The sequence below is a fragment of the Thamnophis elegans genome, chromosome 2 (assembly GCF_009769535.1).
Source record: "Thamnophis elegans isolate rThaEle1 chromosome 2, rThaEle1.pri, whole genome shotgun sequence".
NCBI classification, from domain to species: domain Eukaryota; kingdom Metazoa; phylum Chordata; class Lepidosauria; order Squamata; family Colubridae; genus Thamnophis; species Thamnophis elegans.
The window spans coordinates 104,575,897-104,636,844 of record NC_045542.1 but is presented as its reverse complement, the minus strand read 5'-3'; the positions used below and the strand labels follow the sequence as shown (position 1 = coordinate 104,636,844).

Sequence of the window (60,948 nt, the reverse complement as noted above, 5' to 3'; positions counted from 1 at the left end):
TGCGTTTGTGGTGCAATCAGACCTTGCGTGTGTTGAAGTTGTTTTAACGCAAATCAAAGATTCCTTTTAAAAAACAAGTTTACATCATATTCTTATGCATGCCAGTGCTGTGTGTGAGGTAATTTAAGGTGGTTCTGACAAGTGTCGTCGGCATCTTCATATCCGATCACATGGGTGGCAAGCCACTCCCACAAAGGAGGCCACACCCACAGAGTAGGTTCGAACAATTTTTGAAACCCACCACTGCTAATATGGCAGGCATATCAATAACACATGTTTGAGGGAGCCAGCTAAAAACCTTCTTCAGAAGATTAAGGCTCTCATGTTGTTATCAGAGCTGGATAGTATATTTGAAAGTCCTTCTGATACTGCTTTTCCCCCTCACCCCGTAACATCTCTTTGCAAGAAAAAAACTTTCAAGAAGTTTAATATGAAAAGCAGCACTCAGCACTGGCAACCTGAGAGAGGTACAAAGATCTTGCAGACTAGGAGAGAATAGAAATTCATTCTACATGTTCCATCTGAACCAGCCTCTCCTTGTCTGATTAAAGTTCTTCCAGGCACCCTTGCTTTCACCCCCTCTCTTGCTCATTGAAGAAGCTGTCCCTATGGAAGCCAAGTGGCCAAGCCAAGTCAAGCCAGCCATGAAAGGCAGTGCCAAGTGACTAAGAGGGGTGTCTCTTCGCCAGCACAAAGTGGCCCATCCCAGCTTGACCATATACTCAGCATTGTTAGTGAAGTGACCTAGAACATGTCCATAGCAAGAGGAGTCAGAAAACGGAAATCTCTACATTTAAATTGGAATAAACATACATGTAGGCTCCCCTCATAGCAGTCTGGGGATGAGATGGACACGCCATCATTGGGAACACATTTTCTAATAGCACTTGGCAACTGTTAGCATCTTCATCTTCTAGTTAGAAAAATTTGAGGATGAGCTCATTGTCTCCATATGTACCCAATGGCCCCTGGACAAAAAATAACTCAGAATGCAGGTAATGGTGGTGGTGATGATGATGATAGCAGTTTTAAGATGAATTTGGAGTGGAAGCTTGAGAAGTTACCCCAACTGCATCTGCTGATCTGCTTTATAGGAATTCCTCTTTTCTTCCTATTACACTGCCTTTGCATACTTGCAAACATGGCAAATATTACTCAAATATTCACTTCGTTTATAGAAAGGTGGGTGCAGTGCCCCTGCAGTTTTTCCTTCTTTCTTTGATATGCATATAAATCCCACATGAATCATATTTCTTGAAGGATGAGAGTGCTTGCACATCTCAGAGTGCAAGTAAGTTTTTTTGCACATCTGCAATAAATCATCATCTGGAAGGAGTCCCAAAAGAACAATGATCTGCATCAGTATCTGTCCATTTGCTCTGGAACAGGTCTCCGGTATTGGCCAGTTTGTCTAGAAACTGGTCACCTAGTTTATACCTTCTAGCCAATTCACTAAGTTACAGCAACTTGAGCATTGTTTTCTGCACTCTAGATCAGTTGTTCTCAACCTGGTCCATCGGGGGACCATCCCATAGATCTAGGGGGCCTCGTTCTCTTGCTGCTGCTACGCATTGCATATTTTTGTATATTTTTTGAAAAATTGTTTGCAATTACGTCTGCATAGAATTAACCTTTTTGGTAGCTACTACCAATGACTTTGTCTTAATGTTATAAAGACAATTACATTACACAATACAGTTCAGATTAATAAACAATGCAGATGGTAAAAATAGACAGCTAACAGTATCTTTGAAAGGGGTTGCAGAGGTAAATTATACTCACGAGGGGCCAACAACAGAAAAAAGGTTGAGAACACTTGCTCTAGACTAGTAAGAAATCAGTGCGCTACCTGGTAGCCATTTCAATGAGACATTTCAATCCCAGGGCCAACTTGTCCTGACTATTCATTATGTTGATGAAAGTCAAGAAGCAGGTGTAAAATTATCCCCCAAGTCAGAGCTTGCTATGCAAGATTTTAATTTATTTGTTGAACAAACTGCTAGTTTTCACTTAGCTGTCAATCTTTAAAACAAAGGAATTGATACAAGTCCATGAAAGGCAAGGCTTATTTAGGCCAAATGCTCATGTGGGCCTCCGGTGGTGGATAGTTGTACTGCCCAAGAGAAAGTAGCCAGCAATGAAATAATCAGAGGTAGTGCAGAGACAGAGTAAGATATTGGCAAGCAAAATATAGGAAGCCCAGGAATAGGCAAACGAAAGTACAGTACGTTGTGTGGCCAAGTTTAGCCTAGAGGTTCCTCTGCTGTTTGACAGAGGGATTGGGTATGTGTGTGTGTGTGTGGAAGAACAATTATAGTGGAAGGGGAGAGAGGCTGAGGAAAACAAAAGCTTAGCTACTTTTCTGCCATTCATTTCCCCACTGAAATCTCTGCTCAGTCTGAGAAAAACCTAGGGAGGTAACGGGAGCTGCATAAGGTTTTATTTTATTCTTTTGGTCTGGTCCATGTTACCCCTTAGGTTTCTGTTTATTTGTTTGCTTGTTTCTTTGTCAGGTTTAGTTTCGCCTCCACAACTGCTGGTTATTTGCAAGAGAATGCACGAGAAGGACACATGTGGCATAAATGAACATTAGGGTCAAATCACATCGTAAACGTAACTGGCCTTTTTAAAACTCATATGCAATCATGCCCAAAGAATTGACATTGCTTTTGACCTGTTGGACGTAACGAGAAAAAACATGAGGCTGGACGTGCTGTAACAATCTGCTTTGTGCCTCCAGGTACCATGGGTTAGGATTAGGGTTAACCCTAGAGTTAGGGTTCAACAGTCACACCCATACTCAGCATGTAGCATAGGGAGAATAGGTCACTGGAAGCAGCATCTGCTCCTTCAAAGGGGTGACTGTATTGCCTGTTATCTCCGGCTGATCCTTGTCACCTCCAGAAGAGCAAGGGTTATATACATATCTCCATTCTTCCCAGCTCCCCACTGTTTCATCTCAGTCTTGTAAGAGGAATGGGTGCCGCTGTTCCTTGGTTACTGGTAACAGTCTCCCAACCACATGGTTAGATCCTTACGGCTCCTTTTCTGAGTCATGTATCTCAGCCGTACGGAACATGAGGCTTCAGGGATGGTGGCATTTAACACACACACAATCATGAGTGAGGCCACCTCCACCCATTCTTAGACTTGATGCCGTGCGAGGTGTGATACAACTCACACCAGGGTTGTCAATACAGGACAGAAAAAAAAATACTTTGGTATTTGTTAAATCTCCAGCATTTTGACAGAAAGAAGGGATGTCAATAGGCTCAGTTGATCAGCAAGGGCAAAGGGGGCCTCCATCAGGGCAAGGACAGTTTTAGAAGGGTGGATTTTAATTCAGGGGATGCTTTTGCCAAGAGTTGCCTCCATGTCCCCTTCAATGGCCACCGCTTGCCTGGGCACCCGGTTTCTCTCACCGGGCTGCTTGCCTCGTCCTTTTTTGCCACCCTCCAGCAGGTTCTTGCTCTTTGGGAGTTTGCCTTTATGCCACAGTGGCCGATCTCCGCACCACACACGCTCACAGTACTCCTCCATTCTCTGCAGATTGGCATAGCCAATCAGATGCATGATGTCTTTGAACCACAATCGTTGTCCATGCAGCAGGCGGACTTGGCATGGAGACCGAGGCAGCTCCTCCTCCTGTTCCTTCTGGAAAATTTGTTCCAGCTGCTCGTTCTCAACCACTTCCAAAATGATTTTGGTGACAGTCTGTGTAAAGCCCTGCTCCTGAGACCTGCAGTAATAAGTTCCAGTATCCTGACGAAAGACTTTCCGAAATAACAATCCGTATTCTGTCTTCATGATCCGTTCATCTGTTTTCACCTGGAAGAGCCGGGGGGGGGGGGGGGGGGAGGAAATATATTAGGCAGTTTTCTAGAAATTCAGTTTGATTTAATCAAGATACTGCAGGATGTCAAGAAGTGGGTAGACTTTCCCACAAAAGTAGACTCAGTCTTTCTTAGGGACAAAAAACCCAAACAGATTTGTGAATATGCTATGATTCACATCTTTACTCACATATATTACAGTATGCTTGAACTGATGCAGCACTGTATGACAAAGTGATAACAGTACGGGTATGTTGTAGAAATTCCAGCAGTTTGAAATGCATCTTGCTTCACCCCATAAGTAGGCAAGGCAAAATAAAAAAGTAAATGCTTATTTCACGTAACTGATGTGACTCTGAGATTTTTATAATTGATTTTAAAAAAGTAGAATTACACTTGCTAAATACTGAAGATACTGGTAAAGAATGGACCCAGAGCCTAGAACATCCAGACAATCTGATAGATATAGAAAAGATTGCCCTTAAGATCAAAGCTGTTAACAAAAAAAAAGCTTCCACTTCATTTCCACTATTTCAACCACTTTTGTATTAGTGTTTCTGAAACATCCAGTCAGGCTTTACATTTTCCCCAAACCGTGCTGCTTATCCTGACCCAGAAGTCTTGTCTTTCCCTCAAATTGCCAGACTCCTTTGGTGGCTGGCAATTTTCAATAAATTAAAATCTTTCTCTAGTTTGGAAATGTCCTGATCTATAAAAATGTTCTAATTCCAATCCAATCCTTTCTCTGCCATTAGGTTGTGAATTCTTCAAGTGACTTACTCCTAGTTGTATGCTGGGTAATAATAGCAGTAGTACCTAGAACAGGGCTGTCAAACTCCTGGCCCATGGGCCGGATGCATCACATGCTGGCCACGCCCACACCCGGTTTAGCGAAGGGAGGGGGAAAGTCCCGATACATCACGTGATGCCGCTGTGACAACATGAGTTTGACCCCCTGGCCTAGAAGGAATTTTTCTAGGGAGATAGCAATCCCCAAAGCCACCCCAAAAGCCTACTTAAAATGCTAACAATGCTCAGCTACAAAACACTTTTGTTCAAGGCTCCATCTTGAAATGGCCTTCTCCTGCAAATACCTTCCACCTGCAAGAATCTATTCCAGCTGAGTTTCCTGACACAAGCCCCACCTTATAAAGGAAAACACCTCATACTGAAAAAAAATAAAAGCAGCAGATAGATGTACAACTTGTTAATTTCTTCCCTTCTTTTTAACGATTGACTTGTATTTATTGTTTTATACAAAGAACAAGGAGCGCAGCAGGAGCAGCACATTCCATTCATCTGTGTGGTCCTTCGGAAAGTTGAAGGGAGACATGGGAGGAGGTCTGACACCACTGCACCCTCAGGAGATACCAGCGCTGTCCTTATTAGCAAATGATGGTTTTGGACTGGAACTCAGCAGCTGTGTTTACTTATCAGTTCCCATCTTCTATATCCCAATTGCTCTCCAATCATTGTGTATTATCACTTCCCTTCCTGGGAATTACACTTGCCTGGGAAAAGAGGAGAAAGACCTCACACAGTAGGGGTGGGGGAGTTCCCTATTTTCAGTTTAGTTACGAATTTCTCACCACACTCCCTGAAATAGCAATTCCAAGAACCAAAAGTTTGGTGTAGTGGTTGAGGCCTACAAACCAGGAGACCATGAATTCTAGTCCCATTTTAGGCATGAAAGACAGCTGGGCCAGTCATTCTCAGTCAACCCATCTGATTGTGTTGTTGTTGAAGGAAAAAGAGGAGAAAAATGAAGCACTGGGTATCTTTGACGTCTTAAGTAACTTATAAAGTGATAACAGTGGGATAATTTACTAAATAATCTACATCAGGGCTGTCAAATTTACAGCCCATGGGCCAGATGTGTCACATGCTGCCCACATCTGGTTTAGTCACAATATGTCACGTAATGCCACTGTGACGACATGAGATTGGCACCCCTGATCTACATGGAGATAACTTCAGGAAGAAAACCCTCTCCTTGAAGGCTATTTGCCATTACAAATAAGTTTTTAATATAGAGTAGAATTCAGCACGAAGTAGTAAAGTATGTTATTTGCATTATGTAGAATAATTATTGGCCTTTTTATTTTAAATATTCATGGACTGTCCTTCACTTTGCTTGCATATTTCTATGGTTTCCACAGTACTGGCACATATTGTAAAGGCAACTTTATTAATAATTTTGTAATTTTTACTCAAGCTTCTATGTTGTGATTTGATATGCAAGTCTGCCTCTTTAAAAAACATTGTGATTATGGCAAAATAATTTGTGGGAAAATATCCCCCAAATCATCACACTTTTCTGGCAACAATGAAAGTTACAGATTTTTACTGAGAGCCACTCCCTAGTATATATGTATTCCAAACCACTGAAATCAGGCCTAAAGATTTAAGAAACCATAGCAGGGAGAAGCGAGGCTGTGCCATTATTCCAGAGACCTACTTCAAAATTAATTAATTGGAGAGTCTATGCCTCCTAAATTATTTTTTTTTCTATAAGGATGGTCCACCATTTGCACAGAAAGAATGTAAGTTTATCTTCCATGCTTTGAGCACAAGTAAAAATAGAGTTTTGGATTTAATAGTGAGGGATTAATATGTCATTTGCTGTGATTCAATATTATAAGAACTTGCTGAATAGTTCAGTCTTTTTTATTAAATATTTAATGAGTTCATCTTTCACTTGCACTTTTTGTGTATTTTTTAAAAAGAATTCCCAGTGGAAAAAAATATACACACATTTTAAACAATTATTTTGAAATTATTTTCAATCAAAGTATTTTCTGATATTTCACTGCCCTAAAATGTATACACTTTATCACCAAATCTATCACCAAATATTTCTTAGCTGAGAAATGCATCATAAAATTCAAAGAATAAAATCTAAAGGACATATCTTTCCTTGGTCACCTATGAATTTGCATCAAAATTAATTTATTTTTGAATATTCAAGCAATGGATAACAAAGTATCTTTATTAGGAGTTTAATAGAACCAGAATTCAGTGGATCTGAACATCAAAGCATGTCAGCAGAGAATGATACTTCTTGTGAGGTGTCATTCTGATCACCTCACAAGAAGATATCAAGATAGATAGAAAAACAAACCCACCCCTACCCTTCCTCAGTTGATCCTTGACCAGGACTTGTCCCTGAAGGTCCATTCCCAATGTCCAAACCTTTTGAGAATATTCCCATATACACACTCCTACAATGAACTCTGAATTAAGAGTTCTTCATTCCTCATCCTCTCTTATTTACTTCAACTGCTGTTGCTGGAATGTTTGTGTTAATATTCCTGAGGTCCCCAGTGTCTATTTTCTTGGTTTCTTCCAGCAGGAAGAAAAACGGGAATATTACTTTCTAGCCTTAAAGGCAATCAATCAATTTCCTTCTTAACTGCAGATGGAAAGTACCTCTTCTTAGTATACTCTCTAGCAACATCACAACAATAATCTTCCCAAACAATTTCTTCCCCCCAGAGGGCTTGCATGCCAAAGTAGTTCTTGACTGTAGTTCTTGACTGATGGTCAATTTACCAATGTCTGATCCCCAGCCATCTGCAAATTAACACTCTGGTTGCCATAGACTGCGGTTGCATCAGTAATCAATTCAGCTGTTTTAGCAAACTCACTGAATGCCTCCTTAAGGGGTTCAGGGTCAGTTAGTAAAGCCTTAAACAACTCACATACCCATATTATCAGAGCTGGAGTGTGGGGAACAGCTATAAAAATAACACTTGAAGGCCCACAACAGCTGTTTCATGTTATTTAAGCTGTATCCATCTTACATTCAGTAGGATCCATAAGAACTGTACTTCTTTCTCTCTGGACCACTGTCTTGGCAATGATGGCCATGAGTAGTTTATTGACAGAAGACATTCCAAGCTATTGTATTGCCTCCTTGAAAAGGAGGTACAAATTAAGAGAGGAAAATGCTTCATATTTAGCAGGCTCCGTTACATGATAATCTATTTTATTTTATTCAAGTCCAGATACAAACCACTTTTTCCCCTGGACCAGATTTTTAAAAAAAATCAGATTGAGGAATGAGAGGGAGGGCAGATCACATCCACCAGATGCAAGAGTAGCTCTGCCTTATGACTGGAAGAGGTTGAGGAGACCTTTCTTATTGGTTCCATCTTTGCTAACTAAGAACTCACATGTGCTTATAGCCTGAAGAGAAGGCAGTTTTATTCACAGACAGGGAACTTTTCCACAGAATGGGGAGGGGCACACTTGGCAGAGATCCTCAGCTTTTACAGCTGTATTGCAGACTGAAATTTAGTAAATAAAGATCTCCCAAACCCCCACAATATAACCAATATCTGTTGTAAGGAAACAGTCAAAGACAAAAAAAATGTAGTATTTATGCGATAGAAGCAGCAGGAACAATAATGTGCTAAGATGACATATATTTACACGAGAGAGCATATGTTTGTGTATATATAGAGGGAGAAGATATAAAGAAAATTGCCATTAAGAAAACAAAAGCAAGAGTGCCTCACCTCATCTCTTAGCTCCTCTGGAGATCTGCGTACAAACCATTGCACTGCAGCTTGGGGTGATTTTGGGATACACTCTAAGAAGGTACTGTTGTGCTCCGTCCCATACACCACCTTCTCCGCAATGCTGTCAAAGTCATCCACTACAAAAACACAAAAATTGAAGTTTTTAAGAAGAGATTGGACAACCATTTGTCTGAAATGGCACAGGGTTTCCTGCCTGAGCAGCGGGTTGAACTAGAAGATCTCCAAGGCCCCTTCAAACTCTGTCTATTCTATTCTTCTTTATTCTACTCTATTCTACTCTATTCTATTCTACTCTATTCTATTCTACCCTATCCTACCCTACCCTACCCTACCCTACACTACACTACTCTAAAGACCAATCATTTGGAAATCACCCATTTCCATAAAAGGGGTCACGATGATCCAGGATTGCTTCTGAACAGGTGAGAGGTAGGAAAGGGTTTGAAGCTTGGCCCAACCTGATGCTTTGCTATTTGGTAGAGAGAGATATTAATTTCCCATCCAAAACACTGAGTACTGAATCAGAATTGCCAGATGTTTGCAGGATTAATTCAAGATGCCAAAGACTCCAAGATCTCCTCTCTTTCCCAATATTCCAGTGAAGATGGTGGTGCTCTGTTTATGTTTTCATAAAATAAGTGCTGTCCAAAGCAAAACTTTGACCCATGTCCCTGTGGAAATGTCTGTTTCCATGTACAGAAAGGTCATTATTAATGGTAATACAGCAGACACCTTACCTATTTGTAACTGATCTTAATGCTGCTATGTTCACACTCTCTAGTGTACTTGAAATCCAAGGATATGGCAGGTACAGCTCCACAAAAGCCATCCCATTTTGCCCCACTGCTCTAAACACATATTCCCAAGTTCCTTCACCTGTTAGGTTTTGATCCAGGCACTGGTGCATAGGGTTTCCATTCTGGATGTCTTGCCTGCGAAAGCGACGTTTGCCCAATTCCTGGTATCTGGTGCAAGTGAGACCATCCCAGGCACAATATGGATCCCGTGCCAGGCAACATTCTGCACAGGCAGTCCCATAAGTCTCACACTGATGCAGTTTCACTTGGGCAACACCGATCCGTGAGCCCACATAAAGCATTTGCTGTCAAAGGAAGCCAAAGCAGGGTTAATCAGAGGAGTGCCAAATCACCTTGGAGCTGGTATTTTTGTGCTGGTGAATGGAATAAAGCACACAGTGAAATTGGTGGGCATTTTTTTTTGAACATGGAGCATTCACTCCACTCACTCACACTGATATTACCTGTTTGGGTAATGAAATGTCTGCAAGTAAATAACCATGCTCAGAGACCACCCAGGACTCCACAGTTCAGCTCTGAGTTACCGATATTCTCTTCTAGTGAGACATCTTTTGTCTCTATCAGAATTTCCTCTGCAGTTCTTCAGAAAAGAAAACTGGAGTTTAGCTTGCTAAAAGCACCTCCATATGAGGATTCTGATCCTACCTGAAGCCAACTCCAAACCTGCCTAATTTCAGGAGACCGGCTTGCCTGGAGAGTAGGCTGCCTTACTCCTAGTGGGGTTTTGGTTCAGTAAAATGGGGATACATGTGTAGTGTTTGCTGGAATGCTGCTGCTGAGTGGGGATTGTGAGGGAGTGGGGTAACCTCCTTGGCTCATTTCCTGGGCTCGTAAGCCTTCACTCTTTCCTTCCCCCATACCACTGAGGGTCATTTCCTACATCCTCAACTATGTGTTTATTTCCCTTTCTCGCTCCCACCCCTTCCATCCCAAAACTCTTACAGGTCCTGGAAGAAATGCCCTGCCAAAAACTAAACGGATATGCTTTTGTTCTAGATATGTTTTTAAATACAAAAAACAAATGATGTCTAGGTATCTAAATAATCTATTTCAACTTTTTATTTTTCAGTTCCACCCCTTGCTTTATCAAGTTCCCATAATAGTAACATAGACACTAGAAACAATGCACGTCACTTTTGTTATGAAACAGGGAACTAATTTTTTTTTTGCTCCTTTGGGACCCAAACAAAGTTAGGGAGCAATCCCGACCTGAACTATTTTTTCTAAACTACCCTACTGATCAGTGGAAAGGAAGATTGATATATTGAACTCAGGACTGATCAGCAAGAGAACCAATTAGCTGCTCAGAGTTTAAATATAGCTTCAAATGAACAACCAATCACATGACCAACTAACCAAACTGGCACACAAGACATTTATATGCTAAAGGAGAATAGGAGAAGAAAATCCTGATGCTGATGTTACCTAGTAGGGTAATGAAATGTTCAGAAACTAAATTGAAACAAGCTTGGAGAGAAAACCACTGCCAGATTCATGCTGATCTTTTACAGGTAAGATGGCAAATGCCACACCTGCCATCTTGGTATAGAAACAAGTGCAGAAGTGTCAAATTTCATGGGAACAATGCACTGGAAGGACTGTTCAGTCTCTTCCCCCCCCTCGCGCTATATTTTCCTGATCTAAATTGCCGTCTTCCTTTTTCTACTGAATTTGGTCCTCTGAGTGAAAATATTCGCAGCTGTGTCATCACCTTCTTGAGTTACAGCATTTGGAAGAGCAATAAAATAAATGGCTTTGGAATTCCCACAGCTTCCTGGATATGTTATGACATTATTTATGGCCATTCAGAATTGAAACTGATCGTATATACGTTCATGTCAAAGAAAACCTACTCGGTAACATCAGAGGTCTTAGAAGTCAAGACATACAGAAAGAAGCCACATTACATACACCTTGAGATAATCTGCAGTATCAAACTACAGTTAACATTTTTCACAGATCAGATTTAAAATAGAAATTCATGATTTAAATAATGATTTCACATTTCTAATTTGCATATCAATGACTGTTGGAGAATAATTGGGAAGTTGTCTGCTGTTTATAAAGCAGGGACATGTTTTCCCCAATGTAATGCCCGTTGAAATGGACTACACAACCTATGATTTACAAACAGGATTCCCAGTCTATCTGATATTATGGCTTCTGAATTCAACAGAGCTGGATAATGCTAAGATTGGAGGAAGGTAAATTATATTATGATGGTTCCCTGTTTGGGTATAAATGTTTGCTGTGAAGTCAGAGCTTCTTTTGGAAGAGGTATCTGAACTTTCCCTGGTTTCATTGGAACTTAATATCTTTATTGTATTTGTTTTACCCCTAACTTTCAACAACAAATCACCATAATCTACTGTAATCTAAAATCTGGGAGATGTTTTGTTGGACTTCAAGCACGGTGGTGATTGTAAGCTGTTTTCATCAACACCATATTCCCATAAAGCACCTATTCTTTTTTGTTCCTATTTTTTAACTTTTAGTTTAAACAATCAATATTTGGAATGGCAGTTTACTAATTTAGCATCCACATTGTCACATTACAGATCACATTATGGTTTCCTCATATGTCCTGGGTTGACAGAAAATGACTTATTATTGTTTATAAAATATAGTCCCCCCAGGTCCTGTAAAATGACAGTTTGCCATTCTGTTTCCTTAGCACATTCATCTTGTAGTTTTTTAGGTAAAACTCCTGGCCAAATTTTATGATGAACCACTTTACTGGTGAGAGGAGAGGTGTATAAATCAGGGGTGAAATTCAGCAGGTTCTGACAGGTTCTGCAAAACTGGTAGTGGAAATTTTGAGTAGTTCGGAGAAACGGCAAATACCACCTCTAGCTGGCCCCAGAGTGGGGTGGGAATGGAGATTTTGCAATATCCTTTCCCCAGAAGTGGGGAAGGAATGGACATTTCACAGTATCCTTCCCCTGCCATGCCCACCAAGCCTTGCCCATAGAACTGGTAGTAAAAAAAAAATGAATTTCACCACTGATATAAATAATTGTAAATAATGTAATTTTCACATGATAAATTATTCAAATATAAAACTGAGCATTCATGATTTAAGTGAGCAAAAAAATGTAATAGTTATTTTTGCTACTTGATTCTATATTTATCATATATACTGTATGAAAGATTCTAAAACAGAACTCTTTGTTTAGTTATACTATTCAGTTCATCAACGACATTTTCTCCATTTTTTCCACATGTGAATCTAAGGTGGAAAAATGTTAAAGCTGATACTTTTGCAAACTTTTGCAGCTCCCTTTTAATATGAAACAAAGGTGCTGTGTTTTAGTATCTATCACATTGCAGGAAGATTTTTCTCTTGAATGCATACTTATTACATATTAATAAGAACTCTTGTATTTAAATCTCCTTGCACTGTTCCTAAACCTCCATACAGAGTCTGATCCTGGTGATTGCCATTCAGTACTGTAACATTTGTAATTTAGATTATCATTAATTTCATCTGCTATAGAATTGCCTGAAGATATTTTTTTTCAAAAAATCATAAATTAATCATTAGTATTTTAGTCTGGTAACAATTTGACCTTCAGAGATTTTTCAAAATCTTTTTATCTTGATTTGTATTATTGTATCCATAATATTTTTGTTTTAGATATAAAACAAATCCAACTCCAAAATATCTTATTATTTTTTCCTTTTCTTTTCTAACTGTTTATATACATATTGACAGACTGCTTACTGTATTTTGCCAATATATTCTTGATTTCTATATCTAATTTATTTGTAGATGTTGAAGATTCATTTTCAATTATACCGATCTGGTTTATATATTCATAATTATCTAAATTACGTACTGATATTAATACTTTCATAGATTCCTATCTTATTATAAGTATATTGCCAAATATGAATAATTTCCTAATTTCTTTAAAAATTATAAAATGTGAAATAAATGTTATTTTGCTGCTTCATTGAAGGTTAATATAGGATTAAATGACATAAATGAGTGTAGGTTATATTATTATCTAATTTTATCTCTAATACATTGGTAATTGGACAGTCATAGTTCCCTATAACTAGATTAAGCCCTTAACATAATTTTCTACAGGCTTTTATACAGTGATTTTTGGGTTTTATATTTTTGAATAGCAATTTTTGTTCGAATTTTTGTTCCTGAGTTTGTATTTGCCATTTGTCCCAGCAGCAGGTTCTCTATGTCAAATCCATTTAAAGACTGCATTACATTCTGAAGGAATCTTGTTTGTTAATTAATTAATTATTACTTTTTTTTGTCCAATTTCCTTTAGCAAACATTTAAGACTTTTAAAATTCTTCTATAGCAATGCTGCAGGAAATTCAACCAATAGAATAAAAGATAAGTATTTTGGAAAAGTACAATTTGTTGGAGGGGTTGAAAGAATGAATGGCCATGCCTAACTTAAATATTATTTTGAGTTTTATAGTAAAAACACAAACGGATGATTTATTTTTAAAATTCATTTATTACTTACCCGTTTCACAGAAATTTCCATCTCAGTGATGGGGACTGGTACCTGGAGGACATGAAGACATGGTGGTTCAGCTAATGTATATCACCAGAATGACCCCCAACCCTATCCTATGACTCTATATTTATGTATTTTTAATAGTCACAGAAGGTCATTATTGTCCCAGCTATTTTCTCACAAAAACAAATGTGTGCACACAAATGGCAGTTGGACAAATCACTCATTTGAAAATTAAACTTTCAGTAAATCTGAAAATTAGGGCTAATGGAAGTATACAGCCATTCTCTTTCCCAGATTACTCAATAATTATAAGTATAAATAAGTATACTTTCTATGATCTTTTTCTCTTTTATCCTGAGAAAAACTGGATCAAACAGAATGGCAAATTCCAACAAGCAAGGCTCTTGCGCTATCTAAAAAACAGGGCAAGGTCCCATTATCCATGAAACTTCATTAGCCACATAGGAAACCAAGCCTAAAAGTAGGCTTAAATAATTACTGCAGTATTCATATTATGGCTACCTTTATCATAGCTCCTTTATGTAGTGTATGTATACGTACGTACGTACGTATATACATACATACATATCTGGATACATAAAATACAATTTTTCACTTTCCAAGATAGGCTTCTAATTAATAAAGATTTTTTTAAAAAAGAAATTGTTCAGGATGATGGCTGTCTTCATAAAACACCTTACAAACACGGAATTATATCGCTAAAAAGTAATCAGGCACAAAAGTGGTCCAAGGATGACTATTACCGCATATGAGGGGTGGGTTCCGGCCACCATTACTACCGGTTCGGCACCTGAAAATGTTTGCTCTGCACACGTGCACATTTGCACTTAAAACAATCTGCGCATGTGCACAACATTAAAAAAGGAACAAAAATTACATTTTTTCAATGAATATTGTTCTGCACATGTGCGGAACAGAAAATCAAGATGCCGCCACTGAGTATAGAACCGGTATAGTGATGTGTCTGCCGGAGTTACTACTTATTCAGCTGAACCAGACCAAATCGGGTAGGAACCCACCTCTGCCGTACAGGTGCCCATTGATATTGTAAAGCTTTGTCAGAGGAACACATGCAAATACTATGCAAGAAAACAGTGAAAGTCAAGCAATATGCAATATAATCCAAATTAGCAAGCCAGGGTTGCTCTTTTGCTGATCTATATATATGAGGCTCACATATATACTGCTTTTTTTTTTTTTTTACTGAACCTTAAACACTTGAAGTTCTTCCAAAACAACTTCTTCAACAGCAGCAAAATTTCCTCTTTGTAGGGCTATGACCTTCAATATGGAGCCAGCCTCTAAAAGGGAGGAAGAAGAGAAAGCGCAATGAAACAAGGCCATTCCTGAGGTCACCTAAAATCCTGGCAAAGCTGATTGGGGAATTTTTCAAAAGCTGCTCTTGAACAGCGGGTAGCCTAGAATCTGACTCCTAGTTTTACACTATGAAGTAAGTACACTATGCTACTAATACGTGATTTTGGATTTTTCCTTGCATCCCTGAATCATCTTTATTCTTTCTGTCCCTGAATCTTTTACATTTAAAAGCTATTGGGGGAAATGCTAATTTAAAAAGTATTTTTCAATGCTCAACTTTCCACCTTAAAAAAATGAAATGGTAATGTAACAATTTTTTTTCTCATTCTCTGACCTTGACTTAGAAAACATTTCTTGTAGCTTGCCAAGCTATTGTTTTTCTCACCATTGAATAGGGCCTACATTTTGAAATACAACAAGCAGATGGACACAATTTCTAAGAAAAAGCCTTAATGGAAGACAAATTTGAACACCTCTTCAACACAATACTGTAATTGGAGATTCCGTGAAGAAGTATTTTCCTTGAAGAAAATACATGTGTGACTTGCTCAAATCCATTCATCTACTTCACCATTTCTCTCCTCCTGAATAAGTAAAAATTGAAAATATTCTATTTTGCTGGTATAGGGCAAACTTCCTATAGTGCCAAAAAATGGCAAATCATTCAGAGTGCCTCATGGTGGTTACAATGTAGTTCTAACTGCTTCACAAATTGGTCCAAATGGCTCACTTCAGAGGGGAAATTCAGCAGGTTCTGACCGGTTCTGGAGAACCAGTAGCGGAAATTTTGAGTAGTTCGGAGAACCGGCAAATACCACCTCTGACTGGCATGACTGGCATGTGACTGGCATATTACATGTGTCTATGTTATTGTTTGCATTTCCCCCTCCCTGATTTTATGTGAGCCGCCCTGAGTCCCCTCAGGGAAAAGGGCGGCCTACAAATGTCAATAAAATCAAATCAAATCAAAATCAAACCAGAGTGTAGTGGGAATGGGGATTTTGCAGTATCTTCCCCCCAGGAGTGGGAATGGAATGGGGCTTTTGCAGTATCCTTCCCCTGTCATGCCCACCAAGCCATGCCCACAGAACCGGTAGTAAAAAAAAATTGATTTTCACCACTGGCTCACTTCTATTCTGAATTCAGCCAAACATGATGCACAGGCCACAACACATAGCTAAGTTTGGCTTGTCCATTTATCAGCATTTTACCCAAGACCCCTTGGGTCAGGATGTAGTCTGAAGATTTGAAAAGTCAGGAGATTATCTTCAAACTCACAAATGACAAGTAACTTCATATACGGCATCTGCAGCTTGGAAGAGAGATGTTCAGGTATTGCTGAACTCCAATTCATCACATGATGAATACTGTACCTGTGCCAATGAACATGACATCGTAATGCCCGTCCTCAGCTTCCACGCGGTCTACCACTAACTGCCGTAGGCGATGCTGCAGGTTGGTTTTCACCAGCACAGGCCGCCGTTGTAGCGGATACACAGATTTGCTCATCAGGGGGTGAGCACGTGCAAATTGCAGTACCTCATCTGGGTAGTCTTTGGTGGAGGAGTACTGACGACTTGGCTGATTGGTGGTTTTGCTGGGGCACTAGGAGAAAGGAAATAATTTTAGCAAATAGCTCTGTTAATATTATTTATTAGGAATGAAAGCCAACTCTTTCCCCCATTTCATTATGTTCCTTGATTCTTCCCATGCTTGCAAAATTTATTCCAGAAGTTGAGGAAATTGGTTTTTTTTTTTTGTCATTTCCACTGACATGAATAGTTCTGGCAGCTTTAGATAATCACACAAAACATCATTTTGCATGTCATTTTTAATTTCTTTGTTTTACGGCAAATTGCTCTTCCTATACATTGTTCCTTTCTTTTCAGGAAAATCATCAACTTTATTGTTATACTTACAACTCCTGGCCTTGGGTAAGGCACCTTGCCCTCATAAGCTGCCCATTGATGATCAGGACCATCTTTATGAGCAAATGGTCCATTAAAAACCTCCCAGATGTCTGCCATACGATAGACACAGATGGCGAAGCCTTGGAAGACATTGCTGTAATGAGAAAAAATTACTCAAATATTGCTTGTAACACAAGATTTAAATGTCACTGAGATTTGCTTGTTATCTCTCTAGGCTGCAATTCAGAAAGAAAAAAAGATTTTAGGTAAATAAATGTCTAGAAGATTACAGTTGTTTGGAAAAAATAATTCATACTGTATGGATCCTACTGAAGTTAACGGAAGAATTGGGAGAAAAGCAAACTACCATATGTTGGATATACAAAAAATTATAAACTTATTATTAAGGACATTTTTAAAAGATTCACTGTTAAAAGTAACTGAAGACAGAACTATAAGCTACAGATGGAAACATCTTACCTGATGGTGCTAAACAGTGCATAGACTTCAGGATTCTTGCCATCTTTAGCCCTCAGAAGAAAGACGTCCTCTGTTGAATAATGGATGATTGAATGAGTTCTGTAACCGTTCTGTCAATATACTCACTCTACACAAACGTTTTTCTAAGTGTTTTTTCTAATATCTTTGCTGGTTCAGGAATTTTGGGAGTGAAAGTCCACAAGTCGTTAAAGGACCACAGTTCCCCATCCCTGGCCTAGAAGATATTTGTGCTGTCCATTTTGTTTCACTGCTACTAATTCCTCTTAACTACCACTGCCCAATCTAAAAGAAAATTGCATGGCATCACACTCTAGCATAGGAACACAAACTTTTCCTGAAGTGAGAGTTGTGCTAGTCTGTGGGTGCTATGCTGGAGAAGAGGATCCATTCCAAAAGTTGGGCAGTTGGGCAGAGCCAAAATAAGACTACAACTGATTTCATTTGCATGTCATTAAGCATCATCGATATGATTACTCTTCATCCATGCATTTAATAATTTCCTCTTTCTCTTATACCAAAATTTATCATTTTTATTTGGAGGTTGCAGACACATTTGGGGGCGGGGATGCATAAGGCTGTTGATCTCAGATTATGAATTCCTAACACAAGCATTTATCATTGACTTTAAACTCCCAGTGATTTTTGATCAAGCACTGATCAAATCTCCACTGTCTTAGTTTTACGATTAGTATAGAATTAAATGTCCCTGGTCATTCTAACAACCCCATACTATAAATATAAATTCTTAATCCTCTACAAACCAACCAACTGTGATTATGGAATATAGGTCATACCCAGTTCATCAAAGTGTGTGTCAATGCCATCTGGTCCTGGGACGGAACACACAAGACGGGCTTTGTTGAAAGTGCTCCATTTGTTGACCAGCACTCGTTGTCCACCAGCATCATTCTGGTGAAGAAGAAAAATAAATATTGCTCAGAAATGAAAGCTCTCTGACAGAGTGGCACATAAATGTTTTTGAACCTTCTGAATTGGTAATATTTTGGCATAAATATGGCTTAAAACATGATCTTTCTCTACACAACTCCTGAAATAAGATCCTGAGGAGCTGGTTGAACAAACAAATAAAAAAAACATTACATTTGTTTATTTATTCATTGAAAGACTCTAGAAAGAGTGAAGAGAAGAGCCAACAAAGATGATTAAGGGACTGGAGACTAAAACATATGAAGAACGGTTGCAGGAACTGGGTATGTCTAGTTTAATGGAAAGAAGGACTAGGGGAGACATGATAGCAGTGTTCCAATATCTCAGGGGTTGCCACAAAGAAGCGGGAGTCAAACTATTCTCCAAGGCACCTGAGGGTAGAACAAGAAGTAATGGGTGGAAACTGATCAAGGAGAGGAGCAACTTAGAACTGAGGAGAAATTTCCTGACAGTTAGAATAATTAATCAGTGGAACAACTTGCCTCCAGAAGTTGTGAATGCTCCAACACTGAAGGTTTTTAAGAAGATGTTGGATAACCATTTGCCTGAAGGGGTATGATGTTTCCTGCCTAAACAGGGGGTTGGACTAGAAGACCTCCAAGGTCCCTTCCCACTCTGTTATTCTATTCTATTCTATTCTAAAGAAGTGACCCAAGGGTACTCTTAAACATGCTTTCCCTCCCCCCAAAAAAGCAACAGGACTGTATTTCCTTGAGGAGGAGGAAGAAGAAGACATTTCGCTACTCCTCCAAGAAGCTTCGTTGGTTCTGGCAGGATGGTGGGAGCTATAGAAGTATTAATTCTCACAGGATGGAGGTGGGGTGTTGAAAGGATCACATTTCTTTGCAGTCTTCTGGTTGTTAGCATTTTCCCTGAGAGTTCTTGAGGCAACTTGGGGGTTTATCTGCTCCCTCAGGGTCATCTGTATCAGAGTACAAATGGGAATGGAATTTTCTTGGAACTACTATCATGTATTTGAGCTTTCCCTAGGCAACATCTCTTTGTCCTGTCCCCCAAGGTCTTCCGCTTCTCCCCACTTCCTCATTAAGAAGGAGAGGAGCCATTGGTGGCTCCTTTTATACTTTAAATTAATTCCTACTTGGCCTTAGCCTATGGCCAGCTCTTGTCACAGTTCTGGGAGAGGTCAGGAGGTGGTAGTCCAGAAACAATCCTGTGTCATGGCTCAGATTTGGTGAACTCTTTTTCCTCCAGAAATTCACAGGCTGACAACCATTTTATTTGAATGGGCTTTGGAGAAGTGATTTGACTTTATTGGTTTTGAGATTTTATACTTTGTTTCATGGAGATAAGGAATTGGGCAGTACAGAAATGTATGTAATAAATGAAAAAAGAACAAACTTGGAGTGACAGACATTAAGAAGAATGGAAAGGAATTTTAAAACTAGATAGGAAAAAGGGGGAAATTTAAAAAAAAGAAAGACAAACATATACTGTATAATGTTAAAAGAAAAGGGACACTGATGTCTCATCTAACATTGTAAACTCTAATTCTACCCATAAGACCTGAGTTTTGATAATGCACATCCAAACAGACGTAACTTGTACTTATTCTACACACAATGTTACTATTAATTATTTTTTTTATAATTAAGTGCTCCCTTGAGAAACAGAATAATCCTTTCCCACACACACACACACTTAAAATGTTACACTCCAAGGAAAACACCGATAAGATTGATGTTAACAACCAACGTTATCATTTTGGGAAGTTGGTGGCAAGATTTTAAACTATATTTATTTCTCCCACCCCCAATAAACTTTAGACTTCTGACTAAAATAAATCTTGTTTCACCACAGGAAGCATAAAGAAGTAACAGTATACATACTAAAATTATTCTTTGCAACTAGAAAATGCAAAGAAAAATAATCCAACATCTCCAGAACCCCAGGAAAAACACAGAAAATCCTCATTCAGCCTATCCATGTAATGTGACCCTACCTAGTTTTCATCACTGCCCTGCTCAATGTGGTTTTCGTTCTCCCTCCCAAATATTCCCGCCCACAAAAGACACATGTCTCTTTTTCTCTGCCATAGATGAACCAAAATAGACTCCAACTATCTTCCCACAATTACGAGCACTACATTTCAGGTATTGTTCTATGACAACTGTTCCTTTTCCTTCACAAAAGCAGCCCTTACAAAATCCAGAAATCCCTCTGGAATTATTGTAGATTAATACTCTCGAGTGACTGCAGCAATTTAACCCAGCCATTGTGTGTGTGTTTTGACTGCCAAAGAGGCAAAAGGACAAAGCCACAGTCTTAACTAAGCAGGGTACTTAACTCCCCCTTCCCTGCCCTTGATTTATCTGTGCCCCTGCCAACTCTGCAAATCAAATTAGATCCCCATCCTGGATGCCTCTTAAACACAAAATCCCTCTTTGTAGAAAGACTGGTTAATCTAGCAAATAATTGCTTCATCTCTATGTTTTATTGTTTATTTGGAAGATTAGGACGAGAACAAGGAATTCACAGCCAGCAGAATTAGTCTATTTGCATGGAAATCTGCCATCTCCATTTCTCTCTAGTCCATTGTAGTACAGTGACTTTATGACTTGTTGCGGGGAGTTTGAATTATTGCAGGCAGGCGCCACTAGGATAATTTCCAGCTGACAAACACTTCTCCTCAACAGCTCTTTAGGCAGAGACACAGTTTTTTTTTTCCTTTTCAATTTTTCAAAAGCAGTGATAGAGACTGAATCGTGTCTTGCCCTTTAGGCTGGCTCTTAGCTTTGCAGAGGCCAAGCTCCGACTTCTGCTTCACAAATATGGCAAGCCTTTGAATTGCTAGCTGTAGATGTTTCCAGATGTGTTTTTAGAATGCAGGCATGCTGCCTCAAAGGCAAATATTTAGAGTGCATTGGCTGATTTTCTATTTTGATACCCTCCCTCATTTTCCACTTCTTATTTAATGTAGCTTTCCTTTTCTCCCTTTCTTTTCTTCTTACATAGATACATACGGACGATCGAGAGGGGAAAGATGGTTGACTACTCCCCATCTCTAACAGGCCTGTCAGGCTGGATGAGTCACAAACATGCCATGCCCATCCCGGCTCCACAAAGGCAAAAAAACCCCATCGCAATACATCACACAACATGATCGATTTTGACATCCGTGATCTACAAGGATTCTCTGGGAAAGTGTCTCAAATAGGTCATTTCCTGAGTAGATTTTGAATAAGCATCTACGCTTCCCTGTTCAGGTTTTTTTTTATTTCTTTATTTATTTTTGGTACAGGTCCTCCACTTATGATCACAATTGACCCCAAAATTTCTGTTCTTAAGCGAGACATTTACGTGAGCTTTGCCCTATTTTACAATCCTCCTTGCCACAGTTGTTAAATGAATCACTGAAGTTGTCAAGTTGTGAAGTGAATCTGGCTTCCCCATTGACTTTGCTTTATCAGACGGTCACATCCCATAACTCACAAATATGAGTCAATTTCCAACCGTCCACATTTTGATCATGTGATCAGGAGAAGTTGCAATGGTTGTAAGTGTGGAAAATGGGCATGTCATTTTTTACAGTGCCATTGTGACTTTGAACAGTCACTAAAGGAACTGTTGTAAGTTGAGGACTATCTGTATTTGCCCTACTCCTCTGGCTATAAAACATTAAGAGAGAGAGAGAGAATATACTGGCAAACATTTCGTACAGAAGAACAGGAATATGTCTGAAGCATCCCGCAAAATAGGAACATGTGTGGAACACACCCAGGTTCAGGCCAAGCATCAAATGATGAATTAGAGAAAATTCTTTGCTGCCTGTTGTGCAGCATATTGGCTCATCTGGCAATAGCCCCTCTTTCCCTGATTTAAGAGACAGTAGACTGCTCTCCGCTTTAGTTGAATATAAACATTAAAAAATAGGCTCTCCTAAAATATGCTGTGAATAATCCAAATACATTTTATCAAGCTGTAATATGACAGACTGCACACCCCAAAGTGCCTTATGTACCACACCCACTCCGTAGAGTCTAGGGAGCTGAGGCTTAAAGATGAGGCTAGCAACGTATCAATATATCCCAGTATGGTAAAAAAAAATGGCAATAAATTATCCAAATTGAATCACAAATGAGCTGGCCAGTTGGAGCACAAGAGAAAGGAACCCTAGACTTGAACAAGCTTAACTTTCTGGATTTCAGTCTCTTTACACACGCATAGACAGCTCCGTCCAGCATTTTTGGCCTTCACTGTTGCCATGGAGCATCCATAGCTCTGAGATGTGGTGAGATAGAACAGTAGTACTCATTCATCAAAATGTTAATGCTCTAGCACTGAGTGTAAGAACAGATGAATCCAAAGAATGAAGGGGGCAGCAGCTAAAGAAATGAATGTATTTTACAAAGTGCTCAACCAAAAGAATTGCAACTATTTCAACCAAGGATGAAATAGTAGGCGGGAGTGTAAGACCCTCTACTTCCCCACTTGGTGGAGATGCTCTTTGACATTTCAAGTATACAAATGATGCTATGATGTTTTCTGGATACTCATTCCGCAGAGGCATTCTCTCTTAACGAGTAAGAAGATCTATCTGTGGGGTCACCAGGCGTTGAAAATGAATGATGGCACTTAACTGTAAAGGAACCAGCAGTCAAGAAATATGTCACAGACTGTCATTAGATGAAGGACTTGGAAAAGACATTCAGATGCTGAGGTCTTCCCTGTGCTCAGTGGTGGGATGCAAATAATTTAACAACCAGTTCTCTGCCCTAATGACCAGATGGGTAGGCGTGGCTCGGTGATCATGTGATTGTGTGTGTGTGGCCAACTCAACGTCACTCACATCAATGGGCGCTTCGCCTTAGCTGTTACAATGTAATAAGGGTTAACCGGAGAGGCAGTTTCTGTAAGCAGCGCAATAAAGATTAGGCTAAGAACAACACCAGAATGTTTCCTTGCCTGCTTTCCTTACTGAATTAACCCTGTAAGTGGGGGGGGGAGGGAAACAAAATGAGATTTCTTCCAACAATCGGTTCTCCAAACTGCATAGAAAGTTAACAAGCGGTTCTCCCAAATGGGTGCAAACTGGCTGAATCCCACTAAGATGCTGGACAGAAAAAGTAATGATAGAAAATTCTCAACTATACCATGGGCAGCCAAAGAAACAAAATAAAACAAAACAAGATCATCAAACAAATAAACCCAGACTTCTCACTTGAGCAATGACTTGGTTAACTAGTTCCATAGTTTTCATGAGAAAAGGTGAAGCTATCTGATACTGAATCAAACCACTGGTTCTTTCAAAGGCAATAGAAATAAATCTGGGCAATGATTATCTCAAGTCTCTACCAGGCAAGCCACTCAGAGTCTGCTGTCTGAAAAATGGAGATGCCAGAATTGAAATGTGCTTCCTACGTTTACCTGATGTTCCACCACTGAACCTCATCATCTACTCACCATTTTAAAGTCAGTAAAAGCACTGCCTTCCTTGTGTAAGGCATCCAAGGTGGGCCCTATCATTAGTCATTAGAGGCAGGTACCAACATATGGGAGAGAGTTATTAAGGGAAAGTGTATTCCTCACAGTCTGCCTGCACTGTATCATCTAAGATAACTTAGCTCTCCCAAAATGGCTTGGTCAGTTTCTGTTCATTAAAATCTACTCTTGATGAGTGAGATACAGATAATTACTTTTTCTCAGACCATGTGTTTTACTGTGAGTATACAGAATATTTCCATATGCTTATTTTTTTCCATTTTTTTAATCACATCTTTATTGCTTTTATAAGTATCTCAAGGCAATGAAACGATTTTGCTTCCTAATCTACCCTATGGTTTAGATTTTCCTGGTGGCCTCTCACTCAAGTATTATTTCAGATTGAGCATTGCTTAGCTTTTTGAAAGCTGCCAGATTGGTTAGATGCTGAATTTAATCTGGGATAACCCAGATTGATTGATTTACTTGTTTGTTTTAAATGGATAAATAGGTCAGGATTAATGGCATCTCAGAAACAAAGGATCTGATCCAGGTACACTGCCAATAGCACTTAGACTTATATACTGCATGATAGTGCTTTACAGCCCTCTCTAAGCGGTTTAGAGTCAGCCTATTGCCCCCAAAAATCTGGGTCCTCATTTGACCAACCTTGGAAGGATGGAAGGCTGAGTCAACTTTGAGCCTGTCAGGATTGAACTCCAGATTGTGAGCAGAGTAGGCCAAGCTAGAGCATGTAATCTTACCTTTTCAGTTGCCCCAGTAAAGTACACCTGCCACCATCTTTGCTATCTTTTGGTGCCAAGTAAAAACATTTTTATTCTGCTTGCCTTTTAATAGTAATTCTTCTGTAATTTTAACGTTCTGCTGCTGCTTTTTCTTGTTACTGGCTTATTATTTTTATTCTTTATATATTTTATAATGGTTTAACCTTAATATGTGTCTGAATGTCTTAAACTTATAAATTGTTGCAATTGATTATCTTTTTGCATTTTTAAAAAATGAGTAAACTTACTTTAAGAAAGTTTAATGTTATACGTGTGTATGTGTTTTACATATACGGCAGTGGTGGGTTTCTACCGGTTTGGACCAGTTCGGCTAAATCGGTAGTGGTTTGGCAACCTGGGTGGCTGGAATCGGCAATGACCCAGGCCTGCCACGTCCCCGAATTGGTTTTCTGAGCGGTGCCATAGGTGGCGCCATCTTGTTCTTCAGTACTGCACATGCGCAGAACAATTTTTATTGTACTGCATGACATGCCCACAAGCAAACTGGCAGTAGTGGTTGCCGAAATTCACCCCTGATATACATACATAGAATCTTTAAAAAGTTTATATATATAAAAATTGCTTCATTATATTCATGAATATTGGCATGTAAAAATGTTCTGCTGATTCCAGTTCTAGATTTAGCAAGGGGCTGCAACTGAAAAGAACCTTTTTAGATATTCATTTTTAAAAGAAAAACTATTCTACTACCTGAAAACATTATGAAGAGAACTGAGTCAAGATAATTCAAAACATTTTTAGTTGGGAAGAGATCCAATCCCAATCCCTCCAGGAACCTATGGAAACTTTTCTCTATTTTATTGGAGAAGCTTGGCAATTACCAAAGTTGCAGAGAATTGTTAAAACGGGCATTGGCTGGGACAGAAGAGGGAGGCTTCCAGTCTCAGAAAAGGGTGCAGGATTTTATTGTGATGCATCAGCTCTCTGCTTTCAATGATGGGGAATGCCATTAAGAGTGGTATTAAAAAGTACAGCTCAGTTAGGCTTCAGATCCAAATATAAGAAGGTGTTTTACATAGTGGAGGGGGCCCTTCATATAGCACTTATCTGCAATTCCTTCAAACAACTATGCTATTTCCTGGAATAACACATTTGCTTTCCACAGTAATCCCAGCAAAGACATGTTTGGATTAAGGAGTTACATCAGTTATTACATATATGCTCACATGAGCTCCAAAGCACCGTTTTGGCTTCAAATCTGAAGCACTGTACATCCAGTGGTGGGATTCAGCCAGTTTGCACTACTGTGGGAGAACCGGTTACTAACTTTTTGAGCAGTTTGGTAAACTGGTTGTTGGAAGAAATCATGAGGGCAGATAACCGGTTGTTAAATTATTTGAATCCCACCACGGTGGACATCCCTATTAAAAAGTAAGCTTATCACTGCTCCAACAAGAAAAGGTTCTTGGTCAGTGAGAACGAGAATATTAAAGAGCTAGGGATGTATTTGCAATAGATCCATTTTTCTCAGTTATTTCTATGGTTTTCTACATGAGACAGATGTCATAAAATACAAAGGGGAATATTAAACAGTTTTGTTAATGACCTATTACTCTAATTTATTTATGTTGTGCCTTCAAATCAGTTTTGACTGCCTGTCTGTTGACTGCCTGGATCCAGTCCCTGCTGTCTTCCAGGCAAGATTTTTGAAGTGGTTTGCCATTGCCCGTTTTCAGGATGAGACAATGTGACTGGCCCAAGATCAGCCAGTTGCCTCTCTACCTAAGGTAGGACCAGAACTCCAAGTGTCTAGCCTGATGCCTTAACTATTACACCAAACTGGCTCTCATGTTACTCGAATGGCATAATCAATTACAATGCCATAGAGGTTCAGTGAATTTCAATTTATTTTACTACTGGTTTGCGCGTATGCACAGAAGCGTCCGGCATGGATGGGCAGAGCCTGCCGCCGCCACCACTACCGGTTTGCCTGATCCGGAGTGAACTGGCAGAAACCTACCTCTGCACCTTTCCTATTTCTACAATTAGCCTGTCTCCTTGCAGAGTAAGTTTTTCATTACATTACACTCCATGCATGCATGAAATAGAGAGATCTAGGAGGCAGAACTGAAGCTGGCATCAAAATAGCTTTGTGGAACCATTGGCTAGAAGGAATTGCTTGCAGGAGAAGTATAAAAAGAACAGTTGAAGATAGAAGGGAGGATGTGAAAACGGCTTGAACAAAAATATTTCCATTTGGAAGAACAACTGAATTCAAAAGCTTTAAAGTATTATCCCTTCCTCCCTTCCTGCAACACCACTCTCCCCACCAGTTACTTTTTTTTGGGGGGGAGGGGAGAATCACAAGAAAGAAATCACCAGAAAGAAAAGGTCCATGTTCATAACTTGGCTGGAAAAGAAACAATTGTGTCAGGCAAGATTTATACAGCCTACAAAGAGCCAGGCCCTACCAAAGAGGAGATCTTGATAGGAAAACTTAAGGCCAGCAATTTGTTCCAAGCAGACCTCCTCCATTACGTCACTCACTGCTCTTCTTTAGGAAGCAGAGGCAAGGGGACAGCAGGTTTAACTTCAGTACATACAGTATAAATCAAGATTTAGTTCAAAATAAACCAGAATTGAGTAGGCTCACCTAAGTTTCAGATACATTTGTCAACATTTTCTCTCCTCCTGTTTCAAAACATTTTATATCCTTTATTTAAAATATATATATTTTGGATAGTTCTATTTTTAGGTGGGTGATTACTGGAAGCCAATGAACATGCTGTAAACTGAAGAACACTATCGGTAATGGTTTTCTAAACATTTTCCAGCTTTAACTAGCTGCATTTTCAGCTCTGGGTATTAAAATAACCCCGTTACAAATCCCAACAATGTTATATTACCCCATCATGAAACTGATCACAAATAAACAATTGTAGTGAGCAAGGAGGGAGAAAAGACATTGCCATATAAAGCTACATAGCACGGCAAAGATATCAAGGAGTCTTTCAGTTACATATCTGCTCTTGAAAACTTCCTTCCTTTTTCATCATATGAGAGCGACTGCTTGGAACTTCCTTGCATGAAACACCATGAAACCTCATCTTTTGGGATGTAACGCCCTTTGGTGAAAGGGAGTTTATATAAGGAATGCAGAGGTCCCAACAGTGAGAAAAAATAATACAACATGAGAACCACATTGTCTCCTGCGGGCATTTTAATCTTGATTTGGGATTAGCAACTTTAGCAACTTTGGCTATTTCACTTTTTGTATATTTATTTATTTATTAAATTGATATGCCGTCTATCTCACCGCCGAGCGACTCTGAACACTTAAGTTAGTGTATAAATTCCTATTTGATCACCTATCCCATTCACCAGAACTCATACATAGTGATAGCATCTTCCTAAAATTCTTTAGTGAATTTATTTAGCCTCTTCCAAGTTTTCTGAGCTGGGCTGGACAACTTTGTTTAATTTAAAGCAGACAAGACCTCCATGATCAGAGAGAAATCTTTTAAAACGTTTCCATGTTCAGTGTATATGTAATAACATTGCCAAGTCCTAGAGGCAATTTTTGTTTACCAGCAGAGCTTAGGGCTTCAACGGTTACTACTTGATTTTCATTTGGACCCTTGGCTGCAGATCACACATGCCAATCCTTTCCCTGGAAAGTTTTTTGTTCCAATCTCCAGAGGCCATTTCTCTAGAGTCTAATTTGGTTCGATTATTTCTTCCGCGTAAAATCCAAACTATCAATTCAGGGGTGCATTTTTAATAGAGAAGCTGAGAATTCACACAGGGTCTTAGAAAGCAAAAATGAAGCTGAAACATTTCTCCCTTCTGGTCAGAGGTGGTATTCAGCCAGTTCTGACAGGTTCTGGAGAACCGGTAGCGGAAATTTTGAGTAGTTCGGGAAACTGGGAAATAGGCTGGCCCTTCACCCACTGCCTCCCTGTCTCCCAGGTTGATCGTCTTTTGTTGCCAGGAGAACGGAGATGGAAAGCAATGGGGTGGGGAGGGAATGGAGTTTTGCAGTAATCTTCCTCCAGAAGTGGGGAGGGAATTGGGGTTGCGGTATCCTTCCCCTGCCATGCTCAGCAAGCCACACCATGCTCACCAAGCCATGCCCACAGAACCGGTAGTAAAAAAAAATTGAATCCCACCACTGCTTCTGACGTGGAAATCTATACATTTTGGGTGCAGGTTTTGGTCTAACCTCTGCAGTTTCTGCATAAAAGAAAGCAGTGTCATTTAAGCCCTAAACCTATGCAGCACCATTTCTGCCATTGATACCAGGAAAGGATACATCTTTAAATATTTTTTTTAAAATCAATAAAATCAATGTACACATTCAGGTATTCTCATTTCTGGTATTCTCATTTGATTCATAGAAAGCAAGTAATCAAACAGACTGAAGGCTATAATTGCTTAACAGTTTTCATAATAACTAGCAATGCCATAAATCACAAAATGGCATTGCCCTTGTGCTATAAAGTGGCCTTGTATGTATTAATAAATCTCTTTAAACTCACCCGTGAAATATAATTAGGCACCAGTCAAAGACCAAATGATCCATTTCAGTTGTGCGTAAAGATGTCAACTGAGTCGTTTATATTTATGATTTATTTATTACATTAATTTATATACTGTCTCCTTCTAGATCTCTAGGCAGCTTGCAATAACATCCTCAAAACACATTACAATGTATCACTAAAACAACAGAGCGGCAATAAAAATAAAATAAAGACACATCATATGGCCTTTATCTTCAAGTACCATACAATTATTCAACTGCTTCTCCTGAATTAAATCCCAAAGGCCAATAAGAGCAGCAAGCAACCACTTCACAGGGGATAAGCTGTCCCAGGACCTATAGATTTTAAAATATGATATCCAGAGCTGCAAGCTGCTTTTTTTTTTTAAGATCAATACCAACACACATCTCTAAGGGGCCATCATTATGCCCGGAAATGACCTGAGAAACTCACCACACAGATTCTACCCACACGGCTGAAAATAGCATGCCCTTTGCTGTCTGACTCTGCAGCTTTCTCCGTGAAGAAGAAGTAGACTTTGTCATTGTCCCGATCATCATTCTCTGGGATCATATAAGCAGCAACAAATTTGGGAGCTGAGAAAAAAAGGAATCATTGATTAAGAAAAAAAAGGTCCCCAGAAGCAGTTTGTAGCTTGGTGCTGGTCCTAAAAGTTTTAAATCTTGGCAGATTCTGTCTTGGAACAGTTAATGAAGGTTATTGCCAAGAGAGATAACAGATAAGTACTCTTCTTAATAAAACTATACGGGGTTAGTTATATAAACACTCCCCCATCTCCTCCTCCTTCCCCATGTACAAATTTAGAGTGAACATGACCTCCATTTCACCTTTTCCCCTCCATTCTTATTTTTCTGGACAACACTCCCTTTTTCATTGATTGCTGTGTACGTTGTATGGGTTTCTGTCAGTCACTTTTCTTCTGACTATCTTTGAGCTTTGCATGAGGCCTTGTTTAATCCCCTTTGCACCCTTGTCATGATCCAGTGCACAAAATTCATACAACACATACCTATTTCATTGTTTGCCTAAAATGAAGCAATCCCAACTTCTCTAAGACTGCATATTTACATGTTCACTGTGCTTTTGGACTTGGTAAAGAGTCGTAATTTTTCCCTACCGTTAAGCAGCCTCTGGTCCATCTCCGTACGTAGAGAAGAGCGATGTCCCATGGTCCGGAAGATCACAGAGTCCCTGCCCAAAAAATCGGCTGTTAGCCCCGTATACAAGTCTCCACCTAGGGAATAAGTTCAATTAAAAACAGTAGCTGTTTGTTCACAAGTTTTGTATTTGTTAATAATAATTAATAATAAAGGCACCAGCACATAGAGACCCATCCCATTATATTTAAAGAAGATCATGAGTATTCTGATTGCCTGATAACATTCATAGCTGGTTCAAGGTGAGAATGGACAGCTTGTCTAAAGCCATCCATTGCATTTATGGCAGAGGTCGGATCTAAACAGGAGATTCCTTGGCTGCCATTCTTGACAAGTCTGTTCTATCAATTCTCAGGGTCTTTCTAGATCAGCCCTTCATTATGCAACAGCCCAAGGGAGCTGATGGGGAGGGAAGTCCAGATGATTTCATCTACCATTTTTAATCCTCCCATCTGTTCCTGTTACTTTCTCCATCATTTTTCTTACCATGGACAATTCATTATCAGCGGCAACACTGAAACGTATAGCACAATTTTCATGTGAGGTGAGGAAAGAAAATAACTGAAGCACGGGGCGGGGGGAGCAGTTGTCCCTGGAGAGAATGAATGGGGGTTTTGTAGCTGTCTTTTCTTTTTCTTTTTTCAAATTACGTGGACTCAAAATCACACTGAAGTTCTAAATACAGTTACAGTTTACTTTATTGATTAGCCCTTGGGCCATTTCAAATGCAGAGTTCCAGAGGAAAAAAATCTGATAAGAACAATTTAAAGTTCTAAATGAGTGTGGCTATACTGAGAAGGAGCAGGCCTCACATCCATAGGGAAAACCCATCAACATAATAGTCTTTAAAAAGTCAAGCCAGTGTTTTTCAACTTTAGCAATCTTAAGATTTCAATTTCGGCTCCCAGAATTCCTCAGTCTTAAAAGTTGCCAAGGTTGAGAAACACTGGGTTAAACAATCCTTGTCCCTGCTCTGCTTTTTGCCACATATTCCACTGAGCACTAAAACATGATTTAAATATAAATTAGGAAATCGAGAGTAGAAGTAGCAGTCTTTTATTTCAGCAAAACAGCAACTGTTCTCTTCCCCAACCATACTGCTAGATGTAGCTCCTACTTTCTGGATTACTCCAGAGGTGGGTTGCTGCTGGATTGGCCCAAATCGGTAGAACCGGTAGTAGCGGTGGCTGGAGGCTCTGCCCACCCACCCAGACGCTTCTGCGCATGCACAGAAGCAGCATGGGAGCGCGCCCAAACTAATAGTAAAAAAATTAGCAACCCATCTCTGGATTACTCATGTTGCACTCTCTCCAAAGCTCTCAGAACTTGTCCATTTATAATGGTAGTTTAGAAAACACAACAGAACCCACATCTATTATTGAATCATAAATTCAGCAATTGCCTGGGCGGATTTTACATAGAAATTCAAAAAAGACCTTGGAGAAATACAGCCTCAATAGTTTATTATGTTTTTGTTTTTGTTGAGCTTTTTAATTCTGTTCATTATTATTATTGGGGTTTTTTCATTTTGTATGCCACCCAGAGTAACAAACAAAGGCTTCTAATACATGCTTACAGACAAATAACCTAAGTCATTGATTCTTGAGCAGAGTGACCAGAAAAAGCCTGGAAGAATGGAACTGAATCAAATTCTCTCTGGGAAACAGAAAATTGCCAGGCAAGTAAGCCTATAAGATCAATTCTTGAGAAGTCCACCTGAGATATTGCATTTCTTCAATTATTTCCAGCACTTATTTGCTGAATGTCTTAAACAGTAAACTAAGTAGCAGGAAAAATAATATACACATACAATAATAAAACAATAAATATCCATGTGCAGCTAATAGGATACAAGATTCAGATTAATTTACTTTGGCACCTACCAAAAAATGTACTTGCAAATGCTCGATTAGGCTCATGTGGACATCTGCCCCGGCCACTTTCTATACTGGTTGGATCCATGCTGAACATGTGCTGGGAAGAGAAACAAGGGGGGTGGGATTAGGTGCCCACATCAAACTAATAGAGCCAAAGGAAACGTGGAAGTGTTTGTGTGATAAGAATGAAGAGAACCCCAAAAGGCTCTCAGATCATAGTATGTGTAAGGAAACCCTTGTCATGATAGCAGAGATTCACCAAGAGGAAGTAACAGCATTTTTTTGTTCTTAATGTAAGCAAAAATCAAGTTACTAAGACTGATGTTCATCCCATTATAAACCCTATGGCTTTCTCAGTGCCAATAGATCTTGGAATGTTTACATCTTTATGAATTAAAAGTCGCAATAGAGGTTAAGGAGAAACTGACTTGGGTTTAAGAACTCAAGAGACGAGAGGGAGGGAGGGAGGGAGGATTCACAAAATGCTGACTCATCTGTTCAAACAAGCTGACGTTTTATTTTAGTACTGTCTGTTACTGTTGTTGGTCAATGACAAAATAAATGATGGCCAAGCTCACAATATAGGAAGGGAAAGGTCACAACCAATCCTAGAAAGGCATTAAATGTCCTTGCCATGGTTAACTCTTTGGTAAAATGTTGTTGGTGGGGTCTTCACTATCCTGTTTAGTTTCAAGAAATACCCCCTCAGCATAATGAAACTGTGTTTTTTGAAAACTGTAACGCTGATATTATTTCTGGAATATTTGAGTGTTTCTCTGGAGTCATCTCCTTGGCTGCACAAAGCGATCTCTTCAAATAACCTAATTGTGGGAGCTTCATTCAGGCTTTCCCCACACCCACACTCGAGGCGGAACACAGGGCTCAGATTGTGTTTCTGCTTTGCATGGCAAACCAGGGTGATGTCAATCTGAACATTTGGGGAGGGCGTTGCATGAAATGAGAAGTCCAAGTGATCATCCCAGGGGCTCATGATAAACAGCTGTGCTGAAAGGACTCTTTCTCCCACAGGCTTGGTCATAAAAGCTTCTGAAATTGCCAGAGCCAAGAGGGGTTATGAGGTGAAGTTGGGCGACCTTCCTGCTTAGGCCAGCTTGATTAATGAGGAAAGGACACGAAATGCCACCCACAGATTTTATATCTGGTTGTTGATCGGGGTGTTTTTCATGAGAGGCCAGTGGGTCAAATGGTTGCTAATTGGTCTTCACTCTTGTTTAGTCTTGATTTTATTTGTATTAGTCCTTTACAGAGCTAGACTGTAGTTTTAACCGAGTTTGAGATAATGCAAAATTTTATTAATATCTTATTACACCAAAGGTTTTATAATTTATGTATATATAGAAGGGTGTTGCATATGTGTGTACACACAGAGAGAGACACAAAGACAACCAAACATTTTTCAAGAAGTAGCCTCCAAAGCTTCTAAGAGATTGAGCTAATAATGGATATAGGTTTCAAACATTTGGTCCTTCTCATTGCAAAAATTTTGAACAATGTGATCAATAGGTGCAAATTACAGAGAGTAGATTATTTTCTACAATACTGCTTCCAGACCAGTGATGAGATTCAATTTTTTTTTACTACTGGTCCTGTGGTCATGGCTTGGTGGGCATGGTGTGGCTTGGTGGACGTGGCAGGGAAAGCTTCCTGCAAAATCCCCACCTCCTCCCGATCAGCTGGGACTTGTGAGGAAAGAATAGATGGGGATCTATTCACACACACACCCCAAAAGTCCCTAAAGATAGCATTACCAAAACACAAAATGATTAGTTCGGGGAACATAATCAGTTACAAAGTATGAAAATATCAGATGGATGTGTAGATTTCTGCTAATTTTACCTCATTCCTGAGCAGGTGTGTATAGGTCAAAGGTCCAAATGGCAGTCATCCACCATTTTTGCTTTTAGAAAAAGATTAAGGGGCCTATTTGAGATCCAAAGGCATTTTTGAAAACTAAGACAACACTGGAGACTGTTGTTTCATTTCATAGCAGAGTTATTTACTAATTTAAAAGATGTCTTTAAAAATGTGAGAAACCACAAGGGAGGCAGGGAGGTTTAGCACCGCAGTCGGTGTTAGTGGGAGGGGAGAGATCGTCCCCAAGGCCCCTAAATTATGGGGTGCCGCAGGGTTCGGTCTTATCCCCCCTACTATTCAACATCTACATGAAACCGCTGGGAGAGATCATCCGCAGGCACGGGATTAGATACCATCAATATGCGGACGATACTCAACTGTATCTGTCCGCCCCGTGCCAAATCAATGAAGCGGTTGACGTGATGGGCCGGGGTCTTGAGGCCGTTATGGACTGGATGAGGGTTAACAAGCTTGTGCTCAACCCAGAAAAGACCGAGTGGCTGTTGTGTTTCCCTCCCAAAGATTTGGCAAACATTCCAACACTCAGGCTGGGGGGTCAAATTCTACACCCCTCAGAGAGGGTTCGCAACTTGGGAGTCCTCCTGGATCCACAGCTGTCATTCGACCACCATTTAACGGCTGTGACCAGGGGGGCATTCGCCCAGGTACGCCTGGTGCGCCAGTTGCGACCCTACCTGGACCGGGAGGCCCTCACAACAGTCACTCGGGCCCTTGTGATCTCTAGGCTGGAATACTGCAATGTGCTCTACATGGGGCTGCCCTTGAGGAGCATCCGGCGACTTCAGCTAGTGCAGAACGCAGCCGCGCGAGTGATTGCGGGTGCCCCCCGATTCACCCGCATAACACCTATCCTCCGCGAGCTGCGCTGGCTACCTGTCGATCTCCGGATGCGCTTCAAGGTGCTATTAATCACCCATAAAGCCCTACATGGCAGTGGATCTGGATACTTGAGAGACCGCCTTCTGCCAATTACCTCCCTACGACCTATAAGATCCCATAGATTAGGCCTCCTCCGCATTCCATCGGCCAGCCAGTGTCGGCTGGCAACTACAAGGAGGAGGGCCTTCTCAGCAGTAGCCCCGACCCTTTGGAACGAGCTCCCCGTGGAGATTCGTACCCTCTCCACCGTCCAGGCCTTCCGCATAGCCTTGAAGAACTGGCTCGCCCGTCAGGCCTGGGGATAAGAATTGCTACCCCGCCCGAATGATGAATGAATGTTGCTTACTATTTTTATTATATGTTGTTGTCTTAATATTGTATTCCCCTCTCCCTGGTTTTCTGTGAGCCGCCCTGAGTCCCCTCAGGGAAAAGGGCGGCCTACAAATGCTAATAAACCTAATAAACCTAAACCTAATAATCCCTAATAGATCTCAAGTTCCAAAGGAATCCATCCTTGGAAGCTACAGTACTTGTAGTTCATATCCCAGATATCCTATATAAGCCTGTATTTGTGCTGTCCCCCAAACATAAGACAGGCTTAATGTTAATGTAGACGATTATTCTGGACTCACTGGAGAAGAGCTTAATGGTGGGAAATATTGAGAGCAAATGAAGAAGGGGAGGACAGAGAGTAAAGTGGCTGGATAGAATCACTGAAGCTGTCCGCGTGAGCTTAAATGGGCTCCAGAGGATGGTAGCAAGGCCTGGAGGAACGTTGTCCATGGGGTCGCAATGGGTCGGACACAACTTAACAACTAACAACAACAGGCTATTATACAGTTGTGATTTCACTGCTTTTTACAGGTTGTTGCCTAGGTTAGGTTATGAAACATCTGCTGGAAAACAATGAAGCTCAGAGAGCACCGTCTTCTTTTTTTAATCTGTCCCCATCTAACATTATTTCTGCTGTCTCCATGTAAGTACATTTCGGAGTGAATGAACATGTTTCAGATGGAATATAAATGGGGTTTAGTTTGGTTTGTTTTTTTAAAAAGAGAGCAGACAGGAAAACAGGCAGAGGAAGAAAGTAGGAGTTAGATATGAATGGAGCAATGCACTGATCTGCTTGACAGCTTAATATATCCTACATTCACTTCTTAAGAATGCTGAGAAGACTGGACAAATTCCACAATGGCAGTTGTGTTTAGTTGCAACAACAAGCAGGCTAAGTGCACTGAACTGAGAAATCAAGGATTTGTTTTTCCCTATCTGAGAAGCATAATTAAGCACATAAATCAACCTTTCCGAACTTAATACAAGATACGGCGTTTAACACAAAGAATTGCAAACCTAGTTACTCAAGTCTGCATTGATTCCTTCTTGGAAATGGAAATATCAGGGATTAATCTTTCTGCATTAAGTGAGCAGACTAGTACACATACAAGAAAGGCTCTGCTAAAACAATCAAAGGCTTGTCCAGTCTTCTCTATGATTTCAAGAGGTATCTGTCAGCTAATGTAACAAGATGCTGGTTTGATTAAATCTCTGTCTGATCCAAAAGAGGTCTGCCCCCCCCTTTTATTTGCAAAAGAGATGGGGTGGAATGATTGAAACATTGGAATAGAACTGGAAGGCATGGGTTCAGATCTCACTCAACTGGGACACCATGGGGCAGTCGCTGCTTCTCAATCTTGTAAGGATCAATGAGGGAAGCCTCCTTCTCCAAGAAGCTTGCCTTTACTTTATAGTAACAGGGCGTGTGTGGATGCTATAAATATAAGAATGAATAAAATAAAAGATTTTCCACAAGAGAAGGAAGGGCTTGGGAACTCTTGCCTCACCAACAAATCTTCCTTCATCTCCTTTATTTGCTTTATATCCTACCTTTATTTTTTTGCAGCTCATCCTTCTACTCCTATTTTCCATTTTCCAATCTTTCTGTGAGATGAGTTGGACTGAGAGACAATGACTGACCCAAAGTCACCCAGCTAAGTTCAATAAATAAGGGAGGTCTAGAGTTCAGGGTCTGTAGAAGGTTTCTAGTCCAGCATCTTAGCTACTCAACCAAATTGGCTTCCCCCAATTAAAGAAGAAGAAGAAGACTGGCTCAAAGAAACATTTTACAAACAAACAATAGTCACCACCTGCCACCCCAGGAGAGGTATTGTGAGTCACAATTGCTCTTAATAGAAAAATCTCCATCCTTCACTATAGTACTTATGTATGGTCTGCCTCAGATGCACGTTGTCTCCTTACCTCTCCTCTGTGTCCCACATAGATGAAAGCACAGACGGGATGAAAAGCTCCAGTCCCACAAGCTAAGAGATGAGTCCGGTTTAAAGGATAAAGAACTCGGATATAGTTTGCACACTCCGTCTGGAAAAGAAATAGCAACTGGTATTTGCAATGCTTTCTATGAAATAACTTCATCTGGATGGTCACAGCTAGGTATTGCAATTAAAAGAGTGTGTTGAGCAAAGGATGACACAATTAGAAAGAGGGTGGATTTCTGTTTCAAGGGATAAAGTACCATGAAGATAAACAGAGTTATTTAGAACCATGCTTGGTAGCTTTGGTTTCTCAACACTGACTTTGGCTAGTCCTTTTCACCCATTCTCCATGCTTTGAAACACCTTCCCCATAGAGATTGAGGAAAGCACCTGCAATCTAATCATTCAATCCATCCCAGGAGGAAGGCATGTTGCAATCATTAGGTCACCTGGTCAACACATGGCTTAGTATGTTTTCTTCTGCTTCTATACAACTGTAAAACCATTAGTTCCCTTATTACTTTCAGGGGAGTTTTCTTGTATGATGGTTTTGATTGTTAGCAATGAAGAGCCTTTGGGAATGAGCAGCTTAATAAAGAATCAAAACAGTAAAGTGATATGTTGAGCACAATGAACCAAATAGCGTTTTCCAAAGCCTAATGTTGTTTTAGAGCCAATATCTATACTGAAATACAGAGAACAAATCCCTTCTCATATTTCAAATTTTCACATGTCATTCCCCAGGGTCATAAAAAAAATTCTTCTTGTTGAGATCATATCACCAATTATAATTATGTACTGCTTTTGATCAGAGACCAGACTTTTCTTGTGACTTCCAAAATGGGTAGTAAATTCCTGTTTATATCTTGTAGGTTTTTAGGTACATTACAGTCCTCCTCCCATGTTCCCGTCACTTCAACTGAACCAATGACGATCTTTCCGCACCTCAGGCTGCCTGGGCGACTGATGTGACTGAAACCATTGTGTTATCATTCATAGGTCAGGAAGTGAGGTTGTCATATTGCCTTGTGCAGTGATATCCTGTATTAGCCTAAGTACATACAATGTATGTAACACTGCTGTTAAATCAGCAGAAAACAGGAAGAAAGGACCACAATGGATCTAAAAATAGCATTTTCATTTAGAAATTCAAATGGGCATCCAGAAAATAAAATCTATCCTGCCATAGTTCACAAACATGTCCAATGGAGGAAGAGGCAGGCAGGCAGGCAGGCAGGCAGGCAGGCAGGCAGGCAGGCAGGCAGGCAGGCAGGCAGACAATTCCTGCTTCCCAGTCTTTGTTTTTCAATAGGAAGCCAAACCCAAAGGCAAAGCACAGTTCCAGTCTCAGATTCATTTGTAGGAATTATATGGGGTCCTCAAAGTAGACAACATTTTGAAGGATTAGTTGTTTTCTTGGTAAATGGGATGTAATGGGACACACATAATCTTGTATGTGGCTGGATATGGTAGGTTGGTTTGGGTGGGAAAACTCCTCCATATAGTCCCCTCCCATACCTGGGTGGTGGTGGTGGAATAATTGGGCAAATGCTGCTACATTTCCCCAAGAACAGATGAAAGGGTTAGGGTGAGGGTTGCTTTCTTCCTTTTCTATAGCTTAATCAATCAGGGAGATGTTAGAGATGAGAGAACTGAAGTCTTTCTAAAATAATTATAGAATACAAAGGATAAAGAGTGGGGGAAAAGAAAGCATCATTTCTAATGGGATCTCAGCTACTTCTCTATCAGCAAAACCGCAGACATACAGTACTAATCCCACATCTAGTTTGACTAGATTGCCCTAGATGGCTATTTTATATATATCTCCAAAGCAGTTCCTGCACTGAAGTTCTGCCTTCCTAGATTTGATCCCAAGAAGTGATCAAAAGGCAAAAGGCAAAGAGAGAAGGGAGTTGCTCCTTCCTTTCTTTAAAAAAAAAATCCTACCTGGAAGGAGAATCTGATTCTTGCAAATTTTGGACATTTATATCCATATACCTGGATTGCTAGACCCAGGAATTGCTTTCAGTTGTCAGCATCAGTGCCAAGTTTAGACCTGGTGAGGCATTAAGCTACGGTATATAAAGTTTGGAGGGCGCTTGTTAAAAATTTAAACTAAAAGGCCTCACAATAGGGCATATCGAAACAGGACTTTGGGTAACCACAAAATATACACACACTCATACACCCCTTTTAATTATTTTAATTATTTAATAGCAAGGCATTCAAAGTGAAAAATACAATTTATTTTCAAATGAATTCTTTACCTCTAAGGTATTTATCATTTGGCTGGCTTAACACCTCTCATAAATTATAATATAGTACAACATGCCCTAACCCTAAAAATAGTACTTAAGTGTAATTTCTAAAAGCAAAAAGAAAACAAATATCAAACATGTTGTGAGGTCCTAAGTTGTAGCTTGATTGCCTTATGTCTGAATCTAGCACTTCTTCTTTTTTATGAAAATACGTTTATTTCCATTTCATTCCATACCATCACATGTATACTGTGCATAACCGGGGCATATAACATTGAATAATAAAGAGAAAATCCCCTTAGTTAGAGAAGAATACAGGCAAAAGTTGAACCAACCAATAACCTCTGGGGAAATCCTGCAGGTAATTAAACAACTAAAGTTAGGGAAAGCACCAGGTACAGATGACCTAACAGCGGTTTATTATAAAAACTTACAGTTAGAAATGGTAGAACCTCTTAGAGAATTATTTAATAAAATTCAATCGGAAGGTAAAGTGCCCCCATCATGAATCTAGCACTTCTTAAAACAGACTCTCACAATCACTTTTAGGTGCTTTGTGATTGGCCATATTTCCCACAAACCTGCCAAGGGAGCCATTTGGTGAAGATACTTGCTCTATTCCTAAAATCTTTAATGTGCCCCCAGTCTAAAAGTACCATCTATTTCTGATTGTAATTGCTAGGAAGTTGACTTACAGTGATCAAATGCTACTTTCAACTCCCAACAGTTATATAAAATTGTTGGCAGAGATTGTCAAAAGGTAGCAGTCTTCCAAACAAAGAGGGAGATTTAGGAAGAGCTGTTTCCAAAGACAATAAAGTTAAGAGACTCACTGATTAAAGGGAAAAAAAGAATACGTATGATTTAATAGTTTGCTTTGTTTCCTACATGTCAGGCAGGCTATGCTATAGAAATAAATTTGTCCAGAGAGTTTCTTAGAAAAATGAGAATCTGAGTGTCTGAACTCCCTGCTCAGAATTTAACAGTTGTAGTACACAACTTCAAAAATATATTTTCAGAGCTACAAGTTGATGAAAAAGATTTCTTCTGCTTTAGGAATGAACAGAACCTGGATTGTGTGACTGCTATCCCTACATGCTGGATTCCAGGAATCGAGATTATGGGAGATTGTAGATCAGAATTCTTCATGCAGAACAGAATACAATGAAGTCTGGATAGTTGACACTGACAGCCAACTTGGTCTTATAGACATAAGGCTATATATAACAATTTGGGGCCTGTGAATAGACCTAATGGGAATTGACATAAAACATTTATTTCCAGGGTCTAGCAATCCAAAAAGCCATCTTGGACTTTTTTTTTCTGCTCTAAGAGTCCTATGGAAATTTAGGGAAATTTGAAATGAATTGGCTAATGCCCCTAATAAGAAAGCGACTGACTTATAAGCAACTACTCTGTAATGCTTCAAATTAGATCTGCCTTCCTCAACATGGTGTCTTGCAGTTGCATTAAACTACAACAGTTCAAGCCAGAGGACTGGCAGCTGTGCTGGATGGGGATTACGAGAGTTGTAAACCAACGTATGCAGACAGTACTAGCTTGGTGGAGACTGCACGTAATTGTCCCATCTCTCTCGCTCTCTCTTGGAACAAGGCCTCCTCAAGACTTCTTAATTCATTTTGCTTTTTCCCACCCAAAGGGAGAATTAATACGAAAAAAAGAGGATATTAGACTCAAAGCAAGGGTCTTAGATTTAGTTTTGCCTGCAAATTCCAGTTAAGATGTAGGGGGTGGGTGGGAATATTGCTGGTAGGGAGACAATTACAGGAAATGAAGGAGACGCACAACCTTCATCCAGCCAAACAGTCATTTAAAAAGGAAGTTTAGTTACATAGCAGAATGACAAACGACCACTCACAAGTCTGACCTGGATTAATTGTTGACTTTTCCGGAGCAGAAGTCATTGGCAGATAAGCAGAAAGAAGCCATGGAGTCTCTTGGAGGCACCACCAGATTCCAAAGGCCATCACACATAACAAACTATATGTAGACTGCTGTAGAAACCCAATGCCTTACCCTCCCTTTCTTACCCTCGTCTTTCCCTCTGCATCACATCATCAAACAGGACATGCCTCATCCCACCTCTCATTTCTATTTTGAACACACCACTTTAACAAAAAAAAAGGTCCCTGGGTATTTCCAATAAACTAAATAGTAGGTTGCTCTTTTATCACTCATTCTCAAAACCAGGCAATAATTGGTACCCACTTAAGACTACCCACCCAGGGGTTATATTAAAATTGGAAATCTGATTGATGCCAAGGAGACGTCACGTCTTTTCATGATAGGTTCGTGATGAGTTTAAAGACTGAAGTTAAAGGTGCTCATAATACATCAATTCAACTTCTAAACCAGGACTATACAGGCAGTCCTCAGCTTATGATAACATCGGAGTCCAAAATTTCCATCGTTAAGTGAAACATTTGTTAAGTGAGCCCCATTTTACGACCTTTCTTGCCACAGTTGTCAAGTGAATCACTGCAGTTGATAAGTTAGTAACATGGTTGTTAAGTGAACCTGGTTCCCTATTGATTTTGCTTGTCAGAACGTCGCAAAAGGGTCACATGACCTTAGGATACAGCAACGGTCTCAAGTCAGTTGTCAAGTGTCTGAATTTTGATCCCCTGATCATGGGAGTGCTATAAAGATTGCAACTGTGAAAAAAGGTCATAAATCACTTTTTTCAGTGCTGTTGCAACCTTGAATAGTCACTAAATGAAGCATTGTAAGTCAAGGATTACCCATATAACCCAAGAATAGCCTTTCACTCCAAAAGCCTTGAGCCTAAAACCTGCAATAACTGCCACCAAACTGTGATTTTAACAAGATAAGAGAAAAAACAGATAAAGCTTTCTCAGAAGAAAGCAATCATATTCACTATAGAGGTAATCCTTGATTCACAACCACAATCTGGACCAGTTTCTATTGCCAAACAAGGTGGATGTTAAATGAGTCATGTCTGGTTTTACACCTTTTTTTGCTATGGTTGTTAAGCGAATCACTTTGTTAGGTGAATCAGGTGGGTTAAGAAAATCCAGCTTCGCCCACTTGTCAGAAGCCACCCTGGAAGGTGGCAAAGGGCAATCACAGGATTCCAGGACACTGCAATCATTGTAAACACATGCCAGTTGTCAAGTGCCCAAAATTTGATCACATGACTCTGGAGACGCTGTAACAGAATGACAGAGTTGAAAGGGACCTTGGAGATCGTCTAATCCAACCACATGCTTAGACAGGAAACACAATACCATTTCAAATAAATGCTTGCCCAGAGCCGAGGTGGTGCAGTGGTTAAATGCAGCACTGCAGGCTACTTCAGCTGACTGCAGTTCTGCAGTTCGGCTGTTCAAATCTCACCGGCTCAAGGTTGACTCAGCCTTCCATCCTTCCGAGATGGGTAAAATAAGGACCCAGATTGTTGGGGGCGATATGCTGACTCTATAAACCGCTTAGAGAGGGCTGAAAGCCCTATGAAGTGGTATATAAGTCTAAATGCTATTGCTATTGCTATTCTTAAAGACTTCCAGTGTTGGAGCATTCATGAGTAGTGGTGACGCAGTGGTTAGAATGCAGTACTGCAGGCTACTTCTGCTGAATGCCGGCTGCCAGCAGTTCCGTTTGAGTCTCACCAGCTCAAGGTTGACTCAGCCTTCCATCCTTCCAGAGGTTGGTAAAATGAGGACCCAGATTGTTAGGGGCAATTTGCTGAGTCTGTAAACTGCTTAGAGAAAGCTGTAAAGCACTTGAAGCCGTATGTAAGTCTAACTACTACTGATATTCACAATTTCTGGAGGGAAGTTGTTCCACTGATTGTCAGGAAAATCCTCATTAATTATACTGGTACATCGTTTATCTCCTTGATTAGTTTCCATCCATTGCTTCTTGCCTGTCTTTAAGTATTTGGAGAATAGACTGACCCCCTCTTCTTTGTGACAGCCCCTCAAATATTGGAACACTGCTATCATGTCACCCCTTGTCCTTCTTTTCACTAAACTAGAAATATAATGTGATGATTGTAAGTGGGAGGGCTGGTTGCAAGTCATTTAAAATGATTGCTAAATGAATGGTTGTAAGTCAAAGGCTATCTGTACTTAATTTTAATTAAATATAAATCAATGAAATCTTACTTTTACTTTTGGAAGATGTCCTCCTACCATCCTGCCTCTCAAACACTGTGTGGTGCCTCCAGCTGGGGAAGAATTCTGTATATCCATCCAAACAGGACCTAATTCATCTCCATCGTATTTATTTGGACAGGGATTCTTCTTGTAATTCAGGCATGTCCAACACGTGGCCCGCACACAGCCCTGGACTGCAGTCCCACAAGATTGTAAACTTTTAACATTATTATGTGATTTTTAGCAATATTTATATACATTAACTCTATTATATACTTTATATGTGGCCCAAAGACAATTTCCCTTCGCTTAATGCAGCCCAGGCAAGCCAAAAAGCTTGACACCCATGCTGTAATTCATATTGTAATACCATCAATTATTCCTTTGTTAGTCTTTGAGCCAATGATGACATTGCTGGTGTTGCTAATTGCCTTAGTGTATTTTTCCTGCTCAAGAGATTGAGGAAAAATGTGGCAAAACAGCCCAGACACTTTGAAATAGGCAGTGTTCCCCGCTCAGTATGTTCCAGGCACACAAGCAACACCCATAATTCATTCCCCAAAGGCACAATTCCTGGCCCTGCTGATTCGGAATTCTGGGAATTGTACTCCTAAAGACATCTGGTTGGGCATGACACTGAAGAAGGCGGAGCAACAATAATTCCCATGTTTCTCATAATAAAATATGTCGTCAAAAAGAAAACCACCTCATTTCCAAAATATAATTAAAAAGCCAGCCTGCCCTTCAAGTGATTATTTTCTGCCTTGTTACTCTTCTTCAGTTTCCAAAGAAGAGTCACTTATTTGAATTCTTTCATAGCTTGGTAATCAATTCCATATTTTCAGCTTTCAACTTTTCCCTTTGAGGACCTTACCAGAATAAACAGCGGATAGATCTCAACCAGAGATTTGTGTTTCATATCAGGTTAATGCCTTTTAATCCCAAAATGTTATTCTTTCAAGGAACAATAAACAGGCATAACATTTTTTATCACATATGTAATAGAAGAAAAAGAAGGCACTTTTAAAAATAATTTGCATTAAATTGTCCTGGTCTGGATGGCAAAAGGGGGGAAATGCATATCTTAAAGCATTTTAAATTTTGTCATATAAGGTTTTTATTTTATTTTTTTCAATACCTTAGGAACCATAATTTTTAAATAATAAGTACAGTCAAATGAAAATGGATATATAATAATGCTTGAGGTAATATGAGTTATGTTTGTTGATTGTGGAGGATCTGTAATCGATTGATACATTTCCTACAGATGTAAAGAAAGATGCTGTACTTGTTTTAATTAAAATTAAAAAAAAATTTATTAAAAAAAAGGAACCATAATTTAGCACAAATTTGCAGGTCTCATTTGCTAGATTGAAATTTGAAATTAAGTTCCTATCAGAGCCAAGGTGGCGCAGTGGTTAAATGCAGCACTGCAGGCTACTTCAGCTGACTGCAGTTCTGCAGTTCAGCTGTTCAAATCTCACCGGCTCAGGGTTGACTCAGCTTTCCATTCTTCCGAGGTGGGTAAAATGAGGACCCGGATTGTTGTTGGGGGCAATATGCTGACTCTGTAAACCGCTTAGAGAGGGCTGAAAGCCCTATGAAGTGATATATAAGTCTAACTGCTATTGCTAGAATGTTTTTGTTAGATTATTTTGCTATATCTTTAAATTTATAACACTTAAAAATCCTAGACATCAGTGCAATTATTCATTGGGTTTATACCCCATCTTTTGGCAAGAGCTCAAGGCTGCTTACATGGGGATTGCGTTCCAATTTATCCTAATAGTAGTCATCCTCAGAGAATCATTGGAGTGACAGAGACTGGTACCAATAGAAGAGAATATTTGTAGCTCAGGATTGAGCTTGGGAGTCTTTGGTGCTCTCTAAGCTTGGTTATTTTCTTGCTAGCATTGATGATGTTATGCAGTTGTTAATGAAATTTCTGCAAGAAAACAGAGGAGGAGTCCTGCCAAGGAGTCCAATGACAAAGAATGACTGCCACAACCCAAACGAACAAGGTTCCAAGGCTAAGGAGCGACAAGGTTCCATGGAACAAGGTTCCATGGCTAAGGAGGGACATGACCCAAATCTCCCAACTATTAAACACACTGGCTGTCTTTTTCATGTCCCATTATGACCCAGAAATTCAAGGTCAGATCTCAGCTTCAAAGAGCTCCCTATTTCTCAGACTAGGCTACAAACAAGATTAAAATTATAGATATTGTAAAACTGAAATAAAGACATCTGCGCCTACACCACCATATCTAACAGCAAGGGATTATGTGAGTTATATCTCAAAACATCTGGAAGGCACCAAGTTGACTGGCCTGAACTAATTATTTTCTTGCATCCAACTGTCCCCATGAATTAGCTTCCTTCTTCTTTTTTCCTTCCTCCTTCCTTCTCCCCCTGCCTTCAACTACCACTGCTATTTTTCTATGATGTGGAGCGGTCTAATGGATCTGTTGACTATGATTAACCTGTTTCCATTTTGCTGATTTGTGGTGTTTAGAATACCCTTCTAACTCTCAGACTTTTAAATCTACTTTGGAATAAACTTTTCTTCAGCAAAGATGGCACTAGAATTCAATGGGGAAAACAGCAGCAGCTTAAAATAAGAGTTATATTTCTTTTCCTTATCCATCTTAGTATTTCATCTTTATTCAATAGACACCTGGTTGTTTCACACATCTTAAAACATAGATGTTCAAAGTGCTCACAAGCATATTCACCTACTGATGAACTGAAAGTCCAAACAGCTGAGCAACAGTGCCTAAGTAAAAAGGGAGACATTTAAAATAATGTCTTTGAATAATTGCTTAGAAAACAAATTGCCATTTCCTATAGAGTTATTTATATAAGATTTGTCTGCGGTCATACAATCAAATTATGATGGATAATTTATATGTTTGTTAAAAGACAACTGAAATGTAAAACCAGATAGCATTAAATTCTAATAAAACAAAATGCAAAATAGCCTGGATTTACAAATGCCGATTAATTGTGGTCTTTCCCCTCCTCACAATATCTGGCATCGAAATGCCTCTGCTCAAATAAGCTGTGTCTCATCTCCTATAGGGGACAGATCAAAGCAAGAGCTGCAGCAGGATAATTGTTCCATTCTTTCTCCTACCCCAAGAGAGGCAAGAAGCAAAGTTATTTTTGCACTGTTATCAAATCCAATACCAACACTCAATTGTTCAGTTCAATCCACTGAATAGCACTGAACAAAAATATGAATAAGTAAAAATAAGAGTTCCTTGGAAAATTAAAAATCCAACATTCCTTAATGACTCTTGGTGTATATTACGTAAGTCTTCCTTTTATATAAGTGGAAAGACTATAAGTTAAACCTAGAATGTGTCTGGCAACAAGCTGATGGAAAGAGTTATCGGACCTCTAAGCCACAGTCTAAAAATGTACTGGAGAACTGGATATATTTTCCACTTATATTATTCTAACAATGCTTTTAACCAACAAGGAGGATAGTGAAGACAAGGCATTTTAACTCAATTACATTAGTAGGTCTTTAATAGCTGGTATATGCTATCCATAATCATTGCTTCTATTGATCTATTCCTTCTGGATAACTTTGGTCAAGTTCTCATGTATCCTATTAAAAGCATAAATGCTGGGAAAAGAATAGGTTTTTTTTCATTTTGTGTTTGTAAAAGCAAAGAATGAGCACTTTAAGACTCCCCTCAAAGGCTGCAGCTTTTTTTGCAGACTGCAAAATAAATACCATTATGCTGAAGGGAGTGACACTCACTCTTGGGAACTATTATCATGAGATAGACTATCAACAAAAAATCCCAGGGTTGTTTTCTCCACATTTCTCCACCCCCCATTTGTCTCAGATTATTGCTCCCCTGATGTAGAAGCAAAGAATAGGCACTACATAGTAATAAGACCTATAGCGAATCTAACACCAAAATGCAATCCAGTAGACAGCTTGATGTCTCCTGAGAATGTGCTCTACAATCAATACCTAATCAGTTCTTGCTTCCCCTATCTACAAGGAAGATGGAATTTCAGTAATAAGAATCCCAAACTTCAAAAGTATAGAGTACAATACCCCAAAGAATAAGATCAGAATCAAGATGGGAGCTCATTCTGATGACATTGTACTAATGCCTTTAAACTGTGGTACTGGAGAAAAAGCTAAGAATATCCTAGCCCACAAAAAGAACAGATCATTCAATATTAGATTAAGTAAGGTTACAACAACTCCCTAGAAACACTAATGATGGAGCTATGCTATTTTGAGCGTATAATACAAAGGTTACTGGAGAAGATGCTAATGTTTTGGAAAACTGAAGCAATCCACAGGGAAGCCAAGAAAAGACAAGAGCATTAGATACTATCTCTGATGACACAGGCATAAGCTCACAAAAACTCAAAGGAGAAGTTAACATTAGATAATCTTAGAAAAATAATGGCCACAAATCTTAGAGTATCCAATAACAGCCCTATGAGAGTCAGGTACAAGTAACCAGGAATACGAGTTGAGTTCGAAGCACTAAAAGTTTATTCCATATTATTTATACACAAGGAGTGTGTGGTGGCCTAACAATTCAAATGCTGGGCTTGTGGACTGGAAGGTTGGCAGTTTGAGACCCAAGTACCATCACATGAAAAATGCCATAGCACACAGCAGATACTAGGTCATGTTTGCTCGGGGGCGGGGGGAGGTAGGTACAAGTGAGGAAATAGATTCCTAATCTCCTCCTTCCTCACAGAATGCAAATTCCTTAAATTAGGGCAGGGAGTGATGTTCAACAATGGATGAATCATTTGGGTAGAAGGACTAAAAGAAACTTTTGAAAAAGAAAATCCAATGAGTTCAAGGTAATTGCAGACATTTTTCAGAAACTGCAAATTCATTTCAAACATATCACAGAGTGGAGATGAAATGTAACACAAGCATTTTACAAGCAATGGAATGACCTACCGCTAAGTCCTTTCCTTTCCGGAAGCATTCCTCTTTCTGCCCAGGAAGAGGTGGCCAGTAGATCTGTAAAAGAAGACAAACTTGAGTTCAAATCAATTGAAGAACATGTTTTAGGGACTGGGGAATCTTCTGAGTCAGAAGGGTAGTTTCAGTTCAGTAAATCCCCAAATTTCAGGATCTGCTTTCTAAGCAATATTTTGGAAACATCAAAAATCTTTGTAAGGTTGGTTCCAGTTACCAGGAATAAAACTCTCCCAGAGATAATATTATCGAATTTACTTATCTTCCCCCAACCCAGCCCTACAGATCTTTGTCAGTGTTAAGACAAGTGACCACAAGCAGCCAAGCAAACAAATGGAGAAGCTCTTTGGGCTGAGTGCTCTTTGGATTCAACAAAGCACTCTCCACTCTGAAGTGACATAGGAAAAAAATAGTTTCTCTCTGCAGAAGAAGGAGCAGACTAAGCAATAATCATAACTCTAAAATGAGTATAAACCAAAGAGTGTTTTATTTATATTATGTAATAAATGCCAAATGCAGTTGAAAGCACAAGACGAGCAAATAAAAAGACAAGGAAAGGGGAAAAAACCACCTCAGTCATTAAAACAAATAGTTCAAATAAATTTGTAAGGACAAGAGGACAATTGATAAATGGTTGAACCAAGCAAAAATAAGAACGGAACTCATGAGCTACAACAACACTGAAGTGATGATAGAATTTAAACAAAACAGCAGAAGGGAAGAAAGAATAACTCAGAATAAAGTTAAATACAGAATAATTGAGCATTATAAATCATATGTAGTGACTGTCAAAAAAAATCTTAGCAAAACAAGTTCTAAACACAAAGAGAAATTAAGAAGAAAATAATCAGCGAAAAGAAAAGAGAACAACACATATCCACCAGAGAGGAAAATATTCAAGTCCTATCATACCAAAATTTCCCACGCCAATTTTCTACTGGACGTGGTCCCATCTATCTCATGCCACCAGCTGCAAAATCATACAGGTAAGCTACAAGCAGCCAAAAAAAATCTAGATTTTTTTCAAAAGCATAAAATCAGACTTTCCCATATTTCTATTGTGGGTAGAATACTCAAGCAAGCATGTTTCTCCTTAAGGTTTCTTTTTTAATTGGCAGATTGATTGCCCATCATCTACCATGCTTCCTGCCTCCCGGGTTCACATTTCACACTCACTCAACCAGCAGTAACAGATTCCTGAAAGTGGTTGTGATTTGCAATTGGTGCGGACAAACAAAGGAAAGTAGATTGACTTTACATGCACCGGCTACAGCTTGCAAGTTGAGTTGCATGGCAAGGCTCAGAAGCACCATTAAGAGTTTCTTGAGGATGGTGAAGGGGAAGCAAGGCAATGGAAGGAATATGGACCAGAACTAAGAAAATGGACCAGAAATTAGATCATTCATAAGAAATGTTAGAATCATCAAAAGTGAAAACTAGAGAATGAAACTAGAAAAAAAAGAGAAAGATTGTGTGATGACTTCCTTGGATGCTTCCCCAGATGTTAGTTTGGACAAGGAACAGCAGGACCCAGGGATGTTGGGGAGATGTGGAGGAACATCTGGAGGCTGCCAGAGGCGATGAGCCAGGAGCAGAGGGCCAAGTACAGTAGAGCAACTGAACAAGCAACCAGCTGAGCTAGGGACAGGAGAGGCACATTTGCAGCCCGGAGGTTTCAGATAGAGAAGGCACACAGCTGTAGATGTAGCTGGTCAATGCAGATCAGGAAGAATTGCCTCCTCCTCCCCCAATCCAAGAGCAGCTAGGGCTGAGAGGAGGCAAGTACAATAAAGGTCAGCCAGGTTACTTGCGAGGCGGCAGCCTTGCCCCTCTTGATGGGGCATGAAGCGTGAAGCAGCTATTAGTTCAGCAAGTGGATTGTAATGATGTTGGGAACAACATGTTGGTTCCCTTGCTGTGTGTTCTTAGCCTTTGTGATTTTTGTCTTGACTCTCAGACTGGTTTCTGTACCTTGAATTTTTGGATCATGCCTCTGGAACTCTGGACATGCCTTGCCTTTGCACTGTGGACTGGCACTGGCTTCTTTTGAGTAGCCTGTAGAACTCATTGGGGGTGTGATGGTGTTGGAGAAGGAAATTGCTGGAGAATATTAATTTGGGCTTGGAAGCCTTAATAAAGACTCCTAACACGTGAGTGAGTGAGTGAGTGAGTGAGTGAGTGAGTGAGTGAGTGAGTGAGTGAGTGAGAAAGAGAGAGAGAGAACGAACGAACGAACGAACAGCACAGTTCAATGTTAAAAATAGAACTAAATTTTATTATGCTGCTTGGAATTAATCTATTCATCTATCTACTCTGAGAAAATGAACTTAAGAGGCTATCTCAATATTTCAAATGAAGGCGTCTCTGAGATGGTTTTACTTGAAACAAAAACATAGTAATTATGTTATTGAGCTGTAGTTTCATGACACAAGAAAGAATTAAGATAAAATCTTAAATAAGGGACTTCTGATTAACCCTAACCTGACCCCACAATTTGGCACTTTTATCCCTATTTGTTTATGCAAGCCAAGATCTGATTTATAAAGTTTGTTTTACTGGCAGATGAGCTGGCAGAAAATTGTAGAGAAACATTCATTTTTAAAAAGATGTGTAGAGGAGTAAATGTTGACTTTTAATTTCTCTTTTGTGTGGTCTGACACCGTCAGAAACTTAGGTATGCATAAATGACAAATTGCTATTTCTAAAAACCTTACAGTTTACAACTGGCTAAAATTTCATCCAAATGCAATGGTGCTCAAAATCTTCCTTTCAAAATGGCCACAAGAAGTCAAGCTATATAATTAAGAAGAATAAATTTGCTCTTGTCCCACGTAATATATCATATGAGCTTGTTTCCATGTCTTTTATTAATAAAACACGAACAAGGATGGACTCCTGTAGGTCAGTAGGGTAAGCAGTACAAACGCCTGAAGACTATCTAAAATGAAAACTATAATTTTGGCTTTCAGCTGCCGTATTTTAAAAACCAAAGTACCAAAAACTGAAGCTATCAACATTAATGAATGATATTGTATGACTCCCTTTAGGCATCCAAGTAAATATATATCAAGTACTCACAATGCAACATTTGAGCAAAATATACCAGGATGCATCATAAGATCGTGATGGAATTGATCTAAAGGAAAAAATGAACATTTTTCAACAGATAACTCTGATAAAGCCAATTCAGAAGTACCCCTGATCTTATTGGTGATCCTTCTTGCTTCAAAACCTAAGTTGTTTTAGATGTCCTTTTTTTACATATACAGTAAAAACTGAAGAGAAGACAAATACATCCCTGGCTGGAGGCCATTTAGGGAAAAATAGTATCTGATCAAGTGCAACTATAGGTTATGAGTCTATATTCCCTACATGCTGGATTTCTACTTTTTTCAAAGCTGTTAATGAAGTCTTCCTCTATACAATAGACCAGGGCTATCAAACTTCCAGCCCGCGGGCCGGATGCATCAAACACAGGCCACACCCACACCCGGTTTAGTGAAGGGGGGAAAAGTCTGGATATGTCATGTGATGATGACATGGCGACATGAGTTTGACACCCCTGCAGTACACCAACCTCTATAACCTTCCATCTAGCATGGCTAAAGATGATATTGGCTAGTGATTATGAGAATACAAACCAAAAACATCTAGAGGGAGCCAGATTAAAGAAAGCAGAACTAATTCCAAGACATATATAGCTGCACACTCAGAGGTTATCTATTGCATCCCCTCTTCTCCCAAACATCCATACACATAAATCTCTTCAGTCTAGATTCAGTACACACAGATATAACTAGGTTTCTTTTGTTGTCATTGCATCCAGTGGTGGGATTCAAATAATTTAACAACCAGTTCTCTGCCATAATGATTTCTTCCAACAACCAGTTCACCAAACTGCTCAGAAACTTAACAACCAGTTCTCCCAAAGTGGTGCGAACTGGCTGAATCCCTCCACTGATTGCATCTATTATATTCTTCAGATTAATGAAATCATTTTTCTTTTATTGACTGATTCAGTAAGACCAGATTTAGGCAGAATAACTTTATATTACCTCTTTACAAGGATTAGAGGAAAAGTTTGCTATGACACACATGGGCCAGACAGAGACCAATGATACGAAGAAGACAAGCTTCAATGGCAAACTCTGTCTTGACTAAACCCATTACATTAGTCATAGAATATATTTAAACATATGTTCCAGCCATATTAGTTCTATGAATTTGCAGTGATTCCACAAAGAACAAATGGGACACAGTCCATAATTTACCTTGGAGTTGTAGCCTTATGCATTTGCAAATAGCTTCCACTGAATATACATCTTTGCACAAACGGGATCAAGCAATTCTCTTCAACATGCATGATTTAGAGAAAACAATGTTGGCCAGACCAGAAGAGGAAAAAATTCTGGATTTAATTTCTCACTGGACAGATTCCCTCTATATAGTCTTGATTTTTTTTCTTTATAGGCTTATGAAGTGTTAATGGCCTATCTCACAGAATTAATGAACAAAGAAAGAGAACAACTACCATTAAGAAGTTTGCATAGTACTTGTACTAAAAATTCCTAACCTGTCAGATCTCATTTCCTATCTCAATTTATACTAAGGTTGACCTAGCAGTTGATTTACTCATTTAACATGTATAGCAGAAATCCCTTTGTAAACTTCTATAAATTACTCAAAACCTGATTGTGTCTCAGCTTCCCATGCTTTCAATTATTTTAATTGCAATATAATCTCTTTAGGGCTGTATATTTTGCAAAACCCTCATCCTTCTATCCAATCTAGTGTCACATTTCTGGCTTCTATTTAATAAAGTTCGCTTTGCTCTTAACTCTACCAGAACTTAGGTCTGACTTTGCAGAGCTCCTTCTGTCCATCTCAGGTTTCAACTTCTATGGAAGAAAATCTCCTCTAGGGATGACTTAATATCCTGATCTAAAACTACTGAAAAGTGCTTGGTCATGCTAGAGCAACACTCAATGAGCACATTTAAAACCACACACAGAGACAAATAAAAGTCAACATGCAAGACTCTGAAATATCCACAATGGAGGAATGGTTGCTAAAAATAACAGAATTAAAATGGAAGACAAAATTGACCTGCTTGATTAGGAAAGACAAATAATCATATTTAATGATTGGAAATCCCTTATGGACTTTTTGCAAAAGAAAGGGAAAATTAACTTTGGATTCAGAAGGGTAGACTTTGTTAAGCAGGAAATTATTATGTAAATTTAAAAAGAGATGACAAAATATAAAAACATCTATAATAACTGCTAAGAAGACTGAGTGCCATTTGTTGTAATCTTTTTTTCATTCTTTTTTGTATTCTTTTTCCTATTTTCTTTCTTATCTATTCACTATTTCTTTTCTAAAATTTATATTGTTTTTATCTTGTTAAACATTTCCTAAATAAAAATATAAAAAGAAACACAACTCAATGTGCTTGTAGAGGCACTTGACTATTAACATGTGGAAGATTAATGTTAAGTATACATTTTATGGGAAGTTTTCCCAATAATATCTAAACTGGCCAGCAGGAGGGAAATACATAACTAAGATTAATATAAAAGCAAAGACTTAGTATCTCAATAATTTACAAAAAAGTTCCCACAAATTACACAAATGGCTGTTTCCAAATTCACTTCCAATTTTTTACAGAGCAGGTAAACCAATGATTTCTCTCCCCGTTTGCTACTGTGGTCATGGAGAAGCCGCTGGAGTACCCATGGTGGGCTGAACTGGTAATCTGCCAACTGTGGCAGTGGAACTTCCAGTGGAAAAGGGTGGGCATCCAGTCCTTCTGCCTAAAACCTAGGATTTGAAGTCTTCTTCTCTTCTACCTTAGTCCTATTTATCCCCACTGCAAACAGATCATCTTTTTCTCCACAGTAGGTCTCCAACTAGTCAGAGTCTTACAAGACTATTCAAACTGTAGTCTCCTTTCACTTTGCTGAGCTTGATCCCTAATGATCTCACAGATGTGTCCATGTACCGTAGTAGTTTTCTTGGCAACTATAGGGAAATAATTTGTCATCTCCTGGGACGAGAATGGAGGAGACTTCCCACTCTAGGTTTCAGTCCTAGCTTTCCATTCACTAGGTACTAAAGCTGTGGTGGCGCAGTGGTTAGAATGCAGTGCTGCAGGCTACTTCAGCTGACTGCCAGCTGCCTGCAGTTTGAGTCTCACTGGCTCAAGGTTGACTCAGCTTTCCATCCTTCCGAGGTGGGTAAAATGAGGACCCAGGTTGTTGGGGGCAATGTGCTGACTCTCTAAACTACTTAGAGAGGGCTATAAAGCACTGTGAAGCAGTATATAATTCTAAGTACTATTGCTATGACCCAGGCTTGAGCCTGCTTAGCTTGGAGTCCAGACAAGGTCAGCTAGATGCCAATCACTAGTTTAAAATCATATGATAAATACATTCCTAAATTATAGTATGAACGGTGAAATTTTAGTTCCAATGTCAGCTGAATATGAGGCCATTTGATGGTCATAAATAAGTCTCTGGCTTCTCTCACTTTATTGCTTGCTTGCTTGATTCTATGAGAATCAATAGATTGCTCCTCCTTTCAGAAGCCACCATGAAGAAGGTCCATGGGGAGCAATTTATTTTTTCCTATGTAAATAATCAGTACTATTACAAATACCTGACTGTAAACAATCAATCTTAAGAGCATTACCTCCTTAACATCCATATTGGTTTGGTCTAGCCGAAGGGAGTAAAGGGTGTCCTTTCCTCCAATGAATAGGCGATCACGGTATTCATCTAGGTACAGGGAACGAAAGTCTAAATTTCCCCGCTGACCAAGAAACAGGACTGAGCGGTTAGTGGCCAGGAGATCTAAGAGACAGGAATAAAATGACAAAACAAAAAAGTTAGGACAAATAAATTGAAATATAAGATGTACCACATAGCTTGGGTAAGTCATTGCTTTGCTTGGCACAATTCAACAAAAGGGAGTAGCAACAAGTAAGTTATAGCAATTGGCTGTGAATTTGCTGCGATTAAAGTCTCATTCCTTCCAACAGAATTTTGTCATGTGTTTTTGCAAATATAGGATATGGGCCAGTTGCTGAATATTTAGATAGACACAAAAATTATTCTATAGCAGTGATGGCTAACCTTTTTCTCATCACGTGCCAAAAGTGGGGGGAGCGCAGGGGGATTGTGCATAGGTGTGCCCACACCCATAATGCTATGTGTGCGATACCCCTCCCACCCCCGCTTTTGACATGCGATGGACCCATTTTTCCTCCTCCCCAAGCTCCAAGGTCTTTCTAGGAGTCTAGGGAGAGCAAAAACAGCTTCCACCCCCTCTGGAGGCCCTCTGGAAGATTCAGGAGGCTTCCATGATGCCTCCGGAGGGCAAAAAATGGTCCTACGGGCAACCCAGAAGTTCAGGAATGGACTTTCGATTTGCCCGTAGGGCCATTTTTCACCCTCCGGAGCCTTCAGGTGGCTTCCCTAAAGCCTCCAGAGCACGAAAAATGGCCCAACTCACAAACCGGAAGTCCGTTCCTGAACATCTGGTTTGCATGTTGGGTTGTTTTTTGCATTTGGGTAGTAAAAAAAATTGAAACCCACTACTGGGTCTTAGAATAGAGCAATCAGCCACATTCAAGAATTTCTGCCCTCTCTGGTCTCCTCCACAGAACCATCTACAAAAAGGGAGCCAAATGGACCAAAATGACAGCCATCAAAGCCCCTCCCAGTGTATGTACATCGATCATATATATGTAGCAAGAGATCAGGCTTCAATCTGCAGTTCTGCCCACTATTTTAGCCCCCTTATTCCACTTGCAGATAATACTATAAGAACAAGGTGGATGGACTCTGCTATAGTGGCAATGAATGCACCATTGGGAGTCTTGAAAGAACAGATTAAGAATAGATTCATCATGGAAAACAATCTATATGGGTAGTTGCTAGCAGTTGAAAATGATTTTATGGCACATAAAATTAATCAATCAATCTGGCTTGCAGTTGGCTCTATGTAAGGATGCATTGGGGAATTTTCTTTCTGGATTTTTCAACCTTAGCCTATCTTTTACTGGCTTCTCCAGCTGCATCAAATTTAATTCTATTCTGCTTAGTTTTTTGTTTTTTTACCATTACCATGTTGACCCACAGATGGGCAGGCAGTCCTGCGCCTCTTTACATAATTTTTCCAACATTCCTTTGGGTTGGAAAGAATAAAAAATAGGTGGGAAAAGAACTGGAATAGAGAAGAGCAGGGCTGGAGACTGGAATGCTCAATAGAAACAATCCAAATTATAACCTTTTCTTGTGGTCCCATTTTGCAAAGAAAGATATACACACATGCATGCAACTTCCTAATTTTTTGTGCTATGAAATGAAGAGAGATCGTATTGTTAATTTTCTAGTGCAAGTCAAATGACAAATACATTTCTTATATAAATCAGTGCATGCCAGACAACAGTGACAGATTCAACTAGTATCTCAGAAAATCTGTTAAATCCCATTTTTTAAAAAATGTATTTTTAAAAAAGCAATATAATCTTGTAATGTGTTATTCTTATTCATTAAACATCTTTCTTAGTTTGAAAAAGCACACACTTCTGAAACTGAGAACCACAAAATCTGAGAATTTTCATACTTGGCATAAACTCCAAGAACTGTGGAGTCCTTGGTGTTCTCTGAGCTTCATTCTAAGAGAACTCCAACTTAGTTGTAACCAAACTCCAAGAACTCTAGTTTCAGGGAGGGTGTTGGGCCTGGAAATGGTGTTCTAACATCATCTGAGTAAGACCTAAGAATGTACTGCAAGATCATGACAAATGCCAAAATTAATCTCTTTCAATTTCACAAACTTCACAAGTTTCAGGGACAGAAGGGGAGGAGACGAATTATAAAGGAGGGTTTTTCTAAATCAATTACTACAAGAGTTTCTGCTCTTGATATACAGTGTACTGAATTTGTCAAGAAGCAAATGGTTTCATGTCAGGGAAATTGGATACAATATAAACAATCTTGGTTCAGATTTCTACTTTGGTTAGGAAGAAGAAGTGGTGGCTACAAAAATAATATTTGTTACATCCACCTTGCCTCAGCAGCAATATGGCTGGTAGAAAGAATGGGGTTTAAACCTGGAAAATTAACATCCATGCTTAGGAGGGGCCAATTAATTCTTTGACAGCTTCCCAAGAAATTTTTCTAGCTAGGAAAGCTGGGTCCTCCCTCTGAAAGGCTGGAAGGAGTTGCCATTATCTGGGAGTGAAGACAGAAGGATTCTTTAAGGCTGATAAAAAGGCTAAAGGATGAAATATCTATAAAGCAGTCAATTATGTGACAAAGGATTAACTCCCTGACAGTTGCAGAATGAATCTTATCTGTGGCTGCTGAAAGCTGGAGTAGATTTGAGGTCTTGGAACACTGTGGAGAAAAGTCAGGAAAAGAAAACTGGGGAGAAAGATGAAAGAAGAGCAAAAAGAGAAACTAGAAATATTGACTAAAACCCCTTTTAGGTAGAATATTTGTAGTTCAGAGTTGAAATGAGGAGTCCTTGGTGCTCTCTGAGTTTGGTTGTTTGCTTGCCAACAGTGGCAAATTAAGGCTCAATGGTGCCCTAAGCACTGATAAATCTTGGTGCCACTTTCCTTTGTACATATCGTACAAATCTTCATTGGTTTTTCTTTCTTTCTCAACTTTGTGATGCCCCCTTGGGCCTGGTGCCCTGAGGATGTGCTTAGTCTGCTTAATGGTTAATACACCATTGCTTGCCAATTTTCATTCTCCAAACTGGACAAAATCATTAGTGCTAGTCTACTAACACTGATAAAATTACCTAGTTTTTGTAATGAAATGACTGCAAGCTAACAACCAAGCTCAGAGAGCACTAAGAATCCTTCAAAAACCCTTATAAATAGCTGAAGCTCAGTAGATGCTCTTCAGGTGTATTCCTGACTCTCATTCCGCAGGGCCATGATGCTTTGGGCTAATGAGAAGTTTTAATGTGCCTAATGGTCAAAGCAGCTGACATGGGGATAAATAAAAAATGCTCATCATAAGATTCAGCCCATTTAGAAACCACCAAGTTGATATAAGCATGTTGCCTGTTGTTCTTCAACAGGAGGAGATACAATATCTGCAAAAGAATACCATCTGTATTTATTTTTCTTCTCGATAGTCTATTCGTTACAGAAAAACATTTGCAGATTGAAATTTATTTGAGCTTTCTCTTGTTAAATATGGCTGACCAAGGTCAGGAGGATGTGATATTATAATATATAAACACCACGCTTATTCTTGAATGTTACTATCATCACTGTGGAATTTACTGCATTAACATTCCCTCTGTTGTAATGCTGAAATACTGTATGATGAAGTTTTTAAAAAAAGATGGAAACAGTCTTTGTGAGAAGAGGCCTCCATCAAGTCAGATGGTTAGTGTCAATTGCACAGCGTAATTGTTCTGTTGTATAGGGATGAGAAAATAGAAGCCTGAGGAGGAGAAATCCCCAAAGGAATTGCTTAGCACAGGCAGGAATCTATCTTTCCTTGCCCCTGAAGATGGTGAGCTTGGAGTCAGGTGCTTGTCGTGCTGAATAGTTCCCAGCTGTTAACAGGCATGCCAATACAGAAAGCATCCTTGGAGACCAGCATTCCAGTTGGCTTCCTAGGCATTCATCAGCTGTTTCTCTGGCTAATCTGAAACTATTATATGAAGTATAATTGTGTATTTATAACCCTTACTCCACTGGAGGATAAACCAGACCATATATCTCTGACCTTTTAAATCAGCACTGGCTATAAGAATCTGACTACGGAATATTTTGCAATACCTAACAGGATTGCTCAGGTCTGACTCAGGAATTATTGAAATGCATTGCCAGGCTCTGCACCTCCAGCCAAATTTTCAGACACAATTTTATTTTATTAATCTGTTCTTGCTAAATTGTGCCTTCCTTGAATAGGCAATGCAATGCCGTTGTTTCAGTAGCTTTCTTCCCCCCACCACCTCATTTTGCCTCTCTAAATCCAAGAATTCCCAGCAACATCTTCCCCTTTCCTACAAGTTTTCTGCATAAATCATAGCAGTAGAAGGAGGGAGGCAAATAGGATGACATGTGGGAGAAGTTGCTGAGCAATTATAAGTTGCAAGGAGATAAACAACCAATCTTGACCTCAGGATGCTCCCACATACCAGATTCAGCTCTGGCAGACTTCATTTCACCCTCATCATCTTGGCTCAGCATTTAATCATTTGGTGCACCTTCTTGCTACCCTGAAAAAAAGGCTCAACTACTGCAGCCTAATTTAAAGCTTATTCCAGAAGAAGCCTGCTCTGGATCTCTCCCTAGGATGGACAATCTGCAGTCCAAAAGCCCTTCAAGATTACCACCAGGTTACCCTGTAGTAAGGCTAATAAATATAATAAATAAATAAATAAAACAATTTTAAAAACATCAATCCAATATTACAATTTGGGAGTGCATGGATAATAAGTGGGAAAATGTAAGGGAAATACAAATGGATTTAATGATTCAATTTTAAAGTTAAAATGCCTCATTACTGAAATATGGACATTTCTGACTTGCCTTCTTCACCATGACATCACTGTGGTAGCATTTTGTATGCTTTGCTCTTAAAGTATAATGCCAAGATTGCCTTATTGTTGAGGTTGAGGTTGAGGTTTATTCGATTTATATGCCGCCCTTCTCCCAAGGACTCAGGGCAGTGTACAACATTAAAAGAAACACATACTACAAAAGTTAAAAAGAAATTAAATAGGATATCCCCAAACCCAATTATTGTCCTACTATATATGACTGACTGACTATGTATCACCAAGCCAGTGTTAACTTTTGGCAACCACATAGATAGATTTTCTGTATCTATCTTCTGCCCTTAGCCTCATTCTTTAGTCAAATATAATCAAATCCATCCATCTTGTGATTAGTTGTCATCTTCTCTTTCCTTCCACTTCTGTCAACATTAGGGGCTTTTCTGGAGAGCTAGATCTTTACATAATGTATCTGAAGCAGGATAATTTAAGTTTGGTTGCTTGTGTCTTGAGGGAAAACTCTGGGTTGATTTGTGCGATGATCCATTTGTTTGCTTTCTTTTTGGTTGTCCACAGTGTTCTCAAGAGACTTCTCCAATGTCAAAGTTCAAAAGTGTGAATATTCGTCCTGTTCTGCTTCTTCTACTTTTGCTTCCATAGAGTGATAAAGATGGCTTGCCTTATTCTGATCTTTGTAGCCACATATGATAAATGGTACAAATGATATGATAAACACAGCATATTGTTTGGATATCTTTTCCAAGGCCTTCTTGACTGCCTTACTAAATGCTAGTCTGACTACTGGTTTCTTTACTGTTCATGATTGATCC

The 60,948-nt window shown here is 39.4% G+C and overlaps 1 protein-coding gene across 1 annotated transcript; it reads right to left on the bottom strand.

Moving 5' to 3' along the window:
• Window positions 1–1,975: 1,975 nt before the first annotated feature.
• Window positions 1,976–56,712, bottom strand: SEMA3G (semaphorin 3G). The gene is made up of 16 exons (XM_032239082.1): window positions 56,646–56,712; window positions 55,274–55,434; window positions 48,563–48,625; window positions 37,198–37,317; window positions 32,173–32,263; window positions 30,250–30,366; window positions 29,565–29,707; window positions 18,232–18,346; window positions 17,417–17,486; window positions 16,946–17,090; window positions 16,400–16,631; window positions 14,919–15,010; window positions 13,692–13,733; window positions 9,254–9,479; window positions 8,354–8,493; window positions 1,976–3,828 (listed from the first exon to the last, which is right to left on the bottom strand). Exons 1-16 carry the CDS (start codon window positions 56,710–56,712, stop codon window positions 3,343–3,345), a joined length of 2,310 nt encoding a protein of 769 aa, XP_032094973.1. The 3' UTR covers window positions 1,976–3,342.
• Between the last annotated feature and the right edge of the window lie 4,236 nt (window positions 56,713–60,948).

What these genes read in the sequence shown, in the direction of transcription:
- SEMA3G (XM_032239082.1), bottom strand. Translation starts at nt 56,712, where the DNA reads ATGGTAATGGTAAAAAAACAAAAAACTAAGCAGAATAGAATTAAATTT. An exon ending in TGATGCAGCTGGAGAAGCCA is followed by an intron (nt 55,435 to 56,645) that starts GTAAAAGATAGG and finishes CCTGTCTCTTAG; the next exon opens with ATCTCCTGGCCACTAACCGC. An exon ending in GTGTGGGTAGAATCTGTGTG is followed by an intron (nt 18,347 to 29,564) that starts GTGAGTTTCTCA and finishes CTTCTTCACCAG; the next exon opens with AATGATGCTGGTGGACAACG.